Source organism: Peromyscus maniculatus, chromosome 15 (assembly GCF_049852395.1).
Source record: "Peromyscus maniculatus bairdii isolate BWxNUB_F1_BW_parent chromosome 15, HU_Pman_BW_mat_3.1, whole genome shotgun sequence".
NCBI classification, from domain to species: Eukaryota; Metazoa; Chordata; class Mammalia; order Rodentia; family Cricetidae; genus Peromyscus; species Peromyscus maniculatus.
In genome coordinates, this window is record NC_134866.1 from 43486070 (window position 1) to 43558158 (window position 72089).

At 45.3% G+C, this 72089-nt stretch overlaps 1 long non-coding RNA gene across 1 annotated transcript; it reads left to right on the plus strand.

Annotated features, from left to right (window-relative positions):
* The first annotated feature begins 25550 nt into the window (after nt 1-25550).
* On the plus strand, nt 25551-40145 carry LOC121822922 (uncharacterized). The gene is made up of 3 exons (XR_013044887.1): nt 25551-25617; nt 38702-38856; nt 39451-40145. It is a non-coding gene; the product is annotated as an uncharacterized LOC121822922 (long non-coding RNA).
* Nucleotides 40146-72089: the final 31944 nt, after the last annotated feature.

The window sequence follows — 72089 nt, forward strand, 5'->3', positions numbered from 1 at the left end:
CCGCCGTCTTGATTCACCATGTTTTAGACTCAGGCAAACAACCAGGCAGGGAAGGGTTAAACACCCTGCAAGGAAAGCTCCCAATCAGTCATGGGATGTGGGGTAAAATGTGTCTGTGTTTTCAGGTGTTTTACAGAGGAGATGGGAAAGAACCGCAAGTGTGCAGCAGTGGTGGACTGGTACCCGTCGTGAAACACGCTTTATCATCCCAGCGATCATGGCGGCCATACAGGACCACTCTGTTTAAATCCCCGCTTCAGTACAAAGCCAACATTGCTAGCACCATTTCAAGGTTGACAGGGTTTGTTTGTTGCGGCTGAGACCGCCGTTTTGCTCTGCAGCCCAGGCTAGCCTCAAATTTGAGATCCTCTTTCAGTCTCCCCAGTGCTGGGGTTGCAAGTGTTTGCCACGATGACCATCTTAAAAGGCGAGAGTTCTAAAGCTCAGGGAGACGAAAGGGCTGCCCACAGCCATCCAAATGCAAGCGATGACCTAGGTTTTCAAGTCGGTTCTCTTCTACTTAGAAGCCAACGCTTTTTGCCTCTAGTCCCCGAGCGCGGCTTCTTTTGGAGCACTGGACTGGTTTACTTGATGCTCAGTATGGATTTTCTTTTCCCTCTGTGTCTGATCCTTCCACAACCTTGAGTCTCATTCTATCCAAGGAGGCTTCATAGCCAAAGGGCTTCCTTAGGTTGTTGAACACTCACAGAAATGCAATACAGGCACTCGCCTGCTATTAATAAGTCTAGGTAATAGAATAGCAGGAAAGAAAGGGGAGACGCGGCCATGATGGTTCTTAGTAAGAACGCCTTGCCTGTGCTTAGTACCAAATGACTCATTTTGAGAGCCGAGTCTGCTGGATAGCGTTAGCCACTGTGACACTCCCCCAGAGCATCAGAAGTTGGAAGGAAATGAAATGGGAGGGCATGTAAGCAAAGAAGGATGTTCCCAAGTACAAGGGCTAGCAGAAAGGTCAGAAGTGCCTCGGTCCCCAGCCTGGTCCAGTGACTCATCAGCCAGCCCAGCTTCAGTTCTTAGCTTACTTGTGGGAGAAGAAAGCCTGAAGTTGGGCCAGAAGTCTGGCCCGGTCAGAGATTGGACCACTCAGCAGGCTGAAAGGGGACGCTTGGAGCCTGGGAAGTCTGTTTAGATGGATTCTTAATCACCAGTTAGGGAAGGGATTTCTCGGGCTCTCCTCATTCATCTTGGGCCGGGGTCATTCACCTTTAATCTCTATAGCTAAAGGATTAAACACACCACATGTTGGCATGTCAGAGAGTGTTTGGCTCCCAAGTTTCCCCCAAGAATTTTATCTATATGTGACTGCTCAAGACACTTAGATAATTTGAAGTGTATAACAAAAATAGCAGGAGAGAGCGTCCCCACTTTCAATGCCTTTTCCAAAGGCAGTGCAGGGCATACCAGAAAAGAAGGGCTGGACTCCATACTGTATTATTTGTTCCTAGATTTTACATTTACAAGCTGTGTGGTGTTGGCCAGATTTCTCAGCCTCTCTGGGCTTCATCTGTAAAAGTCCTGCCAGACTGGTGACATGGGACCGAATGAACGCCTCCATCCTCTCTGCAGATACTGGAGTTGCCATCCTTCCCCACTGCCTGCTCACCCTCTTCTTTCCTTCTGTGATGTACGCGAGAACACGTGAGAAAATGTTCCTTCTGCCTTTTGTTTCTTCCGACAAGGCTGTGAAAATTGAGCATCTCTGGAATCTAGATAATTACCCCACCTTGATCATCATGTTTATAGGAAATAAGGCAAGGAATGGAAAATCCTCATCCTATCCGAACACTTGCTGCAGCTCAGAGCACACATGAACACACAGACTGGGGAAGCCCAGCAATCCTAGTAGAGGCCTAGTGATGTCTCCGCTAGGCAGAACCCAGGGCGCGAGTTAGAAGAACCCAGGGCGTGAGTTAGGAAAATGATGTCTGTTTCTCTTGGGGGTTCGTAACACTGATGCCCCTCTCCAGGATCTGAAGTTTTGATTGCCGGAGGCAACGCCAAAGGAATTCAGTCAGTGGAAGCAAAAACAAATTAGCAGACAAGCTGGCCCAAATGCTCCCCACCGGAGTTCGGTAATTGCCGGAGCTGGATTCAAATCAGACAAGATACCCAAGGAGATAGTGGAAGGCCCTTGATACCCAGAGTGGAGGAAAATTACTAGGCAATTAAGGAGAGCAAATGCAATGCTGTTATTTTTACTGTAGCCTTCGAGTGAATTTTTGTTCTAAAGTTCTACATTTTCCTAAAAACAAACAAACACCCCAGGATTATTTTTATGAGCTGGAACGTCGAATGGGGTGAAATACATTGTGAGTCAGAGGTGGGTGTCTGGTGGAGTCAGCTTAGATAAATAAAAAGATTTATTATTTGTGTGTGTGTGTGTGTGTGTGTGTGTGTGTGTGTGTGTGTGTGTGTGTTTCTGTGCCTGTGTGTGGGGGTGTGCACATGTCTGGAGGTGCCTGTGGAGGCCAGAAGAAGGTGCCAGATGCCCTGGAGCCAGATTTAAAGGAGGTTGTGAGGGGCCCGATGGAGATGCTGGGAACAGATCTCTGCAAGAACAGTCATCTCTCCCACCTGCTCAGCTGCCTCTTCAGCATGGGACCTCACGCTCTAGGAAGTGAGTCCTATAAAGTGGCCCAGCGGTCCTCTGCCTGCCCCGTCCTCTGCGAGTGGCCCGCCGAGCTAGCTTGAAGGGACTTCCGAAGACCGGAGCATCAAGATGTTCTCTGAAGAGCAGAGTCCTCCAATCGGAGAGCAGGGTGAGGTCAGAACCAGGCCGTCATCTGAATATATGAGTACCAGTGTGAAAGTTTAGAGCTTTGAGGTCAGTGAGCATGCTAGAACCTCAAATCCTCTAATTACGGACTATGTGGCTTTGGTGGGGGGAACGACAAACTTCTTGGTCTCTCTGATCTGTAAAATGTGGAAATAATCCTTAACTCACAGGATGGCTTTTGAGGTTTAAAGTAGGTAAGACCTTTATTGGACATGTTTCATTCAGCAAACTGGACCCCCGTCCTTCTGACCATCTTCTTCCACGGCTCCTTCTTCCAACACCTCCATTCACTCTTCCCATAAGTCTCCACTGGACATTCTGCCTCTGGAAGCTTCCCCAAATACACAGTAATCATCACATTACACAATACACAGTAAGTCATAGGGAGATCCCAGGGATGCTGGGGTCCGACTGGATCTGGCTCAAGCTGTAACTGGGGTGACGCTGGGCTTTGGCGTTCTGTGGCCTCCTTTATGTGTATGAACTGCTTTCTTCCTGGAGTAGGCACTTCTGTGGCCTGCTCAGTGGCCTTCACCCCACATGCCTCTCCTAGATCTTGTGGGAGGTGGATTCGCCTTATGATTGGGAAGCATAGCTCCCTCCCCGAAGCTGAGAAGGGTAAGTCTTGGTACTCTGAGTCCAGGAAAAACTGACTCACTTTACCAGTGATTTGTTTACGGAATCGATCCACTTCCAACCAATCAGATGCAAGAAGTCTGCCTGAAACTTCTGCTAAAGATGCTGCTTTCCAGGTAAATCTCATGGGTGTGGCTTGCAGGCGGCTTTCTCTTCCTTCCATTTTCTCTCCCTCCCTCTCATCCTTCCTTCTTATTTTAGAGATTTTTTTTTTCAAAAAGGAATTATTTTTGTGGGTTAGTTTTATGTTTGTATGACTTTATAGGCACCATGTGCAGGCAGATGCCCATAGAGGCCAGAAGAGGGCATCAGATAACCCTGGAACTGGAATTAGAAGAGGCTGTAAGCCGCCTAATGTGGGTGCTGGGAACTGAACCTGGGTCCTCTGCAAGAGCAGTGAGCTCTTTTAATCTTTAAGCCATCTCTGTAGCCCCAAGCTGTGTTTTCTTGAATGGAACCTCACTCTGTAGCCCCCCTTGGTCCTTAACTCAGGATCCCCGTGGCTCCCCAGCACTGGGATGATGGGGGTGCTAAGCACCATCACACCCAGACTTCCTTTCATTTTCAAAGTGGAAATGATACCTGAAGCTTCACCCATCATTTTGGGGCCACGAGACAATAAGCTCCAGTGTAAAAAGCCAATAACTAAAGATGGAAAAGGAGTCTGTATCTGTGACGATCTCAACAGAGGCCTGAGCTGCTGGATTTCCTACGCGGTGAGATGAGTAACTGTCTGTATTGATTAAATCACTCTTAATTAGATTTTCTATTGCTTAGGACTGAAAATGTTCCTATCTGATATCCCTTCCTTTTAGTCAAAATTCCTTTCTGAAGTATTGTACTGCCGCCTTCTTCATAGCAGAAATGCTGTCTTTGGATCAGGATGGCTACGGCAGCTTCTCAGTTAAGATATTGTTGGAGATCACTGTGTTAGCTGGGCTTTAGAAATGATCCTCAAAGACCGTTTGCATTTTTAACAGACATCTTCCCTAGAGAGGAAGACACAAAGCCACTGTGATGGAATGGCGGATCTTGTAGTTCATACTTTTTTTGCTCCTTCAGTCTCAGTATAGAAGCGATCATCTGCTCTACCTATACCTTCTCTGAGCCTGCTACCCAAAGTGGGGCCCACCAACAGGGCTTGCATTCGACTGAGTCTTCCATCCCTGCCCAGAGCTACTGAATCAGAAGATGCTCTTGCAGCAAAATCTCGGAGTTCCTCAAATGCAGATTAGGATCGACAAGCCTGGCCCTGGAGGGGCTACAGAGTGGCTGGGGCTGGAGAGAGCTCAGGTTTCCAGTACCAGGTCAAGGTCAAGGCACAATGTCATGAGAAGTTCTCATCTGTCTCTTTGTCTGGTTATGGAGATCTGGGGTAAAGCCGAACTGCTAAATAAATAAACACAATTCTTTCTGAGTCATTTGGACAGGGAGGGCAGAACCAGCCAGCACCATCGCTTGCTCCAAGATTCTGTCTTCTTTCTGCAAGAGACATGAGTTAGGCAGAAATTGAGAGGCTGAACAGAGATGGAAATAGCATGGTACAGTATGGGGAGAGCCTGGTGGAGGCATCTATCTGCTCGTGCCCTGTAAGACCCGGGAGCACATTATTGGCAGCACCTAGAGTTCAGGCAGCATGAGTTATCTGTGCCAGTGAAAATAAACATGTTTGCACGGGATTTGAGAATGTCAAAACATTAATTTCCATGAAATATTCTGCTATGACATACACAAGGAGACTGTCCCAGAGAATTTCTGCCCCACCCCACAAAGTTTCATGGGAATCCAAAATATCATCAGAAGTTATTTCATTCAACTGTCAGGAGATGTCTCTGACTTAGAGATGACCAAAACTCTCTCTGTGCATATGCAGACACGTGGTGTGTGTGTGTGTGTGTGTGTGTGTGAAGACATGTGATTTATGTGTGTGTCTGTATGTGTGTGTGTCCACAAATATTGGCTCACGTATGCACAGGTCAGACATCAATTCCTACCTTGGGTTTTACTTTTTTATTTTTTTGTATTTGGGGCTTTAACACTGAGACAGGGGCTTTCACTGGCCAGCAGCTCACTGATTCAGTGAGGCTGCCTGGTCATCCCATCCCAGGGATCTTCCTGTCTCTGCTTCTTCACTGGGATTAGGAATGCGTCCTGCCATGGCCAGCTTTTTAAATGTGGCTTCAGCGAATTGAACTCAGGTCCTTGTACTCACAAGGCAAGCATTTATCTATGACATCTGGACCATAGTTTCCCCTCCCTCCACTCTTACAGTCCCCCCACCCCCACCCCCACTCTTCCCCTCCCCATGCACATCTCCTCTGAAAGGGCAGGCTTCCCATGGATATGAACCAGCCATGGCATATCATGTTGCAGTTAGACCAGGCACCTCCTCTCCTATTAAGACTGGATGAGGCAACCCAGTATGAGGAACAGGGTCCCCCAAACAAGCAACAGAGTCAGAGACAGCCCCTGCTCCTACTGTTAGGAGTCCCACAAGAAGACCAAGCTACACAACTGTCATATATATGTAGAGGGCCTAGGTCAGCCCCATGCAGGCTCCATGGTTGTTGGTTCAGTCTCTGTGAGCCCCTGTGAGCCCAGGTTAGTTGATTCTGTGGGCTTTCTTGAGGTGTCCTTGACCCCTCTGGCTCCTACAATCCTTCCCCCCACCTCTTCTATAGGATTCCCAGAGCTCAGCCTAAATGTCTGGCTGTGGATCTCTGCATCTGTTTCCATCAGTTGCTGGATGAAGTCTCTCTGATGACAATTGACTAGGCACCAATCTATGAGTACTGCAGAATATCATTAGGAATCATTTCATTGACTTTTTTTACTGCTTATGTTTGGTTCTATCCTATGTCTCTGGACTGTCCTGCTTCTGGGTCCTGGCCCTCCAAGCAGTGTCAGGGGTGAGCTCCCTCTCATGGTATGGGTCTCTTTGTTTGGCCACTCCCACAATTTCTGTGACAAGGCAAGGTTTTATCAAATGATCTGTCTTCCCAGTCCTTGGGGACCTGTACTCTTAAAAAATAATTTATTGATTGTGTATGTGATGCCAAAGATCAAATCTAGAGACTCACATGCTAGGCAAAAACCATACCAATGAGCTACACCCCAACTTTATCTCCAAGTTCTTACCAGACACCTCAAGTTCACCCTCAAGTGCTAGTGCATAGACTTATAAGATTCAGTCTCCATTCTGCTTACTGCTGTGGATGATGCTCCCATAAAACTTGGTGAGAGATTTGATTTTGCCATCACTGATGGATTAGTAGGGCTAGCATAGCAAAGCGATATGAAGTGTGTGGTGCAATCAACAAGATTTGATAATTTTTGATAATCTCATGATTCTGGAGGCTAGATGTGAAGGCCAAAGCATGCACATTGAATTTCCCCAGAGGCCTCTCCCCTCAGCTTGTGGATGGCGGCATCTTCCTGTATTTTCATCTCACCTTCTTCGTATGCTCCTGTGTCTCCCTGCTTTTCTATAAGGACAAAGGTCAGTGGATCTGGATCAATGGAAATGACTCCATTTTGATTTAGTGCCCCTTTAATACTTCACTTTCTAAATCTGGTCATATTCTGAGGTACTGGGGGTTAGGATTTCAGCATATGGATTTCGAGAGGACTTCCAGTTAGTTTATAGCAGTGGGCAATAGCACTGAATGAGTCTTTGAATAGTTTTGCTCTACAGAGCAAAAATGATAGAGCAACTATTGTTTTTAATTACATTAATAGCTCACAAGCCCCTAAAAAGTTATTTTATCTTATACTGTCCTTTGACAGATTAAGAAACTAGGTCCCAAAGATGTAATGTGACATGTCTAATATGGCCAGCTAACATTGTCTGTGACACACAATGGTAAGGAGAGTGAGACATACAACTTCACCAGAAACAAAATACTTTGCTTGAATACTATTGTGTATCACATCAACATGAAAGATACTGACCTTGGGGCTGAAGAGAGGGCACAGGGTTAAGAGCACGGACTGCTTTTGTAGAGGACTAGAGTTTGGTTCCCAGCACCCATGTCAGGCAGCTCACAACCTCCTATAACTTCCACTCTAGGGGATCTGATACCTCTGGCTTCTGAGGGCATCTGTACTTGTATGGACATACCCCCATGTGCATGCCTGTGCCCCCCATAATAAAAATAAATCTTTTTTTAAAAAATTGACATCTTTCTTGTGGCTAGGAAACCTCCCCAGAAGAAAGAGCCTATGTATGGTCCTGCACGCAGGTAGCTTACCTCTGATGACTCTCTGCCTGAGTCCTGGAGCTCCCACTCAGGATACTGCTAGGTAACATCTCCAGCATTGATGTAGCTCTCAGCTGAGATGCTTGCAGCCTGTTCCAGAACCACCAGCAGCTTCCTGACCCTGCCTTCCTGGTCTTTGAGTGGCATTCACACCTGCCTTTGATATCTGTAAAGCCAGCGACAGAATCCCAGCATGCTGAGTTCACTGCCACAGCTATTCTGCTCCCTGTCTACAGCTCCAGGGAGAGAGCTTCAGCCTTAACTTGTTCAGACCTTGCCATCATATGTCAAGAATGGTAGAATTCAGTTTGCCTCTAGAACCCTTAATACCAAGAGAGTCTGGGGAATGTGTTCTTCAGCTCACTAGTCTCTGCAGTACAGGAATGCACGCGAAAAGAGGTGGTAGGAATAGAAAGTGTCAACCCACTGGCATCAGCAATTATGCTTTTGGTTGTATGTATTTTAATCTGTAGAAGTCATCAGCCAGAGATCACTGGAGACATTGAAAAAAGAATTTGGTTCCCTACTTTCTTCGTAAGTATAGTCTTACTGGAACATAATGATGTTAACGTTTTTATATATTGACTGTGATTTCTCTTATGTGTCAAGTGGCTGAGTAATCATGACAGAGACAATGTAGCATCCCAAGCTGAAAATACTATGTGGCTCTTTATGGAGAATGTTTTCTGACCTTTTAGCTAAATCCTGCAGTGTCCAGCCTCCCTTGCAGCTATGAGAAGTCTGGCTGACTGTGGTCCAAGGACATAGGAGTGAATGTGATATATACACCTATGTCTTGTTCTTAAATTTTTGCCTCTCCCTTCCTGCTTCTGGAAGGCATAGCAATCAATCTTTTTCTGTAGAGGAGGATAGTAAATATTTTGGACCATAATTGATGGGTCATAGAATCTCTGTAGACTCTGTCCTTGTAGCAGAAAGGCAGCCTGTGACAAGACTGCTCCCCTCCCTCCAAAAACAAAACCTGGCTGCATTCCAACAAGACTTCATTTGAAAATATATGGGCTGGAGAGATGGCTTGGTTAGAAAGGTCTTTGTGATACAAGCTAAAAGACCTGAATTCAGTCCCCTGGAATCCATGTTAGTATGTACAGGCACAGGAAGTATGTGCCTATAACCCTAGCACTGGGCAGCAGAGACAGAAGGATCCTGGGGCTCCAGGTTCAGGGAGAGTCTCAGCCTCAAAAAAGGTGAAGAGTGACTGAGGAAGACATCCCAATGTTGACCTATGGCCTTTATCCCTCCCTTCCAAATACATACAATAAATAAATAAAATTTAAATCAGGGAAAGAAAAAGAGTATGTGGTGGCAAAGTCCAGAAACCAGGACAATGTTCCCAGCTGTCCCTTCCCAGTGGAGTCACACAGGGACACAGACACTTTGTCTTCCAGCAATGAGGTGTGACAACACATGAGAAATGTTCTCAGCCAGGCAAGTTCCCAGCTTTGGTATCCAAGGTTTTTATTGGAGGTCTGTTACATGGACATCAGCATCATAGTGCCTGACCCCAGCCTCTCAGTCTCCAGCTCTACAGAGCAAAACCAGACATTTGCCATAAATCACATTCTTAGCAGAAACTTATCTAGTTCTATTGGTAAGGCCCGAGGCACACAAACACACTGACCAGGCAGAATATTCCAAGGGCTCAGGGGTAACTTTCAAGGCCAAAGACCATTCTGGGAAGTCAGCTTTTCTTTGAAATTCGGAGCCTTTGAACAACCAAGGACCATTGAGTTAATCTTCTCTTTCACTTGTGCCTTTTACTGTAAACCAGACTACTTGGGGCTTTCCTTCTCTTGTTTCTTGATATCCTTTCTTGAGAGTGGTTAAGTTACAGCTTTTATGGGGACCCTAGCACAAGAATGCAAACATTATGGGTTTATCATCCATCAGGAAGGTGAAAAGGGCTGGTAACTGCTCATATGATGGAAGGAACAAAACAGGAACACATAAACACCAGAGAGACAGACAGTGGTCCTTTGCAGCTGGGAGGGGCTCTCCAGCTGTCATAAACATTAGGAAGGATTTCAGAAGAGAGAGCTTCGAGATGAACTTGGGACCACAGAAGCCAAGAGTTGAGTACTATTGAGAAAGATTTTGGGGGCACTGCAGGATGAGTATGTGATATCAAGGTAGCATAATACCAAAGCACTGAAGCATGAAAGCTCCAATGAAAGTTTGCTCAGGGGACAATGGCCATCCCATTTGGCTTTAGTGGCTCTAGTGGGAAAAGATACTGGAAATACATGTGGGAGTTGTTTCCTAGGATGCTTCACTTTCATAGGTTTCAGGACCCTCCAACATCATTGCCCACCCTTGAGAGAGTTGGTAAAACTGAATTAACTGACTTGACTTTAAGGCATAGTGAGATTTGTGTATGGACTTAAGATTTTTGTTGTTGAAATCAACACCCTATGGAAGCCCTTGGATTTTAGAAACTGTTTTACCATAGAATATTTCTTAATCTATGGTTGATGGGAAATTTTCCACACGAATCTGATAAATTCAAGTTTAAATAGAACCACCAATAACAAAGGTATTATAAGACAGAAAAAGAACAAAGACCTGACCTATAACTGTGGGTATAAATCAGAGAAGAGATGAGAAATAATTCAGATGCAGAACCCGTAGGGTGGAATTCTGGGAACCTGGTAGTGGTACATTGGCGAGACTGGATCTATAGCTCCTTCCAAGGTTTAAAGTAATTATAATTTATACTGTTACGATAAGAATGGAAAGATTGAAACTAAGTCCCAAAGACTATTAAAATAGGGGTTAGGCAGAAAGGGTGTAGAGACAATCCATTAGGTTTGGAAATGGTGAATGTAAGATACCCATGAAAACGTCCAAAGGATGTTCATCTGAGCATCAAAAAAGAATCTTCATCCAGGGAGACGGTTCAACCGGTAAAGAGCTTGCCGTACAAGCCTGAGTCCACATCCCCAGTACCTGTGGAGAAAGCTGAGCACAGTGGCCCATGCCTATAATCCAAAATGTTGGGCGGGAGAGACAGGTAGATCTCTGTCTCTCCCGTTCATCCAATCAGCAATCCAGGTTCAGGGAGAGACCCTGTCTCAAAAATAAAGTGGAGAGAAATAAAGGAAGACATGTGATGATATCCAGTGTGTGTGTGGGGGGGGGGGGCGCGGGGGCTAGTGTATTCATCCCCGCACACATTCACCCTAGACTGTAATTTGGGAGAGGATTACAGTTCTGAGCATCCTTGGCATCAAGGTTCTGTAAAAATAAATAACAGTATCAGGAAAGAATGTAGAGAGGAGACGAGGCAGCCTTGACCTTGAGGAGAAGTTGGAGAACGTCAGACTCTAAGTTAAGGATGAGCCAGCAGAGAAAGTTAGAGAGAGTGGCAGGAGCGATGGGGTTGGAAGCCAGGGGAGAAGAGGGACTCTCCGGTGTGACATGTCCTCAGAGGGCAGAGCAGCATGGCACCAAAGAAAGGCAGCACTGGTTGATCTTAAAGGGGTACTGGTAAAACTTCAGGGGCCAGGGCACAAGTGAGGACAGGGACTGTAGTGGAGAAACTCTCTTGTTTGGGGGAGCAGCAGGGACTTGTGAATTAGTGGATGGCTGGGATGAGTATGGGTTTGCCACAAGCGTAGGCCAAGGGAAGAAACATGAGAACGGGGCACCCCCAAATTCTCAAAACAAATGTAGAAAAGCAAGCTCTTCGAAGCTCCAGCTCCCTTCCTTTATAAGAACCTGGGACAGGGTCTTTCTAAGTCCCTCTTCAAACTTCACAGACACTGTGAATGCCCCTCAGAAAGGACAGAGAGAATGATCCCCCAATCAGTTCCCATCAGGCTACCCCACTCATCAAGGAATTTGGCAAGTCTGTGGCAGCCGCCTCCCAGCTCGGGATCTCCACTCTTCAGATTAAGGAGCTGTTCTAACACTGTTTACTTTAGAAAAAGATTAATGGTTCCCCCTCCCCGTTTCTCAGGGACAGACTTGAGTCTGTCTAGAGTGAGTCATTAAATGTATCTACTCCGTGGCTCTAGCTTCAAGATTACAAATGTAAAATCATCTGATTTTGACAAAAAGCAGATGTGATTTTTCTTTTTATTTTGAATACCCAGTTATATGGTGTGTGTGGGGGGGGGGAGAGAGAAGGAGAGAGAGAGAGAGAGAGAGAGAGAGAGAGAGAGAGAGAGAGAGAGAGAGAGAGAGAGAGAGGTGGTGAAGTTTCTGACATAGTCAGACACTGTCCTCCACTCTAATACAAACCCTTCCTAAGAACTTCCAACTTGTCACCCTCTCCAAGGTGACTCAGTGACTTAACGTGAAATCAGTTTAGTCCTACAAAACTCTCATAAGCCACTCCCAGGAACATGGAAAATGCAAACAAACACAAAATAATATCCATCTTTAAGTTTACAATACGCTGAAGGTGAGTTAAACCCCTAAGAACCTAGGCTGACTGTGTCTACAGCTAGAGAGCTCACACCCAGTCAAGACTTTCTGGTGGAGGCGGGATGGGCACTGATCTTGGAGGGCCCTGATCACCTGTGTGAATACACATCTGTGTGTAGGGGTTAACCGGAGGCAAGACGATGCCTTCCAGGAAAAGAAATGATGAGAGGTGTGCTGGTTTGAAGGATAAATGTCCCCTATAGTCTTGAGACATTTGAATGCTTGGTCTCCAGTTGGTGGCGCTATTTGGGGAGGTTTAAGAGCTGCAGCCTTGCTGGAGGATGTATATCGTAGTGATATTTTGTGCATGCTCTAACAAATAAAGCTTGCCTGAAGATCAGAGGGCAAAGCCAGCTACCAGTTAGCCACAGAGGCCAGGCAGTGGTGGCATACACCTTTAACCCCAGCACTTGGGATCTCATGCCTTTGCTCCCAGTACTTGGGAGTCACACACCTTTAATCCCAGCCTTCGGGAGGTTGAGACAGGAAGTGATATGGCTGGGCGGAGAAAGGAATATAAGGCGGGAGGAGAGAGGAGTTCAGTTCCTTTCAGCTGAGGAGTTGGTAAGGTGAGAGGTGGCTGTGGCTTGTTCCTTTGTCTCTCTGATCTTTTAGCATTTACCCCCGATGTCTGGCTCTGGGTTTTTATTAAGACCAATTAGGATTCGTGCCACAGTATGTCGTTTGGGGGTGGGGCCTTGAGATGAAAAGCTTCATGCCACTTCCGGTTTGCTCTCTCTGCTTCCTGCTTACGTCTGAAGATATGAGCTCTCAGCTTCCTATCCCACCACATGCTGGCCACTTGCTGCTCTGCCTCTCCACGGTGATGGACCTTAAGTCCAAACGACCTCTTCCTTCTTTAAATTGCTTCTGGGCATGATTATTTTTAAATTATAGAGACAGAAAGGTAACTAATATAATAAGGAAACACAAAGAGACCAAAATTTCCAGTGCACAGGTCAAGTGTGAAATGAGAAGTAAAGGGATTTGTAGGTCCTGGTGTGGACAAATTTTGATGTCTTAGGTCCACCTGGTCAACTTCTGAATGATTCATCAGCTCAGGCTTTACCTCTGGATTTTTCAAGCCAGACTGCTGGGACCCAGCCATGTTAGTAACAGGCCAGGGTCTTCTGCTCATGAATGAGAACTGGCTAGCTGAAGGCCTGGTTTCACAAACGAACAAGGGTTTTGCTTTTGTTTATTTTTTTGAAGAAGACTCGTGAAGGGACTTATGAAAGAGAAGACTTAAGAAGAGTAGCTTGACCACAAATCATGTAAGTCTTGAAAGAGACATAGGGCAACAGGACTTCCCTTTTTATGGCACTGGAGGTTGAACGTAGGGCCCGGCACACCCAAGGCAATCACTGAGCTATAACCCCTGTAGGGAACCAGTGAGGTCCAGAGTGAATGTGCATTGTTTGACGTAGTCCGGGCCACGTCAAAGACTCCAATGCTTTGGACCCATGGGCATGGCAAAGCCTTCCTCTGGCCCATCTGCGGATATTGATAGTGTGTGCAGAAGATGTTCACGGTAGCTTTTTCCATCTCACACCACCATCCCCTGTCTTCCCCTGAGTGTTTGAGGCCTGAAGACTGATCTACTACGGAGACATCCCCTATTGCAACTAGCTAATCCTGCCTCCTTGTTCAGCTGTGTGCAATAACCCCATCCCTCTGCTCAACTGTACATGATAAATATGCTGAACTTCCTGGGAGCTACAGCTTCTCCACCACAGAGCCCAGTCCACTCACCCCCAGCTTTTCCATGCATCCCTGTGTCTGTCTTGTCTTAATTATCTCACTGCCTCAGTCAGCTCAACCCCTGGAGCGATGCTGGATATGGCAACCCCCAGTCCCAGCCCTTTAACTGGATTTTTTTCTATTAGCATACAGAATCTTTGAAAGTTATGGAAAAGAAATGATGTTGACGTAGCAGATGCAATCTAGGATCCATATCATCTTCCCAGCCAGCTAGGCTCTTCACCCACATCTGAATCACCATCTCCCATAAGTCCATAAAGGTAGAGTGTTTCCCCCCCTTATATAAATAGTAAAGTGTCCCAAGGAATCCCCACTTCACTGAGCATCTTCAGAACACCCTTATGACACCCAGGAATGCAGAGTGGGTGAGTCGAGTCCAAATGTTCACCTGGCTCCTGGCCCAAGGACGCCTCACGGTTAGCCCTCCCCTGTATCTCATGGACTCCACCTCTATGGCAGGAGTCTCAGCCCAAGTCTCTACTTAAGGACAAAGGGAATGAATGAGTCATGGGTGGCAAGGAGATTCCCCCCCACCCCCCGGCCGGAAGAGTAAGTCAGGAGCCTGGTCCGCGACTGCAGCTCAGTAGCTTGTCGGGCAGAAGTGTGTATTAGTTATTTTTCTTACTGCTATGATGGTTTGCCTGGCACAATAGTAATTTCAGCGAGGAAGGGCTTATTTTGGCTCAGGGCTTAACAAGGGATGCAGCCCATCATGGCGGAGCAGGCCTTGCAGGAGGAGTGGGAGGCGGTAGTCCTGGTAAATCCTCGGTCTCCACAGAGAGATGACAGACAGCGGGGCCAGACTGTGAAACAATGATCCGCAGCTAGTGACTCTTTCCCTCAGCAATGCTTCACCCCTTAAAAATCCCAGGACCTTCTAAAGTGACACCATTGCCCGGGGACCGAGTGCTGAAACACACAGGCTCACCAGGGATGCTTTACACAGTCAGACAACGTGGAACCCCGTTGTCCCTGGAGAACGTGTGGCTGTTTAGGGTTGTCACTTATTGCAAGGTGAGGGGGGAGGGTGAGGAAGACACTTGAAGCCTGCTTTTGGACCCGCTGCTGTTTAAGGGTGATGCCGGCATTGGGAAGACCACTTCTGAAGCCTGAGTAGCAGCTCCTTGAGCAGACAGAGGTCACCCGGACCCAGGTCACCTGTGTCCTCCTACCACAAAATCCCCCCAGACTTTATCGCATCATTACTCCTCCTTCTTCTTATCTGTTGGGGAGTAAAACGGTTTCAACTGGAAGATTAAACACAGACACCCTAAATGGAAGGACTTCTTCCAGGAAGAAGCTCAAGATTGTAATTAGAACGTTGGTAGTACTATGGGATGACAGAGAAACTATCACCTTGGAACAAAGAGTGCGCTAAAATAGCCCAGAATGGGGAGAATCTTTTTAAAGAGTTAGCTGCACCATATTTAAGTTCATCTGCGTTTTGAATGCCAGGCAGAAGGTCAGAGGTGACACGCCTTGCATTTACTCTCTGCTCAAATATAGTGTTTCCTGTTGAGGATGCTCTTGCAATTGGGCAGTCCTTGCAGAATTTTTGCATTGTGCTAGCTATCCACATCCCCGGCACCTCCCCGAAAATGCCAACAACACTCCTTAGTCATTGTAAAGCTGAACTATGCCTTGAGAAACACTCCTCTGTGTTTCAGAGAGCCTGCCTATGTTATCTCTTTAATCAGCATCATGACAACATGTTTGAACATCTTCACTCTCCAGGTGGTGAGCTGAGTCTGAGATGGATTTCTGACTTATTGACATGCTGCACCAAGGATGCTGCAGGGTTTCATCCCTAGTATGCTGTCTCCTAATTCTCTTCCTTTTAAAAAATGTTGTACCACCTTTCAGTAGAGGCAGACTTGCATTCCATCTCAATCTACCAATAAATAGATGGACCTGGGATTTTGTTATTATATTGCTAGGACTCTTCAAAGGAGCATAGATTTTGTTGAGTAGAGGTCTTGTTGAGGTCCTTGAGGGATCTGTCACATAGGAGCTAAGGAGAACTGGTCTCATGGGACTAACACAGGGGGGAAGATCTTGGGGTTCCCATGGACAATAAGGAAGGGAGGGGAAGAAAAGAGAGAGCCAAGAAGGTCTTGAGAAACCTTGAACTATGTTGCATGATCCACCCCTGTGAATCCTTTAATATAATAATGCAACCTTTAATATAATGTATTGCTCATGAAAAACTTAGAGTGAATGTTTTGTATAAGATTCAAGAGGGTTGGGATGACATTGGGTTGAGAAAGACTGATGTAGAGATAGTCAGGTGGACCCAAAGGCCAGAGGCAGAAGGAGCCATGAGTAAACCACTTGAGAATTGTCAGACATCAAGGGCAGGGCTTGGGATGTGTACAGGGCTGGAGTCTGTAGATTCACCCAGATGTCTGAGACAGCAAATGTCCTGGTTCACAGCTGTCCTGGTCCACAGAATTCAGTGGAGGCTGAAGTTCTGTTGGAGTCTATAGTACTTTTCAGGAATTATAGCAAGGCTATCCAACTGATGCCAGAAATAGACTAGCACGAAACAGTCCCAAGGCAATCAATTTGAAGATCTGTATTCTCTGTGGTTTTGTATGAACACTTCATGTACACATGCATTCAGATGTGTATGCGGGTGCATGTGGAGGCCAGAGGTTGACTTTGGGTGTCTTCCTCAGTTGCTTACCACCTTAATTTTTGAGACATAGTTTCTCACTGAACCTGGAGCTTATCAATTTGGCTAACCTGGCTCGTCAGTAAATCCTAGGGATGCTCTGCCTTTACCCCCATGGCGTTGGGGTTATTGGGTATACACTGCCATGTCCTGCTTTTTCTAGATGGGCTCTGGACAGGGTAGAGGAATGAGACTCAGGTCTTCATGTTTGTGTAAGAACTTTACTGACTGGGCCATATCCCCAGCCTGATTTGTATTAAAGACAATTATAAAATATTTGAAATGATTAATTATTTACTTCTTAACCTGGAGTTCAAACTGGTAGGAATGGGGTGTGGGGTAGACCCAGTCACAAACACCCTTCACACCCCTTTGCCTGCCTTGTGTAACTAGCACCCCAGGACTGCTACTTCTAAGCAGGAAGTCAATTATGGAACATGGGATGATTAGGGAATTTCAGTTTCTGTAAAATGACCAAACAGCAGAGAATGGAATGAAGTCCACATATAGAGTGAAGATAAGGTCTTAAGTTTAATTATCATCGAGTTATGCTCACTGAATTCTTGGATTCACGTATAAAGATCTAGCTTATTTGCAGCATGGCCATGCTAAAACCTGTCCTTTGAACAAGCCAATCTGACCTCTTTTCAAGCTAGCTTGTCTGCCCTGGTTCGCTGCTTTCTTGTATTTAAGACCCTCTTGCCCCACGGAAAACGGTGTCTTATCTTTGTGTATGCGTTAAAGTTTATGTGAAACATGAAATAGTGCCCCTACGTGCCTGCAAAGCCTGCCACTGGAAATCTTTCTGAGACGTGTGTCCAAGTGCTGTCCCTTAGGGAGTCTCCCTTGTACTGCCCTGTAGCTTCGGGGAGGGCTCCTTGCCAGTCTGGGCCAATGGTCTCCGTCAAGTCAACCAATGCTTAGGACATTTCTGAGGGGAGAACAAGGAAATAGCATTTGGTTTGGAGTTTGATGCCTTCTTTTCCCCTGATGCATCCACAAGAGGGAGGACCCTCAGTTGTCCCTTTAGGTCTCAATTATCTTGTTTAACTTCTTGCTCTAAGGCAGGCTTTGGCCTGACATATTCTAGACACAATTACTTAGTGGCTGACTCTTATTTAAATAATTACCATAATAGACCAAGAAAGCATTTTTGTTCTTTGAACGTGGATGTGAGAAGCATGAGATCCCAGAAGAAATCCTGCAGGCAGGAAGTCTAGGGTTCCTCACTGGTTCTCTGCCAACTCCTGGGCAGATTACCTGTCAAAGCCAACGTGGGAGGAAGGAAGGGTTTTCCCAAGTTTTCACTCTTCCCCCGGGAACTCCAGGTTTCGATTGAAACCAGTTTTGAGACTATTATCTTATGGAAAAATCCCAGAGAAGAACGTGGCTAATTCCCAAAGCGGGCTAAAATCAGGGTCTCATAACTTAAAGTTAAAAACAAACAAACAAACACATTCCAGAAGCCACAGTAACTGGATGGAGTCTCGGGTGCTGGACTGAGGCTGGATCTTGCTCTGTGGGACTAAGATCCCCAATGGAATCTCACCTGTCCACGAGGATGCTTCTAGGGAGGGTTAACCAAGCAGGGAAGACACACCCTGAAGCAGACAGCTCCATCTCATGGGCTAGGGTCCCAGACTGAAGAAAAAGGAGAAAGGCAGCTGAGCCCCAGCCTTCACCCCGCTCTGCTTCCTGACATGCGCAGTGTGACCGGCAGGCTTATGGCCCTGTCACCGGATCCCACTGGATCGTCTCCACCATCGATGGACTCTATCCTCACCCTGAGAACCAGAAGAAACTCTTGCTTCCTTGAATTGTTTTGTCATGTGTTTTTGCCACAGCAGTAAGAAAAGTAACTAACATGGAGGGTGTTAAGGGACGAGCCTAAGTCCCATCAAACAGTTATCTTAATTATATAAGGAATATTTACAGAAAGTAGCCTCAGTTCTAAATTTCTGAGAAAAATACAGACACAACCCTAAGCCTAAACGTTTCATGAAATCTTCTGTGTTTGGTGACTCTTTTTCCCAATAGTGAGGCATGAACTTGGAATTCGCTGGTCAGACACAGAGCACTCTACAGAGTGGAGAGTGGAAGCCGCTTGGAGGTCTAGACTGCAAGGTCACACCATTGCTGTTATGAAAGCACAGCTTGCCTCAGGCTCACCCTTCATTCACGAAAAGGTAGGGGCTCTTAGAATGTTACTAACATACTTGCTTTTGGATAATATTCATTTTACTAACTAGAAACTATTTTTAATATTTTTCATGTTGATTAGTGAGTCTCTAGACAGAGAGATGGCTTAGCAGTTAAGAGCACTTGCTGCTCTTCCAGAGGACCAGAGTGTTGGGGAATATTATTTTAAGGTGTGTTACTTTTGTTTACGTTGTATTTGTTTAACTCTGTGAAGCTGTGTTACTGTGCCTGTCTAAAATACCTGATGGCCTAATAAAGAACTGAATGGCCAATAGCAAGACAGGAGGAAGGATAGGCAGGGCTGGCAGGCAGAGAATAAATAGAAGGAGAAATCTGGGAGAAGGAAGAAGTAGCCAGAGAAGGAGGAGGACTCCAGGGATCAGCCATCCAGCTACACAGCAAGCCATGGAGCAAGAGTAAGATTTACAGAAGAGAATGGGAAAAGCACAGAGGCAGAAGGTAGATGGACTAAGTTAAATTAAGGAAAGCTGACAAGAAAGAAGCCAAGCTAAGGCCAGGCATTTATAATTAAGAATAAGCCTCTGTGTGTGATTAATTTGGGAGCTGGGCAGCAGGCCCCTCAAAAGAGCAAAACCAACCAACAATACCAGAGTTTGTTTCCCAGCCCCTACATATTAGCTCCAGGGTCCTAGCACTCTCTTCCGACTTCCATAGGCACTATATGTCCGTGATGCACAGACATACATGCCAGCAATGCACTCCTATGCATAAATTTTTAAAAACCTAAACCAAAAACGTGTAATATGTTGTCTTGAAGATGTTCATTCTGGTTAGGGCACTTGAAGCGGTTAAGCATTTCTGGAGGTAAGGTCCCCTAAAGAGGATATTCTGCCTTGAAAGGATGGAGTAGTTTTAACTTGTGTGTAGCACAACAGCCCGGTGTTCCTATTGTTATGTTTAAATAAAGTATCATAGACGTAGATCTCAGGGGGCAGTGGGGAGGCAGCGGAAGCAAGGCAGAGCTGGAGACTGTTTGGATGAGCTGATTTCTGCTCTGTTCTCAGGAGCATGCACCTAGCTTCAGCAGAAGCTGGGGCTCACACAAGGGCAGGCTCTCTTTCCCGGCATGGACTGATGTTACAAGAAATAAAGCTTGATTGTACTGTTTCAAAATTATGTTTTGAGACTTGGAAAAATCCCTGGCTCAAATGCACCTTGAATAAATCAGACAACAGTTTTGGGATTTTTTTTTTAGGACCTTCAAAGGGGAATTGAGGCAAGGGCCACAGAAACAAGTTTGTTCACATCTCTGTTCTCCTACGTTGCCTCTGCAAAGCATTGAAAAACAAAACAAAACAAAACAAAACAAAACAAAACAAAACAAAACAAAACAAAACAAAACAAAACAAAACAAAACAAAACAAAACTCACCTGTAGTAGTGGAACATTTAAAGTGAAGAAGTAGATTTCACCTGTGTCACCAAAATCCCACTGTCAGAAAAATGACAAGGAGTGGATCCATGCTGAAAGGTAATTCTACCCACATTTTAGATATGTTCTTTAACCTGCAAAACTCTAGCGTCCAATGTCCTAGAACTTTTATGGAATGATGTAGAATATAAATGACACAGAATCACACTCTGGCGTTATTCCCATTGATACCATATTTTTAAAGATTTATTTTCTTTCTTTTTAGTTATATGTATATGTTTATGCAAGTGTATGTGTGCATGTGTGTGGGGCGGGGCGCGCGCAGGGCGGGGAGTAATGCACTTGAGTGCAGGTGCCACAGAGGCCAGAAGGGGGCACTGAATCCCCTAAGGCTGGAGGAGTTACAGGAGGTTGTGAGGCACCAGACCTGGGTGCTGAGGATGGAACTCAGATTCTCCTAAGAGCAGTATAAGCATTCAGCCACTGAGTCATCTTCCCAGCGCCCCCTTCCTTCAAAGTTAATTTTAATACGAAGTTTAAAATTAAGATTGGATAATTCAAATCTTGAAATAATTTATATTTTTATTTCACCTTTTATATTTATACATTTGTATTGATATTTGTATATTAATAGTTTATTTATGTTTATGTTAACTTATATCTCACCTTGAAAGTTTTGAAACAATGTCACCTAAGCAAACACCAACTAAGCTAAACACTGATCTGAGATCTTGTATTCCTCCCTTTTCTCTTTTCAAACACATAGACAGCAAAGGGCATTAGCTGCTTTTCTCAATACTGTGGCAGATTACAGCTGAAGGAATGGGTTCTTCTGTATGGGGTTCCCAACTGGGTGCTCACAAAAGGATTTCAGAAGCTGGAGGATCTCTCAGGCTTTAATAGTGGGAATCGCGGTTGTGAGTGGCTCAGCCTCCCCGGGGCCCGCTGCTTCCTGCTTTGGCTTATCATGGTATGTAGTGAAATTATTATCATTTTCTATGTGTGCCAAGCATGGAAAAATGTTAGGGGGCATCAGGTGAAGACATCATCTTTTGATGGAGGTTATCACCCCAAATTATTACCAGTCATTGCCATTCAGCAGGAATTTTTCTAATGAACTTTGCCAGTTATCTATGGGAAGGATGTTTGTCTGGTGAGTCTTGGAAGGAGAGCTGGTGGGGAGCCAGCCCATGTAGAAAGGGCAGATAGAGCGGTAAGCCTGGAGCTGGGGTGGCCAGAGCGAAGCTTTCCTATGACCTGGAGAGAAAGGCAGAACACTGTGGCAAGGCCTCTAGAAAGAAAGGAGAGGACACTGAAATCCTGGCTGTGTCCCAAGGCCTCCCTGTCAGGGTGGCACACAAAACCATAGATGATGATGATGATGATGATTATTATTATTATTATTATTATTACTATTATTTTACTTCTGAAAGAGGTTCCTCACAAGGTCACTGCTCATTTGTGAGACCAAGAGTAGATTCTTCACCTGGAAGAAGACAGACTTGAGTTTTGAAAACATGGGTGAGTAATGCCAAGCAGGGGACCCATCAAGGAAGGAGACAGGCCGTGACAGACCCAGACTGAAGAAACAAAGCGGCCTCCCACCTCCTCCCGCCCCCACGTCCTTTTCCTCTGTTTCTCAACCCCTTCTTCCCATCGCTCTGACTCACAAGCGTCAGCCACCGGGGTGCTCCCCATCTCAGCCATCAGAGACCTCCCCGCGGGCCTTTTCTTCTCATCCCCATCCACAGCGCTGGGCAGGCGTCCAGACACATCCACTTTTCCAAAGGCCCCCACAGAGGGGCAGCTTCCTGGCAGGCACCTTCCCCAGGCAAAAATGATTTGCCTCCTAGGATGATGCGCCAGACGGACAAGCCGGGGCTCATGGTTTTCCACCAAGGGGTTTCACAAAGCCGTGCCAATTCTTTACCAATCCCCCCTTTGCCATTGGCCCGTTTTTCCTTTCACAGCTCCCTCTCTGTCTATCATCCGCTCTGTCAGCCAAATCCTTTTTCATCTTTCTCAGCTTCATCTTGGACTCAGGCCTAGTAAAGCTTGTCAAGAAGATTCCTGATGCACTAAGTCTTATGTCCCCTCCACCGCCACCCTGAGTGGCACTGCTTGTACCTCCCCTCGGTGATGCGCTTCAGAGAAGGGGGTTCTCACATCTAAAGTAGGGAGGACTTGACCAAACTACCAAGGGAATGATAGCGCCATGGTTAGTTCCAAATGGGCATTTAAATATAAAGATGTAATGAAACCATATAAAGAGATTCCTCTGAAGAGAATTGAAGGGGGTAGGTAGGGGGATGGGTATGGAGAAAAACCAAAATAGAAACTGTCCTTGTAAACAACTGAGAACCTTTTAGGGAGAGTCAAAAAAAATCACACCAAAAATCTTACAGATGCTTTGGAATCGGTTAGCTTTGATTCGTGCTTAAAGGCATGTAGCATCAGAGCTCTGTAAACATTCCGGTTCTGCCCATGACTTAATAACTCTTCTTCTCATCAGTGTGGAAACCTCTCCTCGGTAACTCTGCGCACAATCGCTCGGCGTTACCAAGTGTACCACTCTGTTATTCCTGCCTGTGATGAGGGGCCATCGTTGTACACCTGAAGATGATGGCAGGTGGGACCCCTGGAGCTGAGAAACTTTAACAATTGAACAGAATTCTCTCTCAGGTCTGTCAGGCCTCACAGGAGCCTCCAAGTCTTCCTCTTTTGTTGAATGAACTTAATGTTAGCAAGTTTAATGTACTGTGGAGTCTAATAATTGGTATCCATCCGCCAGGACATGGCGATCATCTGTCTCCTTTTCTTTCTTTCTTTTTTTTTTTTTGCAATGTTGGGAGCCACAGTGAGTTTTGCTTTGTTTTCTGGAGAGGCTTTTAGGAATCTCCAAATGGCTGTGGGGTCTGGGATGCTTTTATTCTCAGCTGCGCTACAGCCCGTTGGCACCAGATCTCTGACCTGTGGTATTCCAGTTCAGCTCCGTCCTGGTTCTGACTCCTTTGCATTCATCTGCATTCCCGAGGGAGGCAGAGAGTATAAACCGGACACTAGAGCGAGCCTGGGAAGGTCCCGAAGCTTTGAAAGGGGCTGGCTAGCTGGGCACTTGGGAGTGATTCTCTTTCCCTCTTTGGTGTCCTTTCATCTGGCTCCAGTTGGCTTCAGAAAGGCAGCTTGCTCCAGCCTCCCATCCCAGCGTGGGCAGCAGCAGGCAGGGGCAGGGGCATGCAGCCTTCTCACCGTTTTTATCTTGCTCTGGCCATGGCCATTACGGTGGCCTTTGCTTTCTGTAGGCTAGATTGTATAAGGTCCTTCCTTCCATTTATTTATTTGTTTACTTTTGCTGTTGCTGTTTTATTATTTCCTCTGTAGCCCAGGCTGTCCTCAAATTCACAATAATCTTTCCATCTCTGCTGCTCCTTGAGTGCTGGAATTATATGCATGAGGCACCCCACCCAGCTAGGATCTTCTTTCTCTCTTTTTTTAAAAAGTTAATCATTAGATAATTAATTGTGTTGGGGCGTTTGTGTTTATCTGTGTATTTATGGGTGCAGGTGCATATACATACATCACTTCTCAACACAGTCAGCTGACTCATTGTCTCTAAATAAGATTTTATCTCACACTTGAAGAGAACACAAATTCCTAAGTGTCACAGTTCAGGTTCGGAGCCTCTGACAGTTTGTCTCCAGCACTGGAATGTTCTGCAGCATCAGCATCCAGCAGTCTGCCAGGCCGTCTCTCAGCAGCTCTTCTCACACAGTGGTTAAAGGCACAGAGTCCAAAGCAGAGCTGCCGTTTCCCCTCAGAAGGATGCTTGTGCTAATGAGCTTAAATTCAGGTGTGAAACCACCAACATTCTGAGACTGGGCTTTCATCTATTGGAGGGATGTTTGTTTCCTCAGGAGAGATGAAGGTGGGGAGAGCTGGACAAGTTCTCTGGAAAACAGAGTTTAGTGCAGGTGGAAAGATGAGAAGAGACCCTGGAGCTCCACCCTCGCCATGCCGCGGGCTTGAACTACAGCAACACAGCTCAGTGACTTGGTCTGAACGTCATCCTATTTGGTGACAGTTTGTTTCAATGCCTGTCCTTTTCAAAGTCCTGCTTTCTATGAAAACTTGCCTGCTTAATACTACATTAGCCCCCAGTCTGCAGGACTGTTCCATGCACTCAATAGAGAAACCCAACTTGTAGAATCAACAGACTTCAGAGTCAAACAGAAACTCGAAGATTTATTTTTAAATTACCCTGCGTGGTGTGTGTGTGTGTGTGTGTGTGTGTGTGTGTGTGTGTGTGTGTGTGTGTGAGAGAGAGAGAGAGAGAGAGAGAGAGAGAGAGAGAGAGAGAGAGACCCACCCCGTGTGTGGAGGTCAGAGGACAACTTGCGGAAGTTCGATCTCTCCTTCCATCATGTGGGTCCTGGGGACCGAATTCGGGTTGTCAGACTTGACAGCAAGTGTCTTAGCTCACTGAGCCATCTCACCAGCCCTGGAAAAGAGGTGTAAATAATGCTTTTTTTCATTGTATCTAGTGTTTATCTTTTGCCTATATACATTATCGATCGCTGATTTCAGAAAACTAACCGGCAACGGGTACATGGTTCAAGTGTCTCTTCCAGAAGAGAAAGTCCATTCTCTCTTCATCCAAATCTCATTATTTAATGATACACAGTGAAATGAAATGACTTAGTGTTAGTCATAGTGTCAAGGAAGAATTGTGTCCCGGTTCATGCTTTGTCAACTTGACATAAGCTTGAGTCATCTGGGAAGAGGAACCTCAATTGAGAAAATGCCTTCATCAGACTGCCTGAAGGTAAGTCTGTGGGACATCCGTCTTGATTAATGATTGATGTGGGAGAGCCCGGCACACGGAGGGCAGTGCCACTCCTGGATGGCACAAGAAGGTGGGAGGAGCAAGCCACAGGGAGCAAGCCGGTAATCAGCATTCCTCCATGGTCTCTGTTTCAGTGTTCCTGCCTTGGCGTCCCTCAGTGACGGATTATGACAGGACATGTACACAGCAAATAAAGCCTTTCCTTTCCAAGTTGCTTACGGTCATGGTGTTTCTCACAGCAATAGTAAACGTACTAAGACAAATTGTGACCAATAGTCACAGTAGTGTAGATGCTGCTCTATGCAATTTGCATATAACAAAGTCGTTTGACCCTTGCAATGTCCTCTGAGACAGGGCATTGCTATCATTGTGTTATAGGGAGGTAATTGATAAGAATTCCAGCCATGCCCGGTGACTTAGTCGTCTCTGCCTAGTCATTTCTGGGTCATCCGTCCTGCGTGACCCATGCCCTATGGTTCCAATAGTCACGTAGCTGGACGTGACCACGTGATCTATGTGCATGCGTGGAATAGCCACCTGAAGAAATGGTGATAGACACCGGAAGCTGGAAGAGGCAAAGGACGCTTTCACCCTTGATTTTTCACTGGTGAGAATGGGCCTCCCGGAGTTCAGAGGTTTGAGAACTTTGGGAGAGTTAAACCTATGATTTTAAGCCATCCAGTTTGTGGTAGTTCCTATTTGAGCATTAGGAAGCTAATACAAATCTATCTGAACAGTACTTTACGGTTTTTAAACCGAATTTATTAACTCCCCAGACAGTTTAATATGGAGATCTAGATCTACAAGAAATGACTGTGGGATCAAATCTCCAGTGGCTCTGGGCTCTATCTCTTTATCTATAAAATAAGGCAAATGTCTGCCCTTTGTCACTCACCAAGATATTGTGAGGCTCAAACGGAGACCAATATCCCATGTGAATGATGAATAACTGAATTTTTGCATACCACACTTTTCCTTCCTTCCTTCCTCCCCCCATTTCTTTTCTCCTCCTCCTCCTCCTCCTCCTCCTCCTCCTCCTCCTCCTCCTCCTCCTCCTCTTCTTTCCCTTCCCCTTTGCCTCCCCCGCCCCCTCCTCCTCCTTCTGAGACAGGGACTCTGTAGACAGTCCTGGCTGTCCTGGAATTAGTCTGCTGTGTAGACTAGGCTGGCCTGGAACTCACAGAGATCCACCTGGAGTGTTGGGATTAAAGGCATTGTGCCGTCACTCCCGGCCTGCACTTTCTACACTGACTCTACTCTCTATACAGTATTTTCTCTTCTGAACGCTTGCCTTTGACCTTGAGCTGTTCTTCTGACTTAGCTTTGAGGGGAGCTAAGTCACTGCCTAGCTGAGGGCTTAGGCGCCGGAGACACACACTGGGGGTCCTCTCTCTTTCAGGGTCTGTCAACACTGGAGGTAAAATGTGGCGTGCAGAGAGCGAGCACGCTTGGGAGGGAAGTTACTCACTCTGAGCTCTGCCGTGACCACAGCCGTGGCCTGAGCTGAGGATTGGGGTCCCAAAGCAATGGACTCCTCCAAGAAACATCTGCTCTAGAAGCAGCAAGGCAAACAGGTCTGCTTCCCATTAGCCCCTAATGCGAGCATGATCAGAAACCAGGGAGCACCCCGAGGAGAGCAAGCAGAAGTTTGTTTTCCTGCTGCCCTTTCAGTCCTGGGCCTAGGGTAATGAAAACTCTCAAAGGTGGTAATTAGTGCCAGTCAGAGTGAGGCTTTGTGCGGCTGACCCCTATCCATTAGGAAATGGACTGAGGCCAGTGGACCAGCCACTTAACCAGGGCACAGAAAGCTAAAAATTCAATGCCTGGCCAACTCCTGCACAATTAGTGTGCTTCTCCAACCATGCTCCAATGCACAGTGGGAGCCCTTCAGGGATGGGAAAGGGCAGCCCAAGGTTGAATGCCACCCTATGCCTTGAAGCAGAGATACACAAACAGTGGCATCCTAGAGGAGGTACAGTGGAGAACAGAAGTGGAGAGGATAACTCAGTGTGCTTTTGTGGGGAGCGGAATAAATCCAGAAGGAAGAGAGTAGCGTGTGTTCCAGCAAAGAGGACCCACGCATCTAAAACTCTGGATAAAGCATGTCCCCGGCTTTAAGTGAGTCATGGCACTTGCATTCTACCAAATGTCTCCCCTACTCCATTTAGCTTTCCACGCTACCCAGAATTCTGCAGATATTTTGCATCATGAAGAAACAGAACCTTCCCCTGGAGTCCTGCAACAGCTTTGTAATTGTTCTTTCTCTCTGCGCCCCATCCAAATCACTCCCTATGTTTAAACCCAGTGGGTTTTCCCCTCAATTTTTAAACGATAAACTCTGAATGTGTGGAGTCCCATGACTAAACTCTTCAATGGCTACTCTTGTCCTTTAGATAAAAACCCTTAGCTTGACTTGTCACTTGCTCTGGCTTCCTGCTGACCTCCCCAAAGGCAGTAACACCCCCCCACACACACACACACATCTTCTCAGTCTCCATCCTTCTTTTCCAGCTTGGGGTCTTCAAACAAATCATTTGTTTATGCTGTGGGAGGCCAGTTCCCACCTTTTCAAGGGTTCTTCTGAGGAGGAGAGAGGGCTAAGGAAAGATTAGATAGAACGAGAGACCTAGCTGATGAGAAGAAAGACAGAAACACAGGTTAGCTTCCGGAGGGCCTGGGTCAATACCCACCGGCCCTTTCCGTTTATTCAAAAGGGCTTTCTATACCAATGCCAAGGGGCGGGGCAAAAGACCTTCCCCTTTGCAAGATCAAAGCACGTCACACAGCCAAGTGTAGACCCTTCCAAACACCTGGTAACCACACCCGTGGTCAAATCATCCCCTCATGCAGCCCCGCTGGGTAAAGCAAGCTCAGATTCTCTGACCCTGAGTAATTTGGGCCTCCACATTATGCATCCATAAGAATATAAGCTTGCATACGTATATGGACACATTAGTTACTTTTCTGTTGCTGTGATAAAAGAGACAGCTTTGGCTTCTGGTTCCAGGGGGATAGGAACCTGTGATGCTGAAGCAGAGGCATGACAACAGGGAGCAAACGGGAAGGTGAAAACTCACAGCTGGAAATGCAAGCAAGAAAAAGGAGCTTGAACTGCAAGGCCTCATAGCCAGCACCCAGCGGCATGCTTCCTCCAGCAGGCTGCACCTCCTAATTTCCCCCAAACAGTGTCATCAGCTGAGGACCAAGTAGTCGAAAGCCCAAGACTATGGGGACATTCCTCATTCAAATCACCACAGTGGACATGTATGAAAACTGACTGTCAAGTTCCTCTCATTGCTTTCGTAACTCATACGACATTTTTCTTTCCCTCAATGTCTCTTACCACAAGCTGTATATACACAGCCATTCCTTAGTGCCTGGCAGGTGTTGGTTCCAGGATATCTTGTGGATACAAAAATCCTCAGATTTCTCAAGCCTGTATAGAATGGTGTAGTATTTGTATATAGTCAATCATGTCTTCCTCTATACTTTAAATCATCTCTAGATGCATGTTTATATTTATAATATGTTTGTGATACTTATACCATGTAAATGCCATGTAAATAGGTCTTATACTGTTTGAGTAACAATGGCAAGAAGGAATTCTTGTGGGTGTTCAATACAACCTCAGTTTCTTCCTGGCTATATTTAGTCTATGATTTCTTGAGCCCACGCATACAGAAGCCATGGTATGAGGGTGTGTAGATATTTATATGAATCAATTAGTTTCTCTTTACATTTTTTCCAGTCCTGCTGACTTGTTAGCTCTGTGCAGGAGGGTGACTGGTGTTTTGTTCCCTACAATTAATCTGGTGCTCTGACCTTGGGCATTCCACGATCCTAAGCAGGAGTGGGATAATGCTTTGTTACTGGCTTTTTGCTAAAGCTCCTCAAGCGATTCTAATGTACAGCCAGGAAGGATGTTTGCCCAGACTACCCTCCTTTTTAGGAAGGTCAGAGGTTTAGAGATGTCTCCTGACAACGTCAAGGCCTTGGACCTGGCTTGGCTTTCAGGATGCTGAGACAAGGGCTCAGCTCGGTCAGAGCTCGGCTTTCTTCCTTACTGTTTTGACCTTTCATCAAACTGGAGACATTTTGCTACTGAGCAGAGGTAGAGTCCTTTCAGACTACTGCATTCCCACTCAGATATGCTGGCCCAGGGCTTTCTCTGTCCCAATACCCAGGACCTGGGCCTGAGGGTCCTGGGCATCGTTTGTGCACTCAGAGTCCGGGCAAGGTAAAGGAAGCAGTTCAGAGTGGTTGAAGGTCCAGGTTCTGAAGCTAGACCCTGCTGGGTTTCAATTCTGATTTGATAGCCAAACTTAAGCAACTCCTAGGATCTCAGTTTGTAACTGGAGGAAAACTTACACTTGATGCTTCAAGTAGTTGCTGTAAAGAGAACCAGTGTGCTCTGTGAAGAACTCAGCAGCAAGCTTGGCTGACACCAAGAGACCAGCTGCCATCAGTCTAAGGCTGATGCTTCAGTCTGTGGAACCCTGTACCTCAGCTAGGCAACCACTTACACTCTCTTCCTTTCTCCCACCTTCTCCTCCTTCCCTTTTGTATGGAAGGTTTTTCTTTTCTTCTTGAGGTGTAAATAGAAAATAGAGACGTGTTTCAGAAAGTCTAGCTATTAAGCACTAAAATACCCTTCAAAACCAAAAGCCCCCCTTATTACAACCTGTCAACTCTACAGGCCACCCCATCATCTCTAGGTCACGTAATCGCACTCTGCAAAGTGAAAGCATCTTGTGGAACTCAGTCGCTAAGCAACTGCTTAAAACAGCGTGCAGGGATTCTGCATCCCTTGGTCATTCCGGCTTATAACTGTCTGACATCCTATCTCTTGAACTCCAGCCACATTTTAAATATTGTATGCCAGACTATTTTTTTTTCCTAAGGCAACGCTGAATAAATCTGACCCCTGAAAAATCACAAAATATTAGTGATGTAGGTCTTAAGTGGTGCATATCTATTGGATTACCTCTTTGTCTACTTTTTTGTATTCTCTTTGTTTTATGCATAGGGCAAACTAAAGGTGAATTTCAGGCTAGACCCAAGCATGACAAGGAGGCCTTCATTCATTGTCTTGCCCTGCTGGGTCGGGCCATCTGTAACAGTTGTCCATTAGTAGGAATGCAAAGCAATCAGAGGGTCTGAGATGTGGCTTTGAGGGTGATCCTGTCCAGCCCCCTGGAGAGGTATCGCTCACTCTCTCAATTCTTCGTTAATGTAACACTTTGCAGTCCACCAGGATGCGCTCTGGCATCTTACCTGCTCTGACGAGAGGATTTGGGAGAGGAAAACAGCTCCTGGTCAGAAGTGGAAAAGCAATGGGCATGGAGAGGGGCAGTTATTGTGGTGAGAAGCCAGAGAGAGGCTTAGCCAGAACACTCCAGAGTGATGGACGATCAATACTAGCCTGTTTTTTATATTTTATTATTGGTGTGTGTGTGTGCGCGTGTGTGCGTGCGTGCGTGCGTGCGTGCGTGCGTGCGTGTGTGTGTGTGTGTGTGTGTGTGTGTGTGTGTGTGTGCAAACCTTAGTGCACACGTGGAGGTCAGAGAACAACTTTGGTGGCGCTGGTTCTCTCTTTACACTTCTGTGTGGATTTGGGGGATTGGATCCAGTTCGTAAGATCTGTGAGGAAAGTGCCTTTACCAACAGAGTCATCGTGCTGTTCCATAAAATCTTGCAACTCTGCCAGCTAAAAAGAACTGCTGATATAGCCATGATTAGTCAATATCATTGTACAGTGGCTCCAAAGATAGGTCTATGACAGAATCCTGACATCTGTGAATATTATCATATATGGCAAAATATATGATTTGAGTTAAATGTCTTGAAAGGAGAAACTTGTCTTGGATTCTAAATATAATCACACATATCCTTATAGGAGACAGGCAGAGGGGTTTCGCTCCATAGTTTCAAAAGGGAAGGCCATGTGAGGAAGCAAGGGAGAGGAGACAGCCTGTGAGGGAAGCCCAGGGAGTTCCAGCCAGCAGGAAGCTGGGAGAGGAAAGGGGTAGTTTTCACCCTGTGGCCTTGGGAGGGTACTCCATCCTGTTTATTTACCCCTTAACTTAGGACATCAGAACTAGACATGCCAATGTGATAGTACTTGCATATAGTCACAGCATTTGGGAGGTTGAGGCAGGAGGATCATGAATTTAAGACATCCAGAGCTACATAAGTAGACTCTGTTGTGATTTTTGTAATTTTAAGCTGTGAAGTCTGTGGGTGACTTGTGATAGCCCCAGGAAACAAGCACAGCTCCCCATTCACTGTATGATCACATTTGTTTTTTTTTTTTTAAAGGACTGCTGTTCTGGTGTGCAGGGTATGTGCATCTTCCACTTTGTGTAGATTAGAGGGTTCTAGGTCGCAGTCACCTAAGCAGTGTGTCTTTCCCGTTGCCCACATCCTTGACAGTTGTTGGTGTTGTTAGATTTTAAACTCCGCCAGCGCTGGCTAGTTCAATGGTAGATCACTTGCTTGGTTTGTGTAATGGCCCTAGGCTTGATCCTACTACAGCACACACGCACGCACGCACGCACGCATGCACGCACGCACGCACGCACGCACGCACGCACACACACACACACACACACACACATGCAGGTATACACATGCATACACACACACAGTTGCTTACAAAGCTCCTCAGGTAACACCACAGAACCTCTGCCGAGTGGCCATGCTTCTCTTTTGAGTCTTAATCCAAAAAAGCATAAAAATAATCTCTTCCTTTTTTCTATCACTCTTTCTTTAGAATACTGAGCATAGCCTGGGCCTGCTTTTCTTGATCTGGGATTTCTCTTCTTCTTTTTTATTACTCAATTTTTTTCTTGAATTGAAAATTGATTTTTTTCCATACACTGTATCCTGATGACGGTTCCCTTCCTCTACTCCCTCCAGCTCCTCTCCACCTCTCCTTCCACCCAAATTCACCCCCTTTCTGGCTCACTAGGAAACAAACAAACATGTAAGGGAGAATGATAAACAAAATAAACACATTAGAATAGGACGAAACAAAGAAACAGAAGGAAAAGAGCCCAAGAAAAGGCACCAGAAACAGAGACCCACTCATTCACACACTCAGGAATCCTACAAAAACACAAAGCCAAAAGCTGTAAAATATGTGCTTAGTGCCTGCAGAGTAAAAAAGAAAAAAAAATAAAACAAGAAATAAGAAAATAAAGAAAAGATAAAATTAAAAAGAAAAAGTCCTGACATGACTTTATGGGACACGGAAACTTCAAAGACGCCATCGACTTTGTTTTCTCTTGGTCATCCACTGCTGGGCATGCAGACTACCCTTAAGAGCAATTTGTTTCCCCAGTGAGACTCCCTTGGAGAATATTAAATTTTCACTTGCAAGGGGTTACTAGTTGGAGCTACTTCTGGCTTAGGGAAGGGGGCTTGTGTCTACCTTTCCTTTCCAAGGTCTCTTACTCTCTACGTATTGTCTAGGTGTCTGCTCCCATCTGCTGCAGGAGGAAGCTTCTGTGATGGTGGCTGAGCAGGGCGCTGATCTATGAGCACAGCAGAATGTCATTAGGAGTCATTTTATCATTACACTCCTTTAGTAGAACAGTAGTACTTGGTTTTACCCTAGGCCCCTGGGTACTACTCTCAGGTTCTTGGTCACTAGGGCAGCATATGGGTTCCACCTTGTGGAGTGGAATTTCTTTTTCTGAAGTTCCACCTCACCCCTACCCTTCACCTTGCCACTTGGCTTCTTTCTGACTTCCTAGCATGCCACCCCAACTTGAAAGGCATGGCTTGTTCTTCGGCTCTCCACACCCCTCCTCTCCACACCCCTTCTCCCTGCACCTGCTGAGATTCGTAGCTTGTCTGCCCTATTTTGCTTTGTTTCATTTTTTTTTGAACTCTAATAAAAATGTCTTTGTACTTAAAAGACAATAAGTGAAGAAACAATTTTTTGCAAACCCAAATTTTGTCTGCTTCTCCTTGGTTACTTGTGAAGTTGAGAATGTTCCGTATGATTCTTGACTGTGTATGTTTCTCCCTTAGTGACAGACCTCGCAGAGTCTTCACCCATGGTAATGAGTAATTTACATTTTTAAAAATTATTTCAGTAGTTTCTTATGTTTGCAAATCCTAATACTTTATACTTGGATACACTCACAGTGTGACTTGCACAAAAAAAATTGAGGAAATAGTCTTTCAGTGTTCACCAGTTATTGTCTGGCTCAGCAAATTTCCTGGTGAATTTCAAACACACAACTCAGTTTCACTTGTCTACACAAATGAAAAACCATCAACCCACAGTTGTACCTGAAGTACACTCATTCATCAGTGTAACAACAAATTAACTATAGACACAAACATTCAACAAAAGTATCAACAGTGCTCTATGACTATCTTTTGCCTTTGTTCAATTTACAATGCAATATTTGCATATCCTATTACTATTTGAAAGTTTTGTTACATATTCTTAATACTAGTAAAATATGTATATATATGCATATATTTATCCATTACATTAGTAATGTATATGTATATTCTTATAACAGATATTTACCTCTCTCCTCCATGGAAATCTGGCTGTATATTTATTAGTACAGCCCTGGCTCTAGCCAGTGTCCCCAAGTACTGCCTGAGATTTGCTGTAGCCCATCATACCTTACATTATGGGTCCTCCTCGATTTGGTCAAAGGTATTTTACAAGGCTAGACCATAGAGGGGCTTGGGGAGGTGGTTAACTTCGAGAGAGTTGATTTTATCTTAACTAATGGTATTTGCAGGGGTCCTGTTATTCGAAGAAGTTCACATTTGGAGTATTATGGGTGCAATTCTTAGCAAATTGTTTGGGGGAGATAATTTGACTTTTATATGATATTCTAGATAGCTGACATCTGCAATCAACTTGACTGGACTTAGAATCATTGTGGAAGCATTATCTCTTGGTGTATTTGTTAGGGTGTTTCCAGGAAGGTTGAGCTGAGGAGGAAAGACCCACTTTGAATGTGGGTGGCACTATCCATGGTCTGGGGTCCTGGGCTGACTAAAAAGGAGAAGGAAAACTGAGAACTGGCCTCTTCCCCGGTCTCTGTTTTCTAACTGCAGACACACTGTGACCCGCTGTTTCCCACAGCCTTGTCGCCTCCGTTCTGATGGACTGTACCTCCTCAAACTGTGAGCCGAAGCAAATCTTCCCTTACTTAGGTAGTTTGTGCCCGCTGTTTTCTCATAGTAATGAGAAAAGTAACTATGTAATACCCAAGGGCGCAAGCCACTGCTGGCTGCTCATGCCAGGGGAAATTGAAAGAGATCAGTGGGCAATCAGAGATAGCTGATGCAGGCCGGAGCCGTGCTCACCTAGAGAGTAAGAATGAGGTTTGTGTGAGGGCCCCTGGACCAGCCTGTGGGGGCTGGCTGGTGTTCAGTTCTACATGGTTTTACAGGACATCGGCACCCTACTGGCAGGAAGCTAAAGCTGAATGCTGGATTCCTTGTGGGGTCAGAAAGAAATGTAGGTGAGCATCAGAATGGTATCCACCTGTCTGAATTAAAACACAGAGAGGGATCCCAAGGGGGTACGTTGTCAAGGGGACTCCATTTTAAGTCCCGGATGAACCCAACAGCGTAGATGCCCCCGGACCTTTGAGGGTGACTGCTGCTTCTACATCTCCGGTCTACCACACCCCTTTCAATCCTGGCTGAACAGAAACAGTAACCAGCAAATGGGGGAGGGGCAGGAAAGAGAAAGAGCTGAAGTCAAAGGTCAGTAATCACGCTGGCATCTCCAGACGCAGGCTTCTGGCAACCAGACTTCAGCATGGAGGGGGTTGAGAAGAATCCACCTTCTCATGAGGTTAAAAGCTCTCAGAGGATCTTGGATGAGCCATTCTAAAGAGACTGCCTTTGGGAACTTACATGTGATTTTGGTTTTGGTTGTCTTTTGTTTGCAGTGAGCCAAGATAAAGACATTCTGACTTTTTTCCCCCCCCACTTCTGTCTTTCATAAGCTGGAGAGCGTTGCCTCACTCAATAACCTTGGAAGAGCCATGAGTAGGGAAGAATAAAGTTGTCGTTGCTCACCTCATGGAAGTCCTGTAAACAGCCCAGTGCTGACGTCTTGTTCTCACCTTCAACTTTCTTCAGCCTCTCTTACCAACCTGTTTGGTCCCCCACACTCTTGCACAGGCTCATCTTGCCTGGAATGTCCTTCCTCCTTCCCTCTCTCTCTTCCCTAGCTGGCTAATTTTTATTTAGCTTTTGAAAGTGTCTGTCAAACATCGCCTTCTCTTTGAACTGACCATTCCTACCACGCCTTCCCTGCTAGCCACGGTTAGATCTCCACTCCTATACGATAAATACATGATGTCATTTCGGTAGTTGATTTCATGAGCACATCCTGCTATTCTGTGACGTCTTGGAGAACAGGGAACATGTCTTATGGTATCTTTGGTGTGTAGCATAATGCCTTTCATGGGTAAGATATGTGGGAATAGAAACTAGATTAGAGGCAGACTTTTCAGGATTTCCCTAAGAAAACCCCAAGAGAGGAAGAAGCCCCAGGGAGCTGGTGAGAGGCCCATACATAGGACATGTGGGATATGCAGTATCAGGCTAGCAGAAAGCAATCAAGGGTGAAGCTCTGTAGACCCACACAAATAGAAAGTGCCTAAGAACCTTATCTCTGAATTGTGCAGGGTTATTCCTTCCATAAAGGGACTCATACAGGTTGTCAGTTGTTGCCAAGATACTTTGGAGGTTGGGTGGGAGGCAGAAAGGCAGATTTTTGTCAACTTGCACCTGAGACCGAGTGGCTGAATGCAGAAAGTGTGTCTCTTCTGGCTTCCTAGACAGATGCTCAAGTCATTCTATCTATTTACTTTTCACATTAATTAATTGATTGATAAATTTGTGAGTATGTGTGTTCATATGTGCCTGTGGATGTATGCCACATGTGTGGGGTCCCCATGGGGGCCAGAAGAGGCCATTGGCTCCCCAGGAGTGGATGGAGTCACAGGAGCTCATGAGTTGTCCATGGGTGCTTGGAACTGAACTCTGTCCTCTGGAAGTGCAGCAAGCGCTCTTAATGCCTGAGCCATCTCTCCAGCCCCTCAAGTCATTTTGACTAAAGAAAATTGAATTAAATGGGTAGCAGGCCTTCGCTTGGCATGCCACTGACGTAGTGAGGAAAGAATGCTGAGTCCCAAAGGAGCAGCAAACAGCCTTGACCGAAATTTGACACAGGGAAATCCATTAATGTGAAAAATGCAAAGAGAGGCGTGGAAAGATGGCAGTCTGTACACACACACACACACACACACACACACACACACACACACACACACACGGTGGGGGGATAAAAAGGGAGGGAGGGAGGGAAAGAAGAGAGAGAGGGAGAGTATTTGTGTCAGCATCCCTCACTACTTCACACCCCTAAGCACTGAATTCTTGGCTTTCTTCCCCTATACATGATCATGATCATAAGTTTATAACAAAATGTAGCCGAAATAAAACGCGATGAAAGAGAAATGGATGTGTTTCTTTACAGTAGCTGTACATACATTGTTTATATTGCACAGTGGGCCATTTTTCATCTTGAAAGGGGCTAAATTTATCCACATAAAACATGATCCCATTCACTGTTTCCTGTGGAGTCACAGCTATTGGAAATGCGTTGTCTTCCTTTGGTTCTTTCAGATTTGACCTCTAACCTCTGTGTGTTGGATGCTGGGTATTCATAGTCAGCTTATTGTTGGTCCTGCAGAGAGGTGAACTACTTCCAACCAGGATAATCTCAGCTCCTGGTAGACTCGCTGTGCCACACATTTTAGGAAAACTCTTGGAGTCTTCATTTGAGGCCCTGACATGAAGCAGAGAATAATGTTTTTGGGGGTCTGAAGATGAAAAGCAGGATTTTTAAAAGATTTCTGCCCCTCCCTATAGTGATGGAACTGAACTACCTCCGAGACTGACTTTCTGCTCTTTTCTGGGCTGCTCTTCCTCAAGTTGAGGCCCAGTGAGGAGACTTTGCCTGACCCCACCCTGCCAGCCCACCCCGCTTCTAACCACTCCATCCTTCTCCAAGGGAAGACGTTCCTCATAGTTGGTATTTTCTTTCTTACTCATGTGTTAAGGTCTTTGGTAGATGTCAGACGATAGTTTCTGGGAGAGAAAGCTTTACAGAAAACATCTTAGTCATCATTGCCTACTTCACTTTCATAGCAGTGATGAAAATGGGGAACGGGTTTTTGACATCTTTTACCGACTTTTTGTGGAGTTCCTGGTAGTTTCTAAAGAATTTTATGGACATCTCATTCATCGAACACCACTGTTTCCATCTTGTGCACAAGAAGGCCGGAGACCTTAGAAAGCTAAAATGACATGCCCAAGCTCTCAAAATACAATTGGCAGAATGACTCCAAATTCTTCCCCACTGCATTATGGGCCAGAATCAAGACCAAGGGCTCATAACTGTTGATGGCACTTTGTTTTGTTCACGCTGTGAGGCTGAGGCTGGCTTGGAAATGATGATCTTCCTGCCTCTGCCTCTTGAGTGCTGAGATTATGGGTATGCACGGCTGTTTATTTATTACTTTTTACTTGGGAAATTTGGGGGCAACATTTTAATCACTGAGCTAATTTGATGACCGCCTAGAAGTGTCTACATTTCCTACATACCCCTCTTAAGGATGTCCTAGACAGAGTGTATTAGATGGCAATTTTCTTGATTATTTCAAGCAAGTCATCCAAAACCAATTATAGAGTCATTTCCCCCCTCCCTGTGGAGTGTGGAGAGCTGAGAAACCGTGATTCTAATTCTGCAGTTTCTGTCCTTAGGCTTGCTTTTCCACAAGTCTCATACGGAAGCACTAGACTGAAGAGGCGAAAATCAAGTTAATTTTAACCCGAAATGGCCCAGATTGATTTTTTTAAATGCTATTTTATTTTTAGCCTTGCTTAGTAGCCAAATGTTGTATTCTTGATAATACAGAATAAATTATAAATTCCCATACTTCTTAAAATAGATTATACTGAATCTTCACTAATCTCTTTGAGTCCATTTATAATAACATAAAAACTATACGAACTTGATGAAAAGTACAATGCTTGCATACTAAAAATATCAAACTATTGCTGAGTCAAAAAAAGAGGAAGAGTTAAATCAATACAGGGGTGTATCATGTTTGTGTATTGGAAGGGTCAATATGTGAAGGGTATAGATGCAAGATGATCTGTAACAGAAGCCGAAAAAACAGTGGCCTGAGTCAAATCCAGCCTACTGTCTGCTTCTGTGAATAAATGTTTATCGAACACGCCCACACCGTTCATTTGCCTATTGCCTACGGCTGTCTGCCCATCAAACGTCTCACAGCTTTCCCAACTTCAGACTTATCTGTTAACACGATATTAGTCAAAATCCAGTTGGTTGTGAGTGTATGCGTGTGTGTGTGTGTGTGTGTGTGTGTGTGTGTGTGTGTGTGTGTGTCTGTGTGTGTGTGTGCGCGCGTGCACGTGCATAGAAACTGAGTTGAGTCTAAATTTGTATGGAAATTCAGCAGAAGACCTGGAATAGTTTATAATGTTGGAAAAGAACACCCCTACTGCAATTCCATGTGGTTTTTAGGGTTAACCTGGACCGTGCGGTCCTGCCACCTGGTTGGTATCTCTTCTAAACTCGAGTCGTCTCTTGTTTCTATCCTCTGCAGAAGGACCTGCCTGGATGATGCAGCTCTTGGATGGATGTGCACAGGAAGAGCCGGGGGTGTCTCTATTCCTTAGCTCCCATGATGCAGTTCAGTTCTGATGAAGGGCCGAGCGTGGGTGAAAAGGGGAACACATTGCCTCACTCAGTTCCCCTGAGGTCTGTGCAGATTAGATCTCCAGAGGGTAAAGCTTTCAGTGGGATGTGGGTCACACTGTCCCTGGGCTGAACATCTCCCTCCCACTGGGAATCTCCTACTTGTACCTCCTCCGCTACATCCATAACAAGCCCACTGTTTCTCTTTCCCTGCTAGGGGTCAGGTGTGGCAAACTCCACACCCCTTCCCTTTCTTGGTCCACTCACATCTAGCTCCATCCAAGGATGCTCCACCCACATAAATGACCCCCTTCAGCCTGTGCTAAGGATTGGCACGCAGTGCCTTAAAAACAAACCTTTTCATAATTCAGTCTCCAGATATCCTAAGGACTTCTCTCGGGGACTGTTTGAAGAGACTAGCCTGGTTGTGTGTGATGGAAAGCCACGTGGTAGCTGCCGTGTCCCACCCCACCTGGTCTTGTCAGTATGGTCCAGTAGTTAAGATGAGATGTCTCTGCAGTCAGTCAGCCTGGGTTTACCCTCACCTTTTCCAGCTCTATAACCGTTTGTATAATGCTTTACTTCTCCATGACCTTAGCTGTCTCAGCAATAAAATAAAGGTAGTAAAAACCACACTCACCGTGTACTTCCTTGTAGGGTCATGCTGAGGATCTACTGGGAGGAAAAAACGAAATGAAAAACAAAAGAAACGGCCATCATTCTTCTAGTTCTTATACATTCTTCCCAGGACGAGGACTTTCTGCCACTTCAGAGTTAACTCTACATAGACTGAGAAGGAAGGTCCTTTCCAAGAACACTCAACTATCCAGGAAGAGGCGTTTTCCTACAAGTAGAGAGTCATCAAAATCAGGAGGTGGTCATCTTGACAAACGTAGAGCAGTGTGATCACACAGCTAAAGACATCCCCTTTAGAGACAGGGAAGGATACTTCAGATGCTCCCTGGAACTCTTTTACCAAATTGGGTAGCTCAAGTCTCCAAAGAGTACAAATTATGGCCAGGTGGCACAGGCCTTTAATCCCAGCACCCGGGAGGTAGATCTCTGTGAGTTTAAGGCCAGCCTGGTCTGCAGTGAGTTCCAGGACAGCCAGAGCTACACAGAGAAACCCTACCCTGTCTTGAAAAATGAAAGTCAAAAAGCAAAAAGAGTACAAGTTATATCCTTTTTCATTGACCCTTACTGCCCTATCCTCCATAAAGGGAGACTAAGCCCTTTATTTTAGCCACTTGGAAACTGTGGCTTGGGTATTTTACAGGTTTTCTTTCCTAATGGGATCTTGTTATCATTCCCTTTAATAAAACTTGCTTAATAAAGTTGAATAAAACCTCTCTGTGAATATTGCATTTTTGTCGGTTCTATGAATCACAGTAGACTTGATACGATAGCAATCAGTGGACTTAGGGAAATAGGGACAAGAATCATTTACAGCTTCCAGTGGTTCATATCGATTGTTAACTTGACAGGAACTAGAATCACATAGGAAAGGCACCTCTGGCCATGTCCGTAAGTGGTTATCTTCATCAGATTAACTGATATTGGAGGATTTTCTCTGAAAGTGGGTAGCCTGATTCCCTGGGCCTGGATAATTCCCGATGCATTAGTTACTGTTCTGTTGCCATGATAAAACACCATGACCGAGTCAACTTCTAGAGTCAAGGTTTATATGTGGCTTTACAGTTCCAGAGAGGTAAGAGTCCATCGCTATCATGGCTGAGAACCGTAGCAGCAGACAGACATGATGGCTGGAGCAAGCTGAGTGTTTACATCTTAAACCACAAGCAGCATCCGATGCAAACTGGGGGTGGTGGGAGGCTTTGTAAGCCCAAATCCCACCCCCAGTGACACATTTCCTTCAGTAAGGCCATACCTCATAAGCCTCCCCAAACGGCACCGCCAACTGGGAACCAAATATTCAAATGTTCAAGACTAAGGAGGATGTATTCAAACCATCATACCTGCATTGTGTGATGAGGATAAAGTCAGCTGAACACCAGCATCCGTTGCTCTCTGTTTCCTGACTGTGGATATAATATAACCAGCTGTCTTGCATTCATGCCACCCTGACTTCCTGATCATGATGGGCTGTAACTGTGACCTTCAAGTCAGAAGAAATCTGTCCTTAGGTTGTGTTTGTCTTGGAATTTCAACCCAGCAAAATTATTAATAGAGTACTCGACGCTACTCTTTTTACAATTTATTTGGTGCCCATCTAATTACAAATTGAATCACTACTGAGGTTCACTTTATTTTCTGATTCTACAAGTACATCTTAGGTATACATGTCACAGCTAACATATTAATTCACTTGAATGACACTCATATACAAGCCACTTAGCTATTTTTAATAATTTCCCTATGTTCCAGTGGACTTGTCCACTCTCCAGAACAGGATTCTGTCCTCTGACTGTAAGCCAAAGGGGTCAAAAACTGCTTTCTGCAGAATTATCCTAATTTACTGTTGATGCGCATCTTACTGATTTAGAAATTATTCAAGTTTCCAGCCGAGGAAATTATTTAAATGGAATGTTTGAAGTGTTTTAATGCACTGTTTTCACTGGGGAATGAATGTTATAAATATCAGTTTAAAGATTCTAAAAGTTATATATTACAAAAGAGTTGAAGTGTGGGAGAGAGAATGAGGAAACGCTATGATGTCTACTCAACATCCGGACACTCAGGCTACCAAGATGGGACAGATCTGGGGTCCTCCCCCCATAGAAAAGACTGTTGATGGAGACATGCATGCGACTGATGCCCAGACATCTCTAACTTGCGCTGCACAAAGCAGTGGGAGTGCTTTGTACCAGGCAACACTTCTTTCCTCTAGCAGTAGCACTACTTATTGAAAACAGTTGGGGGATGACAATATCCGTATTATTTCTTTTTTAATTATATCAGCCTGAGGAAGACATCATTTTCCCTTATTTTTGAAGTTTCAGGACTAAAAGATCAAATGGACTCACAAACATTATTCATATACGAGGAGGAGAAAGTCCTAACGCTGCACGAATCCACTTCGGCTAATAGTTGTAAACAAATGTTCCCCAAATCTCAGAGGATTTTCATCTCTCATCAGAGTGCATTTCGAGGCTCTGTGTGATATGTTTTGGGGATTCTCCTTCAAGTCCTCCCAACTTCAGATTTCCTGGGCTGGCAGAGAGGAGCATCAGGGGGAAATGGAGGAGGAGTTTGACTATGGGGTCTAGGTGCCTGGCAGAGCTGTGGGGTCTGTGGCTTCTCTCAGTGATCTCTTGATCTAACTGCAAGTTAGCATGAGAAATGGAATTCAGCTCTCTGCTCAAAGAGAAGAGGATACAAGTTGGATTAGCCAGACTGCCATGTAATTTACACAAAGGGCCATGTTAGCGTCAGGCAAACTGCATGATACCCCACATGGGTTTCCTTTTGGTCTATACTGACTGCTTTGAAAATTCTTCTTAGTTCAAAGTTTTGAATAGAATCATTTCACTACCAAAGAAGGAGATCTACTATTTTTGGTTTCTCTCAAAAGCTCAGAAGTCTACGATATTTTCTGTTTCTGTGTTTCCTTTTGGCTCAAATGGTCCAGACTGAGTAGCGGCTGTCCCAGAGCTTAGACATAGAGTCTCCAGGTTGCCTGTCCCAGAGCTTAGACATAGAGTCTCCAGGTTGCCTGCAGCCCATTGCACTCCCGATTGGCCTGATCCTCAAAGATCCCGAGTCCACAGTGGGAAAAACGAAGGATGAACAATGAAAGGATACACAGAAATAGACTCGGGAGTAAGCAGAGGTCAAGCCTAGGCTTTTGAGGCCATCCAAGGACTCTTGACTGAAGGGAAGTCTCTATAGGCTCAGGACAAAGTAGACGGAGAGATGGGGCAATTCTTTTCCTCTCTGGCTCCCAGAGATTGAGTCCCAGAGTAGGGGTCTTATCTGGGGGCATTTTAGTTCCAGAAAGAAAAACAGTGGACAGATCCCAACAGAGCAATAGCAACAATAAAAGAACAGAGATATAGCTGTTGGAAGGTGCTGTGGAATGTCGTTCTGTGTGATGTGAATGTGTGTTGCTCTGATTGGTTGATAAACAAAATGCTGATTGGTCAGTAGCCAGGCAGAAAGTATAGGCAGGGTAAGCAGATGAGGAGAATTCTGGGAAGAGGAGGGCTGAGTGAGGACTCGCCAGCCAGACACAGAGGAAGCAAGATGACAAGACAGAACTGAGAAAAGGTACCAAGCCACGTGGCTAAATATAAATAAGAATTATGGGTTAATTAAAGTGTAAGAGGTAGTCAGTAATAAGCCTGAGCTAATGGCCAAGCAGTTATAATTAATATAAGCTTCTGTGTGTTTACTTGGGGGATGCGAATAGGAGAGATTTGTCCTGACCGCCAGCCAGCCAGGACACAGAAAAACTTCCAACTACAGGAAGGATGTACAAACCCAAGCCTACTAGCCAGCTTGAACCAGGAGGCAAGGATCACGGTGGGCATCTTTGAAGTGTGTATTCACCCTGCATGACTGATTAGCCTGCAGTGAGGGTAGACTTAGGAGTTCAAAGTGATGAAATGTGGATGAGAAGCTTCCAAATTGATAAAAGAAACTGCTTTTGGAAGGGTTACAGGGCAGTCCTTTGAGGGTTCAGCAATTCTCACTCTCCTGGACTCCCCCGTGTTCTGAGAGTTTCCCAGCAGCCAACAACTACAGCAGGTGGTGCAGGACCCGCATACCCCTGGTGATGTTGATCCTAGGAAAAACTGTGGCCAGAAGATCCAAAAAGGCAAGGTGACTCATTCTTCCTGCCTGGGTCATGTCCGTGAGTCATGCACTTTAATCTCGTCCTAATGATGGGGAGAGGAACATCAAAAAGACTGTCTATGGTCTTTTTTATCAACATTTGATGAAAAACACGAAAATCCCCTTTTACAGAATCCTCTCAGAACGTGTTTATCTGGTCTTTTCATTTTGTTACCATGTCTTCCCCAGCTTCTGAATGGAGGAAGGAAAAGGAAGTTCTGAGAAACTCAAAGAAAGGTTAAGATGGCTTTAGCCTCTGCTGCCTGGGACAGCAGTCTCAGCCTGGAAGGAGCAGCTCTCCCTGGAGTAATCAAGACATCTCCTCACTGGATTCTTTTCAGCTCCATTTACAAGAGTGTGCTGTTCAGATCTCCTCGGCTGCAAGAGCAGAGGAAGTGGTGGATGATTCGAATCTTAGACTTTGGTGTCAGGTAGATGGATCTGGAGTTGAATCCTGAACTTATCAGTTTGGCTGTGTAACTTCAGGCAAGATCCTTGAATGGGTTTAAATTGAGCGTTTATATCCATAAAACAACTGTAAAAAAATAGAGTCGACATAGTGCTCCCATACCTGTCATTGATTAAGCTTCTAGTCTGTGCCAGATGTTGATTTATGGACTTGGCATGTAATGCCTCAATTTGACCCCACTGCAGTCTCAGACATGAGTACCATGGCTGGGCCTGTTCTACAGATGTAGAGCTTGACACACAGAGTGAGGAGAACATGCCCAGGGTCATGAGATTAGAAAGCAGTAGAAACAGTATAAGAGCCTCCTCCAGTTTTTACAAAGCCTGTGAATAAGTAAAGGATTGGGTTCCTGTAGGTGCACAATATATAACATATTTTAAAGTGAAAGAGAAAAGGGGAAGGAATTCCCTTCCAGCTGTTCCAATCGCTAATTCCTTCTGTTTCAAACAAATGAACAATTCTGTCATCAGCCCACGACGTGAGAATAATTTATAGCATGCCCTACCTTTTAGTTCAAGTTACCCAAAGTCATGGAGCATCTTCATGAAAAAGCTGTGGCCATCACCTAATGCTAGGCCAGGACACATCTTATTCAAGAAACTGCTCCGTTCATTTTTTTCAACTGACTAAAACAAAGCTTTCAAGCTACTGAGAACCTGTTTTCCATGAATATGCTATAAACCTAGGCGTGTACTTCAGAGCAAAATACAAGCTTTTCCCTCCACATGTGCTTCACAGACATGTGTATCACACATACATGTGTTTGCACACACACACACACACACACACACACACACACACACGCACGAACGAACAAGTATGCGCGCATATACACACATACCTACTTGGCCACTCAAGTCCACTTTGGAAGTGATTCTACTTCATGCCTTCCTGCCAGCCATGCTGTTCTTCATGGTGGCCAGTGTGTCAGACTGTTTGGGATGTCATAGTCAACTGAAGTGTCAGAAATTAGGTTTTCACTGTTCTGGTGTCCAGGAGACCAAGATCAACGTGCCGCCTGATGCAGTTTTTGCTGACGCTTCTCTCCATGGCTTGCAAGCTGCCACCTCCTTGAATCCTCACATGGCCTTTCTTGGCATGTGCTTGCCAAGTCTGACCTTTCTCTCCCCTCTTCCTTCTCCTCGTTTCCTCCTCTTCCTCTTTTCCCCTTTCTCCAGTGCTTCTGAGTTAGACCCACACCCTGACGACTTCCTCAACTTGTGTTGCCCCCTTTGGGCTCTCCAAACGCTTTCTCGCAGGGGATTATGGCCTTAACACGGGAATCTGAGGAGGAGGGTTCAGTCCATAAAGACCGGCTGAGGTTGGGGCCCATGTATTTCGGAAAGCTGCTCACAAATTATCCTCATTTTCCACGGATGGAGGTCATCTATCTGGTCACCAATCATTAGGAAAGGCTGTAAATGGGGCCTTTATTGTACACAGCCCATAGGCTACACAGAGCAGACCAGTCCTCTCCTCTCCTCTCCTCTCCTCTCCTCTCCTCTCCTCTCCTCTCCTCTCCTCTCCTCTCCTCTCCTCTCCTCTCCTCTCCTCTCCTCTCCCCTCTACTCCTCTTCTCTTCTTTTTCCTTCCTTCCTCCCTCCCTCCCTCCCTCCCTCCCTCCCTCCCTCCCTCCCTCCCTCCCTCCCTCAATCCCTTCCTTCCTTCCTTCCTTCCTTTTTGAGGAGCAGAGTGAAATAATTACTGGAATATGGAGTGGTAGTAGTCTCCAGATTAAGTCTTGGTGCCTGCTGAACTCCTAATGCAGAAGGGCACGTGAGAACTTAGACAAGTTAAAGGTTAGATATGAAGTGGAAAGGGCCATACTGCAGAGGAATGCATGCTTTCAAATGACTTGCCTTATTTCCTACATTGTTCTCATGTTAAAGAAGCGGACAATTGGGTGTCCTGACTAAACATGAGCATGTTTCCATACAGCTTCAGAAATCTCAATAGCGCCACTTTGGTTAATTTAGGAAGATTCATTAATTCTTTTCAGGCATTATTTAAAACTTCTGCATACGTGGAGGTGATGTTTTCTCACTTTCTGACTTTCTTAGCTCCCCCCTTGGCCACAGTGTACTCATGTATATGCATGTTCTTATGTAGGCGGGGTGCAGGCACAGCCAGATGCCACAGCTAGAAAAAACAAAACAAAAACAAAAAACAAACAAACAAACAAAAACCTAGAGATTTCCATTTGTGAAAGTCCAGATAATATTGTTTCTAATGTTCAAAATCAGATCAATTTATAAGGCTGTTGTCTTGAGAGTAAATTTTCTAGAAAAATAAATAAATTTCTTCTAGAAATGAGGTACTAAGAACCATACACCCCACTGGTTCTCCTCACAGGAGAGCCAGACAAACCCCAGAATGGGCTGCTTTATGGGTGGGTGTGTGGAGGGGTGTGTGTGACAGGAAGTACCTGGTCAAAGAAGCAGGGCTTTGCTGTCCTGAGATGTGTGTGTGTGTGTGTGTGTGTGTGTGTGTGTGTGTTTGTTTGTTTGTAGCAGCATGAAGGAGCACAGAAGAGCCACGTATTTGTGCCTTCGAGGTCTTTGAACAGGTGGAGGGAATATCCAAAAAGAAAATAAGTCCTTACTATTAAGGCAGACTGTCAGGGAGCCTGGGTAGTCACAGGGAGGACTGAGGTTTTGTGGCTTGTTCTCTGGGGCTCCTGAGGTCACAGGAACTCTCGCAGTGGTGGCCAGGCTTGGATGGGAGAGGCCATAGACACCCATGAGTCCGTGTGTGAGAGAGAGGAGGGGGAAGGAGGGAGGGAGGGAAGGAGGAGAGACCTGGCTTGCTCACTAGTTGAACACAGCTGGTGGACAGAGACTTGCAGGCAGGGGCTCCCATTCCTACCATTTCCCACTGGCAGCTACGTCATCGTTTACATCCCAAAGTCATGTGAGCTGCACTCATAGCCACTTCCTTCTTCCCGTTTACCAGTTAGGAGGGAAAGAAAGGAGTGAGAGGAAAGACAGCGCGGGGTGGGGGTGGGGAGGGAAGGGAGAAGCTTCCAGGAGTTTGAGAATTTGTCCTTGAGAACAGCCAAGTATTACTCAAAGGCACTCTACAACGAGAGACTCATGACTGGTTTCCACAGAAGTGCTTTAATTTTCTGATCCCACATCTTGAAACACATCTCTACCGTCTTCCGTATTTTATCCATCGCTAGGTATAAATTCCCTCATAAAGAGAATCGTCATCAGACACTATTCCCTCACTAACAAAGACCCGTCAATATTTTAATAAGGCTCCTCTTCAGAATTTATAAATTTCCAATTAGATAATGTATTCTAAATATGGGCTATCCAGAAAAGAGACATCCGTGTCAAACACTCTTCGGATCAGGCGAGCACTCGCACAGGTAAGAGTAGATTTTTCATTCAGGAAAACCCTTGCCCTGAGTGTTTCCAGCCAAATGCTGACTGCAGTGAGCTTTTCACAGAAGTCAAGGGTTTTGTTTGGGGGTGTCAGCTTTACAGATCACTTTTTTTTCCTGGACCCTGAGTATCCACATATTTTTAACCCCTTCTGAATCTGAAACACGCCATGTGTATAAACACTTCCTGGCTACGATGCCCATCTCGTCCCCTGGTTCAGTGTGTGGCTCTGAGTCATTCTTTAAATCCCAGCTCCTAGAGTCCATTCTTCCTGAATTCCTCCACAGTCCCTTAGTACAGAGATACTTTTTATAAATGTCTGCACATTCCAGAAATGAATGCTGAATCAATGAAGGTGTTTTGACTTTCTCACAAAGATAATCCCAGGATTGACTTGTTTCAAAAGGAAGAACAGCTCACAGGAATGCTTACTGTGTTTCTGTTTCTTTCTAGTGGAAAGTCCCAGCCAGTTATCAATTAATAGTGGGTATCAACAAGTGTTTATCTAGCCCTATCAGAGAGCTTGTCTGGAGATAACTCCGCAGGCCAAGCCTATTGTGAAACCGCCTGGATCCTGACCAGTTTACTCCCTCTCCGGCGTCCGACCAATCACTTAACACTTGCAGTGCCATAGGTAGGACACAACTCTGTTATCAGTCCGTCCGGGCGTTGAGAATCCTGTTCCGGTGTTCCAGAAGTCAGCAGGCTGACAGCGGAGTACCTGAGCTCCTGGCGTTGTGTGTTTACGCCTTTAAGGCTCTTTGGGTGGAAAGCAAAGATATGAACACAAAGGAGCCGTTCTGAGAGTCGCCATGTTTGTGTTCCTGGCTTGTATCGGGGACAAAGGAAAGTTAGACAAGGGCAGGGCTTGGCCGAGAGACAAGGCAGAGTGGCAGCGATCGTGCTGGGTGAGCCACTGTCTGTGCCAAGCGCCCAGCCTTGCTGCCATCTCAGAGCGCTTGGTCCCTTTTAAGCAAAACGTGGATTGCTGGCAGGCACTTCATGGAGGTCCTGGGAGTTTTGTGTCCGTGGGGAGAACACTAGCCAACCTCACAGTCATTTGTGGTGGCTCAGTATTTGACAAATTAGATTTAGAAACCAGGAGTCGCTTTGCTTAATAGCTTGGTGGTGGTGGTGGTGGTGGTGGTGGTGGTGGTGTGTGTGTGGGGGGGGGACAGACAATTATGGGGAGTCACACAATGACAGATTTTCTGGTGCCTGAATGGAAACCTTGCAGGTGGGGGTGACAGAAGCCATATTCTTTAGGTGATTTGGATGACCAAGTCTATACTCCCTGGTACCTTCTCATTGGCACATGACAGGTGTCAGCTCTCCATGTAAGTGACTACTCTTTCCCAAAGCCCATTAAGTGAGGGCATGATTTTAGGGCAGAACCTAAGAATATTAACATTTTATTGAACTGGTCAAGGAACTGTCTTGGTTAGACGTTTTAGGGAGAGGTTTCTAAATCTCATGGCTGCCAAGTTTTATGAGGAAAGATGCCTCTCTTACCCAGGAGATTAAAAATGAAATATGTTTCCCCCCACCAGGGGCATTTTAAGTTTAGAAAGGGTGTCAGTTTAGAAAAACAAATCAAATGCTGTCTTTGAAATCCCTAATTCAGGAAATAGATGATTGGAGAGTCAGGGAAAACTTTCACAAATAGTCCTTGAACTGAGTGTTCTAGAAACAGCTCCCTGCATAAGGTGGAGGCAGGGGTGTGAGGAGGAGAGGAGAAAGGGAGGAAAGGGGTCTGTGTCGGAGAAATGGGCCTCAGGATGCTCAGACAAATTGCTCCGAAGGAAGAATCTGACAGATAACTCAAGGAATGAACTCAGTCTCTGGGGATGCCTGAGCCAAAACAAGGCTCAGGGCTTTGATGATAGGGGGGAAATGTATTATGAATTTTAAGATAATGAACATCAAAGCCACACAATTTGGAGGAAGAGAACATTACTGCCATGTTTCAAGTTTGGGAAAATAAATGATAGAGTGACCTTTGGCTCATCGGGCTGAAAGTGGATAGTTGAATGCCTCAAAAGAAAAGAAAAGGAAGAAAAAACTCTTATACACAGGAAGTTCATCATGATAATGTAGCAAAAGTACATAAATTTATGTTATATGAAATAAAATTGAAGTAGGAATAAGTCATAGTCTACTGTTAATGAAACAGCCATCGTAAATGGGAATCTTTATCCATTGTGTAGAAATCCATAATCAGGTTTTTAAAAGTCACATTTAGGAATACTATGTTTTTTTCACAATTTACCTAAAAAATCCTACTATATTACCTATTCTTTAAGTCTGTTCACTTTATTCCTATATAGAAAGGTAGTGGAGAGTGAGCTGTAGTTCATGGCAAGGTTCAATGAGGCAGAGAGTGTATCCTGGGCACTGAACTTTGCAGCCAGTCTGTGGATTGTCCAAGAAGAAATCATCGATCTTACCAACAAATAGATGTCAGACTGGAACTTGAAAGAGCCTCCAAGTGCAAAAAGGGGCAAGAAATGCCACTGTCACCTGTGCTCATGTCTTCTCCAGGCTGCCTTTGGAAGATGCAGATGAACCATGAATCACAAGGGAGCCGGGAGAGGAAGCACACCCATGCATTGTCTGCTGGCTGCCTCCCTGGTAGGGTCTCTGGTGGATAGGATGGAGGCTTTCCATGCTGGTGGAGAACAAACCCCATGCCAGAGCAAGCACACCAAGCCACTGCCTGCCTTTCCCAAGGAGCCCAGGGCCCCAGGAATGCTACTTAGTGTGTGGTGGGAAGAAGTACTTTCCAAAGTAGGGGGTGGGTACAGAAAAAGAGACTGAGGGGAGCTTCTTTGATTTCACCTGTGTCTGGGACAAGGGGGATATGGTAGCATCAGACCTAGGGAGAGACTATGCCAGGATTTGGAAGACATGCCTTGGCCATGAAGTTATACAAACTTCCATGAAATGAGGAGTGGGACTGAATGGTTTCCTTCCACTCTGCTGTGCGATTGTTTCATGGAGCCAGTTTTAACATGGCGTCTAGAATGATGCTCATCCCATCCAGAAGGCAGTGGCCTTTTGGGTCTGGGGGACGCCCTGAGGTGTTGACCACACCCCCTGGCGATGGCCCTTGTGGGCTGCAGGTTCCTATAGTTACTGCGGGCTCTGTCGAGCTGCACAGGCAAGGAAGGAGCTGCAGAGGCCAAAGGAAGGACACTGGCGAAGAGTATTCCAGAAGTGAGGCTCTTTTTTTCATTCTTGTTTCAGTCCGAAACTGGGCTCCTATTGTAGGAACGAGACCTTTGAGCAACCGTTCCACGTGTTTACTCTGCTTGTATCAAAGAGACTTTCATCTCCCCAGGGCAAATTATTAACACATTCCTCCAAAGACGGGAGGGTGGAGGCCTGGCCTTGGAGAAAAAAAAAAAAAAATCAGCATTATAGTAAAGAGCTGCCCCGAGATGCCAAGTTAGCAGACGCTGATATGAAAGCCCCCCAGTTCTAATAACAGGGGTTGGCTGAACACCAAGGTCTTTGTGCCCAGGGGAGCATATCTGGGTGGTTTCTTGTCTGGAAGCCGAGGAATTTTCTACTAGGAAGCTGGTGGTGGTGGAGGTGGGGACCTCTGAGGGCACCCACGGCCGGTCACCCTCAACCTTAGCAGGACACTAGTATTGGCTGACTGAACAGCCACTCTAGGTTCCGGGCTGTACATTTTTGTCTTTCAGGATTATTGGTTGAGGGGAAGAGCAGGAGAGCGGGAGGGTGGGGGTGGGGTGCTGGGGGAGGGGAAGGTGGGGGCAGAGGGGAGACCAACCAACCACACTTAGATATAGTTAAGACTTGGATACAGCCATGGGAAGTAACAGACGTGAAATGGGCAGAACACCATTTGGCCTTCACTAGTGGATCTCTCCCCAAGGCCAAGGCTTGCGGGGGGAATTGTTTCCAGACTGATTGTGCTGTTTTCTAAAGCATGTTCGCCTGACTCTCCAAGTGTGCGGTATGTCTGTTTCCCTCTCCAAGATCCTTTCTCTACACCTGTGTAGAGAAATTTCTCAGGAAGAGAGATTTTTTTTTTTTTTAGCACTCCAGGTCAAGGCTGGTAACGTCTGGAGACATTCCTGGCTGCTGTAAGTCGGGGAGAAGATTCCTTTGGTATCTAGTGGGTATGCAGGGTACTGATCATCCTAAAATGCACTGGATGGCCCCCCAACAAATAGTTACTGATGGAAGCAGGTGATAGAAACTGACTGGGCAGTTTCAGGGTCAGGAACCCTGAAAGTAAACAGTCTTTACAAGGCTGAAAGCTGGAACTGTCCCAAGGCTTGTTGGAAGTTCTGTCCTTGACAAAGGCCAGGGATGCCAGAGATATTTCAACCAAAATGTCTTTGGTTGTGCCCTGGCTGGAAGCCAGGATGCCAGGTGGGAGGTTTCTGGTTTCTCATTATCTCTGTTTTTCCTGGAAGCAATATACCACAACATGAGCCAAACTCAGGGGAGGCACCTGGACCCCTCATGGCCAGACCAGCTGAACTGAGCGGCTCCGTGCCCTCTCCATGTCTTACTGCAGTTTCTGCTAAAAGTCTATTAAAAGCCCCAGCCTAATTGTTTCATGCCATCCCGTCTCCCAGGCCTTGCTGCTGTTATGTAGGAGCTCTGCCTTCTTTCCTGTAAGTGCCCACCTGTGAAATTCCTTTCTAAACTCATCCTCTGTTTGACCATGAGTTCATCCTTTGAATTGGGCAGACAAGAACTCAGAGGCCACTGACTTGGTGGAAGTTGAGTGTGACTACGATGTCTGTCACCCGAACTCCTGAATTAAAGCCCATTTGAAGTGAGGAAGAAATCTTCCTTCAAACTAAAAACAAACAAACAAACAAACAAAAAAACAAAAACAAAAAAACACCTCCTTTCCTCATGTCATTATCTATCTCCAAATGTCAGTAGCACCCAGGCTGAGAAACCTAGCTACACATATTCTTGTGTTGGGGATCCTTTTTACTTACACTATGTAGTGGTTTGAATAAGAATGGCCCCACAGGAAAGACAGCTAAAATGAAGGGACATTTGAGGGGTAACAAGGAAGCCTTATACAGTAGAAGCTTCCTAAAATAAATAAATATATGAAGGCCATCTAAATGAAGTCACCAATTAATATAGGGAACACAGCCCCAATGGACATCTTTTTGTCATCAAATAGAGCTTCCAGTACTGGGAATGGGTTACATCGAATTGAGTTGTTAGCCAAAGGGGTCTCATGGGAACCCCCAAACAATCCAGGTTGTTGCCAAGGCTATGGGTTGCCCTCCACAAACTAATGTTGAAGACAACGCCTACACAACTCATTGAACATGGAGCAGATGAATGGGCCTACATAGAGCCTTCACCCCTCCTGACTAGAGTTCTTGGTACCAGACAGTGCTCTGGATGCTACCAAAGGAGAAATGTAAAGACCAAAACAGTTACAGAACCTTCAATTTACAATGGTGTCCTGCTTGCAAGATAGGCTAGTGTAATGGTGGGACAAGGCTTGCGGGAGTCACCAACCAATGTCTGATTTGACATAAGACCAACTCCACGAGATGGAGCCCATACCTGACACGGAAGTAGTGACCAAGAACATGAGACTAGATAAGCCACGGGCCGAGGGGAAACCCACATAGCAAACTACTGTTCTGCCACAGGAACACAGCAGAAAAATGACTCCTAATGGCATTCTGTTGCACCCATAGATCAGTGTCTCACTTATCCATCACCAGAGAAGCTTCTCTTGCAGTAGATGGGAACTAACATAGAGACCTGCAGCCAGATAATGTGCGGAGAGTGAGGCACTGAAACCCTCAGTCGTAAATGGGATGTCTTCATCCAACCCCTCCCTCAAGAGCTAGCTATTCATGAAAGATGAGGCAGAAAGACTGTAGGAGCCAGTGGAGAGGGAGGACCCCAAGGGAACAGTGAGTTGCAGACAGGTACACGATTTCACAGAGACTGGCATCATGCACAAGGCCTATATGAGTTCAAGCCAGGCAGGGTTCCAGTGATGCAGAAAAGTGAACACAATCTCCCATCTCTAACCAATCTCCAATTGGCAACCATTGTAAAGAAAAAAAAAATCAGTTTTCTCTTATGGAGTCCCTCGGGAGATATAAACTACACTTCAGGGCAGGCCCCAGGCCCAGCAGTGGAGGCCAACACAGAACAAACTCAGTGGTGGTGGTGTACATGTTTTCTTTCACATTGCTTTGTTTGTGCATTCAAAATTCTTACCAGTCTAGTATGGTTTGTGGTGTGTGTGTGTGTGTGTGTGTGTGTGTGTGTTTCTTGTCCTTTTTCAATTTTTTTTGGGGGGGGCTGGTTGGTTGGTTGGTTTGATTTTTAAATTCTGTTTTTTGTTTTGTTTAATTTGCCTGTTTGGTTTTCTAAATAGAGAAGTAAGGCCTGGAGTTGGACGGGTGGGGAACTGAAGGGGGAATCTGGAAAGAGATGAAGGAGGGGAAACCATAATCAGAATATATTTTATAAATTTTCAATAAAGAAAAAAATAACACTGGATACTCTTATTACCAACCACCTAACAGAGATGTAGCTGCTTGTCATGTAGGAATCTACATATAATCTGTTAAAAAAAAAAGAAAAACTCTACTTCCCTGTTTATTGTGGTTGTCATTTTTTAGATAGTGTCTCACTGTGAAGCCCAGACTGTCTTAGAATTCACTATGAAGCCCATACTGGCCTAGAACTCACTGTGAAGCCCAGACTGGCCTAGAATTCACTATGAAGCCCAGACTGGCCTAGAACTCACTATGAAGCCTGGGCTGGTCTAGAACTCACCATGAAGCCCAGGGTGGTCTAGAACTCACTATGAAGCCCAGGCTGATCTAGAACTCACCATGAAGCCCAGGTTGGTCTAGAACTCACTATGAAGCCCAGACTGATCTAGAACTCACCATGAAGCCCAGGTTAGTCTAGAACTCACTATGAAGCCCAGGCTGGTCTAGAACTCACTATGAAACCCAGGCTGGTCTAGAACTCACTATGAAGCCTAGGCTGGCTGACAACTAATAATCCTGTTTCAGATTTCTGGGTGCTGGGATTATAGGCTGGCATCATTTCTGTTTTGAACTCATTATTGGCTCCACTATCTAGAGTTTTTTTGTACTAGAGTCACAGCTGTTATGTCTGATTCTTCCTCCCAGCTTTAGCTTGGCTAAGAAGGGGCCCCAAGTCCCCCAAATTCATGTGCTAAAGGTTTTTTCTCCAACTTGAGAGGACGTAGTACAAATTCTTTTTTACTTCTCTCCTCCTGGAATATTCTGGGGCTTTCCCCATTTCTGTGCCATTGAAAATGTTTCCCTTTACCCCCAGTTCTCTTTTATTTTTCCTTGTTCGGTCACTCAGATAACAGTTATTCAGGGTAGGATTGTGTTCCATTGGTTGACTTTTAAGTCTCTAGTCCTGGACCTCTCTTACAATAGGTACTCAAATCTCTGCTAAATTAAAGATGGAGCTTTCTCTTTCTATTGCTTCCAAAGAACAGTTACTTTGAGATTATTTTGCCTTGAAAGCAGCCCCATTAAATATCCATCCATCCCTCAGGATCAGAAGTGAGTATTTTCATACATATGTGTATAGGGATAAACTCTCCAACACATGTCAACTCCGTGATGCATGCACAGCGCTGACTGCATGAGTACCACCAACATACGTTACAGCAACCTCGTGAGTTCAAAGAAGTGACAACAGCCATTTTCTGCCCCGAATCTAGGTCTTGATTTGGAAATCGATCTCTTCTATGTGGCCTGGTTGGGGTGAGGGAATGTTATAACAAGGTGGTTTGTTTCAATGCCCCATTTTGGAGATTAGAAGAAGTTCAGAAGATGTTGCACTGGAGGCTGATCTCACATTCATATTATTTTAACAACTTGCCTCTCACTCGGCTCTAGCCCCTGGCACCAAATGAAGTTGAAGTGAAAACACCGGATGGTGCAAGATTGAAAGTAATTCTGTTTTCTATTTCTAGCTGCACTGCCATAAGGCATGCAAAAAAGACAGACGCTTCCTGGCAAGCGTTTTTGTCATCAGCAGAAAGGGAAAATAGAAATACAGACATTCCTTTGGAAAAATCATGCAGTGGGCTTTAACTCGGAAATAAAATTAGCTTGGTCCTATCTCCACTAACGTTCGTATTAAACACTGGAAAGCAAGAGCAGAAACTGGAGCTAGTTCAGTAACATCTGAAACTAAAGGACGGAGCCATGCAGAAGTGTGGATTAAATGGGACCCCAGACATGACAGTGCCCTGTCCAGAGGACGTAAGAGTGGAAATGGTTACTGCAGCGGCTGCTCTTTGGAAGATGCAATATATATATAACACAGTTCAGTTTTTTCCTGAACTATTTTAATAATTTGAATGCCAAATCCTGACTTTTTGTTAGCATGACATTTCCCATCTCTTTGGCCAGTATGCTGGCTAGTTGTATGCCAACTTAACACAAGCTAGTGTCATTGGAGAGGAGGGAGCCTCAGTTGAGAAAGTGCCTTCATAAGATAGGTCTGTTTAAAAAAAAGATAGGTTTGTATACAAGCCTGTAGGATATTTTCTTAATTAATATTTGATATGTAAGGGTGCAGTCTATTGTGGGTGGTGCCATTCCTGGGTTGGTGGTCCTGGGTTCTATAAGAAAGCAGGCTGAGAAAGCCATGGGGAGCAAGCCAGTAAGCAGCACCCCTCCATGGCCTCTGCATCAGCTCCTGCCTCCAGGTCCCTCCCTGCCCTCTTGAGTTCCTGTCCTGACTTCCTTCAGTGATGAACAATAATGCGGAAGCATAAGCCAGATAAATCCTTTCCTCCTCAAGTTGCTTTTGGTCATGGTGCTTCATCTCAGCATAACCCTCACTAAGATAGCTACCGAAATCAGTGTTAAGGATGAACACGTTTTTCTTTGTCCGGTCCAGCTTCCTTCTCTGTTAAGTGTCTGAAACAAGATGGCATTGCACTTATGAGTCATCTTTGAGAAGAGGCCCGAGGTGTGGAGAAAACTAGTGTCAGTCACAGCACTTCATGTACAAAAACACATCTACTCTGGTAGTGCAAGACACACTTGTTTGACTGTCTGTGCATCCGTCAGTGAGATGGTGACAGTTCTGGTTGGTGGTGTGTTTTCTTCTGGTGATGTTTCCCATGGCAGGGCCTATGAAGTATGGAAACCAATGAGTGAATACGGTACCCGGTGCCTGTCCGCTCAAGTTGCTGTAACAAAGGACCATTGCCTGGGCAGATCTCTCACAGGATGGGAGGATGGGAGTTCTAGCTACAGCCCTCTTATGGGTTGCAAATTGCTTGCGTGTGTCCTCACATGACACACAGAGAGAGAGAGAGACAGAGACAGAGACACAGAGAGACAGAGAGACAGACAGAGACAGACAGACAGACCTTTCTAATACTTTCCCATCCGGTGTCAGGATTTCAGCAAGTGGATTTGGGGTACTCTATTAATTAGCATAGTACATAACTCTTGAGTATCCTCCCTACTCCCATCCATAAGTTGTAAATGGCTACAGAGGCTGGTGTTGGCTTTCTAACGCCAGAACTCCTCATGTTAACATCTCTCTCCAGCTGCTGTTGCCCTGCCTAGGGATGCTTCCACTCAGCTTTTCCACTGACCACTTCATGTGTTTCCTTTGCTTCAAGCTCAATGTAAAACCACTGTATTGGGGAGGTGGGGGGTGGGGGCTAAACAGGTGAACTAGGTTAGGGGTCGTGGTTAGACAACTTATTATTAATTCTGGCTAAATATTAGAACCATTGGTGGGAGGGGTCTAAAGTTACTAACAGCAGCCTGACGCCAGATGAAGCAGACTCTGAGGAGACGTTGAGCTTCAGTACATTAGAAGCATCCCTGGCGATCTGGATGCGCAGCCAGCATCCAGCAGCTGCACTCCCGGACATGATTTCTTGCAATCTCCACGGCGAATGCTGGGTCTCTTTTTTTCTTTATCAGTGGGTCATGTTAAAGTGGGGAATTCTCTTCCCCAGAAAATGGCCATCTGAATTCTCCTCAGGAAGGAAGAGAGAAAACCTGTGTTTCAGCATGCTACCCCTCACCCCGGGGAGCACAGGCGGGCAGGACTGGCGAAGTGTGGTCCTTTCTAGTTCATCTAGTCCCTAAATTTCTGCACCTGGAGGCCGAAAAGATGCCAAGGTCGAAAATCCAAACTGGGCTTCTTATCCACCCCTCCCAACCCTGCTCCCACAATGGGTTTCTTCACTTCAATTGCTCATTCCCAGGGGCCCCGGAATCTTCCTTAACACCTTCCCCTCCCCTACCTCTCCCCTTTCCCTCCCTCCTCCAAGCCACTGGTCTATCTCTAGCCTCTTCTGACTCTGGTCTAAGCTACTGTGGTCTCTTCCACAATCCTGCAACAGAACCCACCTCCGCCATTAGTCTTCCTGTCTCTGTCCCTTTCAGGCAGTGCTGGGCCCCGAAGACACAGTGATCTGGTTAAAACGTAATTCAGGGGCCAATGAGACGGCTCAGTGGGTAAGGATGCTGGCCACCACGTCTGCTGACCTGAGTTCAGTCCCCAGGAGCTACGTGATAGAGAGATAGAACTGACTTTCATGAACTGTCTTCAGTTGCTGTGGTAGAAACATATGCATACACATGTATATACATGTGCACACACACACACACACACACACACACACACACACACACACACACAAAGTCAATATAATGTAATTAAAAATATAAGTCACACCATTGCACTTAGAAGCCCCCAGTGTCTTCTATTTCATGGAGCAGATGCCAAGCACCTTCCAAAGCTTTGGATGCCCACACATCTGAGTCTTCACTATTTCCTTCTTTACCTACTACCAGATTCCCCTAAGTGCACTGGACCTGACTTAGCCACTTCAGTCTCCTTGTTCATCTTCAAATGTCTGTTTCAGGGTCTCTGCACTTCCTTCCACCTGGAAATCTCTGTCCCCATGTGTCCACCCAACATGCTTCCTTACCTCTTTTGAGGATTCCTGAAATGTCACGTTCCCAGTCAGGTCTACCTTGACAATTGTGCTTAAAACGGGGTGGTTCCCAACAGCCATTGCACTATCCATGTTATTTGTCGTGTTTAATTTCTACCTCTCCCAATTATAATTTGATCAACGAGGGGTGAGTGTTTGCTTGGCTTTTTTTTTTTTTCCCCTGCTGCATCATTGGGGCTTGGAGCCGAGCTCGGCACTCAGAAGGCTCTTGGAGATACCTCTGGACAAGACTGACGACATGAGAAGCAACAGGTTCTCTCTTGCCCAGCGGTTTAAGGCATGCTCTCCCTCACTCTATGTCCACCTCTGTCTCAGCTTACACTGGCCATCTATTTCTTAAGCCCATTTCCTAAGAACTCATTTAGAAGTGGCTCGGCTAGGGAGCACATCCCAGCTGCTCGTGGACTGGAAAGCATCCGACAGGGAAGAATGGTGTGCTTCGTTAGTGGGTAACCCACTCTACCTCTTCCTGGGTCTCCAGCACATCACAGTGGGCAGCCCTCTGTGTTCACATGATGGTTTTCCTCAGTGGGCAGTCATGATGACATGTGGAATTCAGCATTGTGAAAGTCGGAGACAGACACCTTAGTCAAGCCATCTCTGCTTTTAAAGTATTTTTGAACCTGTGCATCCGTAAAGCACGGTGATCATAATGCAGGTGTGTAGGCATCAAAGATAGTCTCCTTGTAAAGTGGTATATTATATCCTTCTCCTCTTGCTTGGGCGATGGTGTGAGATGAAGAAAACAGAGAGTGACTAGAGTGGGTTATCTAAAGTCCTGAAGGAAAGAGAATGAAGATGAATCATGTAGAGGGAATTAGAATCCCAGGATAAAAATCCAGCCCATTGGAACAGCCCCGCAGTAGCCTAAGGGCACAAAATGTCAATCACAGAACATGTGACGCACACCCGTAAAGCACTGTACAGATATCATAGGCTAGCCTATGAATACAGGAAACTGAGGTTCTGATGGGGCAATGGCTGGGCAGCAAGATAGGTAACTACTTCCAACCTCCTGGCCAGAGTAGAGGCATCCCGATGCTCTGGGAAGCTTCAGGTCTACAAATGGTGTGTGGGAAGAGCTGTGGAAGGCCCGCTACACTCTGCAGAAAGGACAGCCCTATATTCTGAGGGCTCTGTGTGTGTCTTCTGTAGCTGGAGTCATCAGGCCATACCCTGGGTCAAGAGCGAGGAGGGGTCAGTGACGGTGCAGTTATCCTGTGGGAAAGCCGAGGATGGACTTGGCGGAGACTCTCCCAACATGAAAGTTGATTGTGTCCATCCGTGCTTCTGCTGAGGCTGGGCTGGACCGTGTCCTGAGGTCCTAAGGGCTGAAGGAGGTGAGTTCTTTCTGCACACTAACTCTGATAACAGCACTCTTCTAAAGCATTTTGGACACCACCGCTGTTTCTCACACATTAGCATTCTTGAATTTCTATTTTTGGTGACCTTCAGTCAACAGCGAGCACTTCCATTTCTACACAATTACCTCTTGGCTTGGGTTGAAGTCCAAAATAGTTTAGGTAGGGGGTGGAGGCTTGCTTCACAGGGCCTAATTTTCTACGTGTGCAGCTCCCTTCTTGTCCCTTCTCTGGCTTGCTTCCCTGATGCTCCATTCTCCAGTCCAGCACACTGTTTTATCCCGTGGTCTTTGCCCATAAGGGGCAATGATAATGATTCTTCAGCCTTACCAATGACAGCCAGAAACTATTGAGAGTGCACTGGTCCAAGTCTCCTTGGCTTACCATTCCCCTTTACAGCCCAGTGGCTCCCAGAGCCCAGGGCCATCAACAAGAAGGTCATGCAGGCAGGCCTTTGATTCTGGTGCTTGAAAGCCTGAGGCAGGAGAGTCATGAGTTTAAGGTCAGCCTGGGCTACATAGAAAGACTCTAATAAAAGGGGAGAAGGGAAGGGATGGGGGACTTGAAGCTTGCCCTGAATGTCAAAGCACGCCTGTGCAATCCTGAGATAAGCACACATCTATCTCATAAGCTCCTGCTGTTTCTTTAGTAACAATGGCATCTGAGATGAATTCCCTAGAACTCACCTCATCTTATCTTTATCTTCAAAGACCTGGCATTCAGGAAACATGGCTTTGAAGCAGCAATCCTGATAGTAGGTTCCTGTGTATACCGAGGGACTAGATAGAGATCCCCAGTAGGCAGGCAGGGAGAGGATTCTCTAGGTAGATCAATGTGCTTTTCTTTTTTTCTTTTTTTTTGGTTTTTGAGACAAGGTTTCTCTGTGTAGCTTTGTGCCTTTCCTGGAAGTAGCCCAGGCTGGCCTCGAACTCACAGAGATCTGCCTGGCTCTGCCTCCCAAGTGCTGGGATTAAAGGCGTGTGCCACCACTGCCCGGCAGATCAATGTGCTTTTCATTTAAACATTTAAGATTCTCCCTCCCCCTCCAAGACAAAAAGACACGAAGTCAAGAGCGCAGAGCAAAGAGCAGAGAACAAAGTGGACGTGGGGTCAGGCTGTAACTCAAAGCCTGTCTGCAAGCGACACACTTTCAACAGTGTGGCACCACCTCCTAAAGGGTCCATGACATAGCCAATCAGGACCACCAGCCAGTGGCTGAGTGTTCAGTGGTGTGTGCCGGTGGGGGACAGTTCTCATCCAAATCACTACAGGGTTTGTTTTAGCTTACAGTTCCAAGGGGGTAGCGTCCATCATGGCGGGAGAGGCACAGCAACAGTCAAGGAAAGTTCGGTGGCAGGAACAGGAATTGACCAATCACATTTTGATTTACACACAGGAAGCAGAGAGTGAGTACAGGAAGTAGGACAAAGGCTATAAACCCTCAAAGCCTGCCTCCAGTGATGAACTACCTCCAGCAAGGTTCCACCTCATAAAAGTTCCATGGCCTCCCACAAAGAACACCAGAGCTGTGAGTCCAGTGTCCAAATACATAAACCTAGGAAGGACATTTCTCCTTCAAACTGCCACACAATCAAGACAGTGGGGTACTGGGACAAGGAGAACCATGTGACCAGAATGGAGGGTGAAGAAATAAACCTTTACACTTGTAATACAGGTTCGAGCCCATCTATTTAGACATTTGGATTATTTCTAGTGCTTGGCATTGCATACGTGGCCATTGTGAATCTCTTTAACAAGTGTTGTGTGGACATGTTATTTCATTTCACATGAATAAATACATGTGAGTGGAATGACCTTGTCATATGATAGCTTAATGTTTTGTTCTCCATCGTGGAATAGCCACAGAGCACAAAAGCTACCACTGTAGCTGTCTTAAGTGAGCATTTAGCCATATTAAAGTATATTAACATGGTTGTGAAGCTGATCTCCACCTTGCCAGTTTGAAATTCGGTACCTGCAAAACAGCTCTCCCCTCCCTCCTTTCGCCAGCCCTTGCTAACCAATAGTCTACTATGACTATTGAATCAGTTCCTATGAATCAGCCTATTTAGAAAACTCACATAAATGATATTTGTTTGTTTTGTTTTGGTGTGTGTGTGTGTGTGTGTGTGTGTGTGTGTGTGTGTGTGTGAGGGAGAGAGAGAGAGAGAGAGAGAGAGAGAGAGAGAGAGAGAGAGAGATATTGGCTTATTTCACTTAGCACAGGATCCTCAAGATTCCTCCATACAGTGTTAGGCAGGACAGGCCTTCCTTTCTTCTCAGAACTAAATAATATCTCAATGGATGAGTGAATTTTATTTAATCTGTTTTTTAAAAGATTGGTTTACTTTTATTTTACATGTATGAGTGTATTGCTTCCATGTATGTCTGTGCATATGTAAGGCAGAAGAGGGCATCCATACCCTTTGAAACTGGAATTACAGCTGGTTGTGAGCTGTCATGTAGGTGCTAGGAATTGAATCCAGTCCCTCTACACCCCAGAATAGCTGCGAGTGCTCATAACTGCTGATCCATCTCTCCAGCTCCCTTATTTAATCTTTTATACACTGATGGAAAGGAGGGTTGTTGATTCTACCTTTTGGCTATCGAATCCTGCTGCTAAGAACCTGTGTGTACTAGCATTTCTTAATATAAGTTCGAGTTTCCCAGAAACTGCTGCTCTTGCTCCTGAAGTGGTTGTACTAACTTAAATTGCCACCATAAATATATAGAAATGTCACTTGTATCCTCATCCACTTTGTGTTGATAATTTCTGGCTAGTCTAATAAATTTGACTTTAATTCTCACTCCCCCAGTCACTTGAACGTCTCTTCTGACTATTTTCTTAGAGAAGCCAAGGGCTTTTTGTGAAGAAATGGGCTGGGTGGAGATTCTCCTAGCATTTAAGCTGCTTGTGTTAGTACTCCTGCCAAAGCTGGTCTTAAGGGCAGAGAGTGGGCATGCTCCTTCTTTAAGCTGACCATCACAATGTCTTTCTCTCCAAATGTAGTCTGTGTCGGGTATTCGCATTTGGTGCATACTTGAAATTTTGTGTATTTTCCTTTTGAGTTCAAGAATTGTTACTGTATTTCCAATTCATGTCCTTTATCAGAGATATGACACATGATATGATTTCAAATATTTCCTCTTGCTCTGTAAGTTGTCATTCTAATGGTGTACTTAAAGGAACAGAAGTTTAGTTTTAATGATGTAAAAATTACTAAATTTTGTCTTTCATGGCTGGCATGTTTGGTGTCGTATCTAAGAAATTGTTGCTTTAACAGAAAGCCATAAAGAATTTTTCTGTGTTCTTTTGTAGGGGTCTGATGCCTATAGATGAGCTCAACTTTAGTCTATGATCCATCTGAGTCACCTTCTGTATTTTCTGCAAAACGTAGATCAAAGTTCATAATTTTGTATACCAGCATTTAATTACTCTTGCATACGTTATTGAAAGTAAACTATTTTGGCCAAAGAATTGTCTTTGTCAAGTCAGTTATCCACATGTCTACAAGTCTATTTCTGAACTTACCTGCTCTGTTTGATTCCACTCACATATCTTTATACTATTGCCTCGCATTGTCTTCATTACTGTAGTTTTATGTGGTAAAATTAAGTTCCATTGGTCATTTATTGCTCACTACTTTTAAAGTTTCTGAAAACTGTATTGTACAAATTCATGTCAGAAAAAAAAAAAAAAAACTGAGATCCTTGGTTCACTCGTGTGTTAACAAACCCCACTGAGGCTGGGGCCCTGGCACCGAAGGTCATAGAGCCGGCTGGTAGGAAATGGGGCACAGACAGCAGGTGGCCCTGCTAGGGCAGCTGAGAGGGCCGTCGGTTCACAATCGCTGGTACATCGTGGATTCATGATGACAGCTCAGGGTACCTGTCAGCCCCAGGGCAGGCTGAGTAGCTTACTGAGTGTGTCTTATTTTCAAGCACGATCATTTCAAATAGCTCCATCAATGCTGCAGTGAAGAGTGGAGAGACGGGCAGAGAAGATTCAAAATATTTGTGTTGATTCAGGGGGCTGAGTCAACAATAAAAGGCTCTGAGGGAACATATATGTTTCAACCCCAAGATAACCTGATTCGAGAAGATCGGGGGTGGGTATTACGTTGAGTGGATTGCTTGGCAGTTTGAGGAGATAGTTGACTACCATGCACATGGTAGATTAGAGATGACCTTAGGAATCTTATCTGCCAATTTCAATGAAAGGGAGTATTTTCCAAAAATCATCTTAGTTTAGCTAGTTTTGACTATCAGCTTGACACAGCCTAGAGTCATCAGAAAGAGAGAGGAGAGAGGAGAGAGAGAGAGAGAGAGAGAGAGAGAGAGAGAGAGAGAGAGAGAGAGAGAGAGAGAGAGAGGAATTGCCTGGATCAGATTGGCATGTAGGACTATCTGTGGCGGATTGTCTTGCTTATTAATGTGTGTAGGAGTATCTAGCCCACTGTGGGCAGTGCCATTCTCTAGGCAGATTGTCTTAGGCTGAATAAGAAAGATAACCAAGCATGAACTTGCCTAAGAGTCAGCTAGCAGGCAGCCACTTCCACCGTTCTTGTTATACCTCGCAAACTGTGAAGGAGCAGGATGAGCAGAGGTGATGCTGTGTGGAACAATAAGTAGGCTTGCCTTCAAGTTTCTGCTTAAGTTTGCTCTGACATCCATTGGTGATGGACTGTAGCCCATAAGTTGAAATAAGTCCTTTCTTCCTTGAAGGCTCTTTTGGCTGCAGTTTTGTCACAGGAACAGAATGAAAACAGAATACATTTCACCCGAAGCCTGCCAAAAACCAGAGTGCATTGAGGCAGTCTCGCTAACATCATTGGTAGAGGGGCGGCCCAACAAGGGGTTTAGAGAATAAGCTGAGACCCTCACTTTGGGCATCACTAGCTTTTGTAGACCTCTAGAATCAAGACTAGAATCTTCAATTGGGTTTATGGTGTTAACTTGGTGTGGATTTCAGGAGTGATGGAGATGCATCCGTGTTTCTGGCGCACTACGTGTATCTTTCAACGGGTAGTACACCTAACAACGGGATGTTATTTGGCACTAAAGAAATGAACTATTCATCTGTGAGGGTGGAAATTTTTGAGACAAGTCTTTTCATGTGGCGCAGGTTGGTCTGGAACTTGCTGTGTATTCCAGGTTAGCTTCGAACTCACAGTCCTCCTACCTCAGCCTCCTAAGTGATAGGATTGCAAAGGGATGCATGAGGGAAGCTTAAATTCCTATAACTAAGTAAAAAAAAAGGCAAATTTGAAAAATGAGGCATGCAGTTCTAATGGTACAACCGTCTGGAAAGGGCAAAAGTATGGGGACGGTAAGAAAGACAAATGGTTGCCTGCAGCTGGCGGAAGAGAAGGATGGCTGAAGCATGGAAGCGTTTTAAGGATGTGACATTGTTCTGTAGGATATCATAGAAAGTGATCTATGCCTTTACACATTCGTCAAAATCCATAGACCGTATAAGACCTTAACCAACTGTGGGTCTTGAGTGAGGCTGATGTATCAGCACAGGTTGACTGACAGGAACAAATGCAGAATTCTGGTGCCAGATTTATTTTTTAATTTTAAATTTTATGGTATGATGTCTTGTCCACATGTATGCTCATGTACCATGAATGTACCTGGTGTCTGTGGAGGCCAGAAGTGATCCGATTACCCTGGAACTGGAGTTACAAATTACTGTAAGCTGTTATGTGGGTTCTTGGGAGAGAACCTGGGTTCTCTACGAAGCAGCCAGGGCTCTTAACTGCTGAACCATCTCTCAGGCTCTTGCTCCCCTAGAATGTTTATCCAGGACTCTCACTCTCTAGCTCCCAGTTAGTAGAGTCCATCGTTAGGAGCGAGATCACATGTACTTTATAGCCTGCTGACCTCTATGCTGTTTAGATTCTAGGCCCTTTAACTATGAAACCCACCCTCATGGTCACGTGTACCTTGTAAAGGAGTTTCTAAGTACTCACCCTTTAAGCTTTATTGTGTACCTGAATTGGAATGATCGTTGCCTGGAAACTTTTCCACAAACTGTGCTGTGTTTTAAATGTGCAGACAATGAAACTCCACACATCTGATCCAGGCAAAGTTGATCTGAGTTGAGATTTTATTCTCATCTCTTCGTGGTTCTCTTCCCTGCCTGGACACCTGCAAGGTCCCCCTCATGAAAAGCAGAAGGACCAAGTCACAGCCAACACAACAGATTGAATCTGATGAAAGTTTTTAAAAGTTATGCAACTGATATTTTTAAAGGATGAGAGAACACATATTTCACCATTGGGAAGGTATGGGGTAATTAGCATCAAACCTGGGTCATTATGCAGATCTCACCATAACCAAGCATTTCTCATGAGGTTTCTCTGTCAATAATACTCATCAATAAGCAAACAAAAATGAAAGTTAAAATCATAGGATTACAAATTTTAAAAGACTGGAACAAAAATTAAATAAGACAAAAATTTGAAAAGGAGAGCAATGAAAAGGTGACTCATTAAGTAATCTAAAGTGGTATTCTCTATTTAAGTGGTGTCTTAGGGATTCTATTGCTATGAAGAGACACCATGACCACAGCAACTCTTATAAAGGACTGGGGTGGTTTACAGTTCAGATGTTTAGTTCATTGTCATCATGATGAGACATGTCAACACGCAGACAGACATGGTGCTGGAGAAGGAGCTGAGAGGCCTACATCTTGATCTGTGGGTAACAGGAAGTGAACTGTGACACTGGGAATAGTTTGAGCATAGAGGACCTTAAAAGCCCACCCCCCACAATGACACACTTCCTCTAATAAGGCCACACCTACTCCAACAAAGCCACACCTCCTAGTAGTGTGTGGTGGTATTGTGTTCCCCAAAATTTTGTGCACTCTAATAAACTTTTTTGAAGTCAGAGACGGAACAGCCACTAGACAGAGGTTAGAAAATGGTGGCACTCACGCCTTTAATCCTAACATTCTAGAGGCAGAAATCTCTCTGGATCTTTGTGAGTTCAAGGCCACATTGCAAACAGCCAGGCATGGTGACACCTTTAATCCCAGAAAGCGAGCCTTTAATCCCAGGGAGTGAGGCAGAAAGCAGAAAGATATATAAGGTGTGAGGACCAGAAACTAGAAGCTTTTTGGCTGGTTAAGCTTGTAAGCTTTTAGCACAGTTCAGCTGAGATTCATTCTGGATGAGGACACAGAAGCTTCCAGTGTGAGGAAACAGGATCAGCTGAGGAACTGTCAAGGTGAGGAAGCTGTGGCTTATTCTGCTTCTCTGATCTTTCAGCATTCACCCCATAACTGGTCTCAGGTTTGATTTTATTAATAAGATTCTTTAAGATTCATGCTACAGTAGTGCCACTTCCTATGAGCTTATGGGGAGCCAGTTACATTCAAACTACCACAAATGGTGAAAGGGAAGAGTATGTCTCAAACCGGGGAAACGAGGAGTTCTCGGAGAGTGAGACGGGAGGCTGGAGAGCCATGTCTCACAGCTCCACTGCCTCTGGAGCGGTCCTGTCAGATGTCCAGTGGTGATTTCATAGAAACATCACTTTGCAGAACAGTTTTCAAGTTGAGATGTTAGAGATTGCTTGAAACAGTGAGCCTGGATTTCGAATCCCTATGAGGAATTCGTGAACAAATGCAGGAAGCCGTTCCCTAGGGATTCTCCCAAGTCTTTAAGAGGATGAGTCCAAACTCCAATTTCTCAAGTTATCCACGGCATCCTTATCCTGTGTAAATATAAGATACACAGATAAACTGCTTCTCCCGCATACCTCTGAGAAATGGCACTTTAATGTCTTAGAGATTCCCTTCGCCCTCATCTCAAGGTTAGAGTGTACAGAAGCAATGGAGGATGTCGGGCAGAACAGGCCGCTCTTCTCACCTGAAGGCCAGTGCTTTGGATGCAGACAGCTCCTAGCATCCTTCAGTGCTCTGTCCTGTCTGTCGCTGCTCTCCTACAATAAATCCCTCCTCTTTCTTCACTTCTGCCTTCTACCTCCTGGTCCTTTTTCTCCCTTTCCTCTTAGTCCTCGGCCCCTCCTCCCTCTCTTCTTCTTCCTCCTCCTCTTCTCCTCCTCCTCCCCTTCCTTCTTGTTTTTCCATTAGCTTACATTCAAATTATTCCAGCCTAAAGGACTTAGAGGTATCTTTCCCTGTGCAGAAAAGAATAAGATCTATAAAGTTAAGCGTATGATCTACTTCTACATATAAAGTCTAAAAAACTCCAGAACATCACACAGTTGTTGAAAACACTGTGACGATAGCACAAAATCAGATTTCGATTATCAGAGAGGCAGTCCACTATTTACCCGTTAGATTTACTTAGCTGTGGTGTCTTGCTCTTATTGGCATTCACCAGCCAGTGACCTTCACAGCCTTTTACTGGACATTAGGCAAAGTCTAGGTGGTGATCTGAAGGGCGCTGGGTTTTGTGGAAGTTGGTTCCCATTTAAGCTGCAGCAGACAGGCCAATCAATCCCCAGCTCAACGGACAGTACTGGTTACTGAGTTATCCGAACCCGAGTTTCTTTCTTATGTAGGAAGGCCCCCCAATCCATTTTTCTCAACTGTGGTTTGGAAGTCTCTCCACATCTACACTCATCACATGAGCTCTAAACCAAGAAATCCAGCAAGAGGACTCCTGTATATGCCCTGTCCCAGCCTGCCTAGCGTTGCATGCATGTGAAGAACTGGAGACTGACATTCCTCCAGAGGGAAGTAGATCCAGCCAGGTTGCAAAGAAATTCTTCTGGTCTTTCTAGAATCTTTTCCTATATAATGCACATGGAATGACTCACTTGCACCTCTGTATATAACTCAATATTACTATTAACCCCACAGAAACATGCTTGTTTGTTTTTTAGATGATTTAATGGGACATGTGAGAGCCCAAAAGGCTCTCCCTGGGGAAGCCTCTCTATTTTCCTTTAAGTTGTAAGCAGTTTACTTAGAAAAATGTGCTTCCAAAGCAAAATAGAACACTTGAAGAGACACACAGGATAGTTCTTGGGAGGACCAGGGAGAGGTCTACAAACACAGCAATATGTGCTCGCCCATTCTCCCCAGTTAGTCTCCAGAGGAAAAACTACACCAGTCAGCACCATCATCCCGTGTTTGCTGAAGGAAGGAGTGTCAGGAACTGGGATGAACAGAAAATCTCCTGATTCTCAGGGCATCCAAAGGCTGCTATTGACAAGAGTTGAAACTATGACGACTCTAAAGAGGTAAACAATCCCAGAGCTGCTTTGGAGTTAACTTTCTTGGGCTGGACAAAGAATACTCATCACACACTGAGCCAGGATGACTGGGGAAGCTCCTTTCCTGCTTCTGAGACCCTCACCATCCAGGGTTCTCAGGACCATTCCACCCTTTCCTGGGAAAGTCTAAATTTAGAAAAGAACCTGTTGACTCAGTCTGTCAAGTCTTGGTAGTGATATCACTTATTGTAATATACTAACCTGTTTTTTAGTTGACAAAAAAAGACTTGGTAATAGTTATTCTGTATATTCCCCTCCCTCCGTCTTTTCTTTCTTGTGTATGTGCACGCATGTGCGGATGCACATGTAGCTTTGAGGTCGATGTCAATGTCTTCTTTTATGGCTCTCTGACTTACGTGTTGAGGCAGGCTTCCTCAGCTGAACCCAGAGGACACTGAGAGTCTAGCTGGCCAGTGTGCTCAGAGGATCCGGTTCCACCTTTTGTGCTCTGGGATCACAGGTAGGCTGCCTCAACCATCCTGCATTTACTATGTTGCTGGGGATTTGATCTCCAATCCTTATGTTTATGTAGCAAGTATTTCACCCGGGGTCATCTCCCAGTCCTTAGGTGAACTTCTTTCTCTCTCTCTCTCTCTCTCTCTCTCTCTCTCTCTCTCTCTCTCTCTCTCTCTCTCTCTCTCTCTTTCTCTCTCATTTTTTTTTGGGGGGACAGGGTTCCTCTGTGTAGCCCTGCCTGTCCTGGAACTCACTCTGTAGACCAGGCTGGCCTCAAACTCACAGAGCTCTGCCTGCCTCTGCCTCCCAAGTACTGGGATCAAAGGCATGCGCCACTGCCCAGCTATGTACTTTTTCACAGAGACCAATGTTTTTGCCTAGGTGATAGGTTCCTAATTGTAGAATTTAAAGACAGCACTCAGATCATAAGAGGAAATAGCTTTGTAAGACAAAAGATAATTGCTAATAAAATTAGAATATTTGTTTATCTACTTTGCCCACTGTAGACGAATTGCTAAATGGTCTTATTAAATAAATTAAAAAAAAAAAAACCAGAGCCAGGTATGGGGTTAAAATCTGAGAGATCAGAGGAATAGGAAAAGCCATAAGCCAACCTCACCTCATCTACACTCAGCTTCCAAAAGAGACCTACTTCCTGTATACCCACGCCTATATGTCTTTCTATTCTGCTATCTCATTTGCTTTCTCTGTCCAGCTACATCACTTCCTCTTCTTGTCCAGCTCTGTCACTTCCTGTCTGTCTATACAGACCTCCAAACCTTTATGGTTGACTAGTATCAGAATTTAAGGTGTGTGCCACCACGCCTGGCTCTGTTCCCAGTGTGACCTTGAACTCACAGAGGTCAGATCCCTGCCTCCCAATGATAGGATTAAAGGCATGTGTTACCATTGCCTGACTTTTATGTTTAATATAGTGGCTGGCTTTTTCCTCTGATCCTCAGATAAACTTTATTGGGTTGCACAGATAAAACATCACCACAGCCCACTTTTAAAGGCTGGTAGTTGACCATCCACTACCATTCTGGCCTTCCTACATATTAAGAATAGGCCTTATTAGTGAAGCTGGGGGGCGGGGGGCTACCAGCACAATGAGCAGGTTCCCGTGGACCCTCAGATTCCACTGCAAATCTCTCAGCAGCTTTCTCGGGCCTCCCCCAGCAAGGCAGATACACAATCTCTATTCCTGAAGAGGTGAAGCTGAACTGTTGGGCTTATTGGAATAAACACTGTCTTTCCTCATTCATAGGACTGAAAAGAATTTTTATTATAACTATTAGTTCTATAAACTTTGGTTATAATGCTTGAGCTGTTTTCGCCTTACTATTTCCACAAAATAATTACCTTTTGGAAATCAAAAAGGTCTTTTGTACTTTCTAGACTGTTTAAGGACTCATTTTCTGAGCTTCCCCTTCCCATTCTTATCCAAATTGCTTATTTCTAAGCAACTTAATATGCTGTCATTAGATGTTTAATTCATTTTAAGATGTGTCCAGAACTATTTGTGTGAGATGAATAGTTGGGCTGGTCCCTTGAATATTTCTAGCTGGCTGCTGCCTTTCTGCGGTACAATATGCCTTCTACCCATATTGTACACAGACTGTGTGGTAGACTTACAAGTTATTTACACACAACCACGCTTGCCTCATTTTGTTTTAGACGCAAAATTCCCAACAGAACAGAACCATAGAGTAATCATCAGTCTCAGCCTTGTTTACCTTGCCTTCATAAACCCTAACCTTTCCCTATCTTAGCAGAAAGTATGCAAGGCTAGGTTAGGTCAACAACGGAGTCCAGGTCAACCGTGGGAGAGTGACATGGGAAAGTGTTAAGATATCAATAGGCAGCTTGGACCAACTTCAGCACTGGTCACCTCAGGTACCCGGGCACGTGACATGCTTTGTTTCCCTTTTCTATCAGCATGGGGGGGCGGGTTGGCTTTAAACCACCCATTGGCCGGCCGCTGCAGATAGCTCTGTGAGTGGCTTGTGGAAGGTTCATAAACATACCCACTGAACTATAAAACAACAAACAGTTCATGGAATGGCTTCCCAGTCTCCTGGGAAGCCCAGTCAATCCACATAGCTAGTTTCAGATGAGACTGAATAGGCCTTCTGCTTCAGGCGTAGAGCAGTGGCAGACTGCTAAGATTTTTCATTGACGTGTGAGATTTACTTTGGCCCTCTCAAAACCCTGCATCTCAGTGAAACACGGCTCCAAGTTTATGTGACCTGGCTTAACTGTGAAGGAAACAGATGGGCAAGCTTCAGGGGCTGCAGCCTGTATTAGCAATATATCCACACTTCGTGTTGGTTTTCTATCACTATCACATAATGCCTGAGGTAATTAGATTATAAACAAACAGACAACAACTTCCAAGGCTTGTTTGTGATTGTGTTTAGTGCCTCCAGCCCACGATCCGTTGGCTATGTGGCCACATCATGTGCGAGAATGGGGTGCAGCAACCTTGCCTACCTTGTGGTCAGGAAGCGAGAGGAGAGGACTGGACCTCCATGATCTCCATTGAA